The 59,791-nt window shown below is 34.8% G+C and overlaps 4 protein-coding genes and 1 pseudogene across 4 annotated transcripts; 1 reads left to right on the forward strand and 4 right to left on the reverse strand.

Moving 5' to 3' along the window:
- Nucleotides 1-3,007: 3,007 nt before the first annotated feature.
- Nucleotides 3,008-5,812, reverse strand: LOC138347863 (uncharacterized). The gene is made up of 4 exons (XM_069296443.1): nt 5,651-5,812; nt 4,972-5,497; nt 4,665-4,808; nt 3,008-3,264 (listed from the first exon to the last, which is right to left on the reverse strand). Exons 1-4 carry the CDS (start codon nt 5,810-5,812, stop codon nt 3,008-3,010), a joined length of 1,089 nt encoding a protein of 362 aa, XP_069152544.1.
- Nucleotides 5,813-22,761: 16,949 nt separating this feature from the next.
- Nucleotides 22,762-23,169, reverse strand: LOC138347864 (uncharacterized). The gene has a single exon (XM_069296444.1). The coding sequence runs from the start codon at nt 23,167-23,169 to the stop codon at nt 22,762-22,764; it is 408 nt and encodes a 135-aa protein (XP_069152545.1).
- Nucleotides 23,170-23,820: 651 nt separating this feature from the next.
- Nucleotides 23,821-28,151, reverse strand: LOC101260923 (probable glycerol-3-phosphate dehydrogenase [NAD(+)] 1, cytosolic). Its single transcript, XM_004236538.5, has 5 exons — nt 26,432-28,151; nt 25,923-26,144; nt 25,022-25,269; nt 24,527-24,666; nt 23,821-24,177 (listed from the first exon to the last, which is right to left on the reverse strand). The coding sequence occupies exons 1-5, from the start codon at nt 27,090-27,092 to the stop codon at nt 24,054-24,056; spliced, it is 1,395 nt and encodes a 464-aa protein (XP_004236586.1). The 5' UTR covers nt 27,093-28,151; the 3' UTR covers nt 23,821-24,053.
- Nucleotides 28,152-35,351: 7,200 nt separating this feature from the next.
- On the reverse strand, nt 35,352-36,245 carry LOC101260630 (small ribosomal subunit protein eS4-like; annotated as a pseudogene).
- Nucleotides 36,246-51,269: 15,024 nt separating this feature from the next.
- On the forward strand, nt 51,270-58,456 carry LOC101260331 (S-formylglutathione hydrolase). The gene is made up of 7 exons (XM_004236537.5): nt 51,270-51,567; nt 52,364-52,481; nt 52,903-52,950; nt 56,587-56,783; nt 56,971-57,069; nt 57,156-57,221; nt 58,021-58,456. The coding sequence occupies exons 1-7, from the start codon at nt 51,421-51,423 to the stop codon at nt 58,198-58,200; spliced, it is 855 nt and encodes a 284-aa protein (XP_004236585.1). The 5' UTR covers nt 51,270-51,420; the 3' UTR covers nt 58,201-58,456.
- The last annotated feature ends 1,335 nt before the right edge of the window (nt 58,457-59,791 follow it).

Here is a 59,791-nt window from a genome sequence, read left to right on the forward strand (position 1 = left end):
TTTCATTAACATTGTTTGTAATATATTCTAGATGTTTGACTTCTCTAGTTCTCAAGTAATCGAATAGATTTTCTATTAGTAATTTTTCATGTAGATCTATATTTTCTATGGTTTTTACCCAATATTGTAAATATTCGTAATTTATCATTAGTCTATATCTATATCATCATATAAATCATATATATCTTAATAAAGTTCATCCTGTATACTTTGTATGGTTAACTCAGTCCAACCTTGGGTTGTTATTTCTATTATCTCATATGTTACCAATTTGTCATAAATTTCTCTTTTTATATCAGTACTAAGATCTTTTAATATATAGAGTAGTAATATCTTATAGTTATCATCATCATCTATTAAATATGTACTCATTTTATTCATCTTTGCTAAAAATTTTATTCCTTTCAACCTCTTAATGGATTATACTTATTTATTATGAAATAATAATGATTTAATAATCATCTCGTCTAGTCACTACTACAGCTTTGTTCTTTGATTAGTTACCCTAACAGCGCCTCAACTTTGTTTACTCCCCTAAACGGTCTTCTTGCCTACCGGTTTCAACCTTAGGATGGCATAGTCTGGGCATACTTATTCGAAGGATATTTCTGTAGAAAACCTTCTAAAGATGCTTATTAGAGCATTATTAAGTCATGATAAACAATTATAATCAACAAGAGATTTTCAGGAATAAATTTATTTAGCTACTCATAAATTTAAGAGTGTATACCTGATTTTGTAGATTTCTTGATGAAGCCTAGTTAATGTTCATAGTAATCTAGTGGTCTGCAATTTTCATCTTCCTCTTTTTGGCATCATTTCTTGCAACTTTCTTTTGTTTGAGGCACTGTTGTATTGTATAGATCTATAAATTGGTGGAATATGTTGATTTCTTCATATATTTGATTCTTGGAGTTAAATATCCTCTTTTTGTTGTTGTTGCTTTATTTTTTTGGTTCTTCTATCCTTTTTTCTTTATTGCTGATTTTTAGTTAGAACATAAATTTGGCAGATTTGGTTTATAAAGACTAGAGTTTTTTTTAGGATAGATTGTATCTAGAAGGACTGATTAGTGATTATCATAAATTTGGATCAAGTACAGTGTTGATCTTTGAAATTTGAAGACAAATTGAAATACATCCTTAACTCCAAACACACTATCCCACTGGCACCCCATCATAAATCAAGGGCAGGATGAGAAAACAAAAAAAGGAATGTAAAACAAAACATGGACACCTGGAGAAATGACAACCAGGCTGATTAGTGAGGCCAACATTAGCACATCAAATGAATTTTAGACATTCCTTGACGAGGTGCACCTAGAAGTTGATCCCACATTCTTTTACGTGAATGCCTGAAGCATGAAAACTCAAATACTGTAAATTGAAAGCACTCCACAAATTCTGAATATGTATACTTAGAAGTATCATATTGTATTTCAGAATCCCTTCCTGGCTAATTTATTGTTTGTAGTTGAGACTGTTTCTTCTTACATTTCAATCTATTTTTTTTGCAGCATATTGATGTCATTTTCTATTACCTAAGAAAGAAAGAAAAATATGAAACCAATAGTAATGTTCGATTTACGACGACTGGTTGTGTTTTCAAGACAAAGATTATCAATTCTTTCTTTAAACTTTGTGATGCTCATGAGGATAAGAAGAACTTTGAAGTAAAAGATTCTGATGATATTGCCCGGTATATATGTGGACGTTGTTTGTTGGCAAGTACCTCGTGAGATAAAGTGAATTATATTCTTATTCCATTAAACATTAAAGAGAATCGTCACTGGATTTTTGTCGTGTTTGATATTGGGCAAAGGTCTTTGGAGGTGTATGATTCATTTTCGGCTAGGGGTGTGGTGAATTTAGAGGTAAAAAATATTGTTGAGATGCTTTCAGTTGTTTTACCATATTATTAAGTGTGGTCAAGTTCTATGATAAGCGTCCTGAACTGAAGGCAATACCAAAATACAGTGAGATAAATGAGTTTGAGAAAATTGAATTTCATTATAACTAAAGGTGTTCTTAGACAACAAGAGGATTAATTGTAAGTATTGTCAAATGTGTATTTCTTTTTTTATATTGAATCAATATTTTGATAACAATTTTATATTGAATTTTGTAGGAATTGTGGAGTATTCGTTGCTACATTTAAGGAGTTTGTAAGTAATGGTCAACATATTCTAAATCAACAAGTAAAGGCAGACATTCTCCGAAAGAGATTTGGAGCTATATGATGGGAATATGCAAGAAGAAAGCAAGCGAGTGACCCTCAAAGTGAAGATGAAAGACCAGTTAGATAAAGGAATATAGTTATATTAGTTAGATGACTATGAAAACTATATAATGTAAAATAATTTAAAGTTAGGCTATGAAAAACTATATTGATCTATTTTGTAAGTCTTGGTATTATATACCTAGTTTATATGTAAGTCTTATATTTGAAGTTGTTCCTTCTTTGTGTCCTTATTGATGCTGTCATGATAATTGTTTCAGAATTTTCAAGTGAACAGAGCATACTCCACACTAACCTTTAAAATTTTCACAAGTGAATTAAACCTGAATTAAAGCTATATTACACAAATGTTAACAACCGAATTAAATCTGAATTAAAAACCTAAGCTAAAGTTGTATTACACTAATACTAACAAGTGAATTAAACTTTGAATTAGAGTTATATTACACAAATACTAACAAGTGAACTAAATCTAAATTAAAATTGTATTACACAAATGCTAACAAGTGAATTAAACCTAAACTAAAGTTGTATTACACAAATACTAACAAGTGAATTAAATCTCAATTAAACCTGATTCAAAGCTCATTCTTGACACATACCCGTGAAGTTGTCTCCCTAAACTCTCATCCCCAAGAGCCTCACAAGCTGAAATCACACTTGTTATGGTCATCAAATTTGAAAAAAAAACAAATTCCCGCATTGAGGAGAACAACACTAACCCCTCCAAAAATTTACCATTCTCAAAGTAACCCGAAATCATAGCATTCTAAGAAATTCTATTTCTCTTAGACATTCCATCAAACGACACTCTTGCACTGCAAACATCCCCACGCTTAACATACATTGTAATCAATGCATTAACGACATCGATTTTTGAATCATAGCTGAAACGTATTACATGAGCTTGTATCTTTCTACCCATTCTCCAATCAGGCATACCCCCGCAAGTCCTCAAGACACAAGGAAATGTATAGAAATCAAGCCTGATTCCAACCACAACATCCATTGATACATATCCAAAGCCTCATCAAAATATTCATTTTCACAAAAACATACCAAAAACACATCCCTTTCCTCTATTTTCCATATACATACCAAAAACACATCCCTTTCCTCCATTTTCCCATAAACATATGAAGCATCATACAAATTCCCTAACCTGACAAACATACTGAACAAAAAATTTCCAAGACTCAAGCTCAACTAGGTCATTCAAATTAAATCTTACAGCAAAAAACAATTAAAAATTAAAAAACAAGATTCCAATAAACTATATCATTTCATCTATATATCATATCAAATGTAACTATACACATAGAAACATTCCAGTAAACTGAATAACATGAGATTGCACAACTAAGAAAACATTCTACTAAACTAAATAACACGAGATTATGGAACTGAAGATATAAATCATATAACCAAACATGATCCAAATTCGTAGATTCAATGAGATTCTAAATCAAACTGCTAAAATAATTTTTTTTTTATTCTTGATCATAAGGCCTGACATTTTTTCAAATCTTCCTGTTGTGATCATGTTGTCCATAATTGTTGCATGAAATTTTTGCCTTCTTGAATTCATCTTCTCTCAGTTGAGTATGTCTTTCATTTTTTGGTCTTTTCGGAGGTCCCTTTCCGTGAGGTAGAAGTACAACATCTTCAAGAACATGTGTTGGTGTGTTCCATGTACTTTCATTTGGCAGGGGATCCATTTGAAATTGATATGTCAACAATAAATTTTTTCTTGTATAATAAGCCGAACAATATTTTTCATAACCAGTGTGTTTATTGTTAAAACGGTCAAAGCGTGTGAACATGGTAACTCATACAATTGAAATCTCTCACATGCGCATGTACGTTGGTGAAGACATACTGTGAATTGTGTAATACCATCAAGTATTGTATACACATATTTATTTGTCTCTACAATCTATGAAAAGGAAAAAAATATAATCAAGAGAGATGTTAGATATGAATCCGAAGAAAAAATACTAGCAAACAAGTTAGGCATACCTTTAATTTCTCTGATGCAGTTTTATTCCGTCGCAATATATTCTCATACTTTTTTCCAAGGTGAAAACCTGAAAAATGTCGCCTTTGATCTATTAGTTGTCTCATGAATTCCAAAAGTTGCAAGACTGTAAGAACTTTGGCATGTCTTGTTCATGAATTGACTGATTCTGCTTTATTTGATGTCATCATCCAAGTTTGTTTACTTGAGCATGCAGACACGACCATTTGTTGTGTCCAATGTTCAACAAATAATCTTTGATCCTCTTATCTATCTTCTCAACCATTGTCATACATTGATTAAATTTTGTCATGGTGTATGTTTTTGCCATACAGTAGAACAACTCAATGACCCTTTGTTTGACTTCTTTTGAAATTTTTCATTATGTTTTGCAGTAAGTGCCACATACACGCAAAATGAGGTACTTCATCATAAATTGTTAAAACTGCTTTAATAATGCTTGCATGCCTATCGAAAATGATACACATATCTGGTCTTTGACCGAATGCATCTCCGAATTGCTGAAAGAACCACCTCCAAGATGAATCATTCTCTGAATCGACAATAGAATAAGCAAGTGGCAATATACTCCATGCACCAAGAACACTTTGTTTAATACAATTTTAATACATTTTTACTGCAATTATAATTTACTCTTAATAAATAGTTCAAAAAATCAATATAGAAAACACTAGTATCATATTCAAAAGTCTGACCTGCTGCATCTAAGGTATTAGTGGTTAGAAGTGTTCCTTTGTATGCTCCTTTTAAGAAAGTTCCATTAACAACTACAATTAGTATACAATATTTCCATCCTTTTATCGAGGTGAACAAAGCTACAAACGCATATAAAAAGCAGTCATCATCTGATTTGTGCAATCTTATATGAGAACCAGGGTAAGTTGCCTTTGCATATGATTGAATTGGATCACCCTGGATTAATTCAAGAATTGCTTCTTTAGCTCTCCAAGCTTGCATATATGTGAGTCGCACACCATATTCATCTAACATGTCACATTGTATGTCTTTTGGTGTGTAAATAACATTTGGTTCAGTATATTTATCCACAATAATACTCCCAACAACACTCTTAGTTGCTAGCCTTTCCGATAATGAATTATGTAGCAACAAACAAATGTGTCCGCTTTCAAATTTTCTAATCTTGAACATTTCGGATTTGTTCAAGCTTGAAGCTCGTAAACTCCAACTGCATTTTTCTCCTAGGCACTGTATCACATAGCTCTAGAAAAAATATTAATACACAATTAATAATTTAAAGTGACTTGAATTTAGGTCTTACCTGATTGCGCTTGATCTTGTTGTCTTAAATTGAAAATGATTAAGAATGGAATGTCTTTTTAGTGCACTTGTGAGGACATATTTATTCTTATACACCTGATCTTTCTCAAATAAAGAGTGATCAGAATTAACAATGATGCCTGGTGCTAATTCTTCTAGCTCATCAACTTCCTCACACGATCCGAATTCAATTAATCCTATTGTTTCATCAATACCATTAAATGTATTAGAGAAGTATGAACTGTGTATAACCCTCATATCTCCTGAAGTCTCTGAACACAAAAGTGAAATGAGTGCAGGATTAGTCTCCAAGTTGACTGGTTTAGTTATTGTGACACATAAAAGGGTATCTTGCCATATCTCGAGTCCTTTTTGGTTTCAAGATATACCTTTACCTCCATATCATTATGAATTTGAATTGGATGAGACCTTTCATCAATTTTATATCTGATTTTAACTTTACTTGTTGATGTGTCTATTGACAATGAACTAGCAATTATAGAAACGAGGGTAACAATCAATGACTCTGTGTGTATCAACACACCATCTGCCAAGTAGTCAATATATTTGTTGCTAGGATCCCATCGTCCATTTAAGTAAAACATCAACGCTAGATTAGTCATACTTTTTTTGCACATCATTAAAAGTGTATTACAAATATTAAAAGACTAGAGAGAGACATATAGACTAATCTGCTAGAATAGCACCACTTTGCTAACAACTGAATTAAACCTGAAATAAAGTTTTATTACATAAATGCTAACATGTGAATTAAACCTGCATCTACTGTGATCATGACTTGCATATAAATAAGTCAGAAATTGAATTGCACAGATGCTAACAAATGAATTAAATTTGAATTGAAGCTAAATTACATAGATGCTAACAAGTGAATTAAACCTGAATTGAAGCTGTATTACACAGATGCTAACAAGTGAACTAAAATTGAATTGAAGTTGTATTACACTGATGCTTACAAGTGAATTAAACCTGAATTGAAGTTGTATTACACAGATGCTAGCAAGTGAACTAAAATTGAATTGAAGTTGTATTACACAGATGCTAACAAGTGAATTAAACCTGAATTAAAGTTGTTTTACACAAATGCTAACAAGTGAATTAAAACTGAATTGAAGTTGAATCACACAGATGTTAACAAGTGAACAAAAACTGAATTGTTGTATTACACAGATGCTAACAAGCGAATTAAACCTAAATTGAAGTTGTATTACACAGATGCTAGAAGAGATCATACTGATTAGAGAAGAGAACTGAATACCAGACACTCACAGAAACTTGAATCAAACGAAATCTCAACATAAATCAACAAACAAAAAGGCTTCACACAAAAAGAAGAAATTAAACTTTTAAGACCACAATTGCAAGTGCACATTAAAGGATTAGTTAAGTGTAAATGAGACCAACAAAAACCGCAGATTGCAGTGCAAGCACCCTAAACGAACAAAGTTTACTCAACAGTAACCTTTAAATTACAATAGTGAGAGAAATTGAAGTCTGGCACCCTAAACGAACAGAGCTTACTCAACAGTAACCTTTAAATTGCAATAGCGAGAGAAAATTGAAGTCCGGCACCCTAAACAAACAGAGCTTACTCAACAGTAACCTTTAAATTGCAATGGCGAGAGAAAATTGAAGTCTGGCACCCTAAACGAACAGAGCTTACTCAACACTAACCTTTAAATTGCAATGGGGGGAGAAAATTGTAGTCGCCGGAAAGAAAATTGCAATTGCGAGAGAGAAAATTGCATGGGCGTGAATCGCAGGTGTGAGAAATTTTGGGGCGAGAGAGAAAATATGAAGTTTGAATATTCAGTTAAATTGACATTTATTGTTAAAAAAAATTGATAATTATGGTAATTATTTTTAAAAATTTAGACACGCAAGTTATTTCCCCTAACTATAATCACACACACCAACCATCATTTTTAATCACAAGTCTCAAATTTAAGTCTCCCTAAATAAAGTTTTCCAAGGTATAAAATTACCTTGTGGGGCAGGTTTAAGGCTATGCGGGGCGGTAGGGGTGTACAAAATCGAACCAAATCGCAAATCACAAATTTTTTACTAGTGATTTTGTTTGACTTGATTTGGTATTTGAAAAAAAACTGACTATATTTGGGTTGGTTTGATTTTGACTAAAAAAACTAACCTTAGACCAAATCAACCCGACATTATATATAATTGTAAAATTTTATTTTATACACAAAAATATTTACTTTGATATATTTTTAAATATTTTTTTATACTTTTTCATAGTTTTTATCTTTTAATATATTATTTCAAGTTTGAAACATAGAATTCTGAATGGTCCAATAAAGATTATAGTCCACAAATGTCGGTAAATATAAAAATCTTAAATCAAAATCAAATTAATACTAATGCAAAAATTAAATCAATTCAACACTAAGAACAACAATAATATTGAATATTTGTTCTTTAATTTTACATTGGTTTAGACAAGTAAAATATGTGTCTAATTTTAATTTCATTTAACATTTAGTGATATAACTAATACTTATTAAACCTATTTTAGCATGATTTAATACTTTTAAATCATGACTTGTTAATTTGCAATACTTATTTTACGGGATGTCATTATTATTTTTGTTGGATATTTTAGTGTAATTAATCATATCATGTTTTGTTATTTTCTTAAGAAACACTTTAAGTAGTTGTATTTTGGTAGGACAAAAAAATATTTGAAGTATCACTAAATTATATGTTTTTATTAATACTTTACCAGAAAAATCCAAAAAAAATTGAAAAAAACCCCAGGTTGAAAAATTCAAGTTTTATTGCTTTAGTTTGGTTTATAAATTTAAAAATCCTACATAAATGGTTTGGTTTGGTTTATAAATTTAAAACTCCGACACAAATGATTTTGTTTGATACTTGAAAAAACCTAAACCAATCCGGCCATGTACATCCCTACGGACAAGACCGGTTTATGGTTGTGTGGGTCGGGTGGAATGGGAGGTAGATTGAAGTAGTTTTTAAAAAAAATACAAATGAGAGACAGGGCGGGTTGCGAGTATATGTAATTTTAAGTGGCTTTAAATTCAATTTTAATTTTTTTACATGTTATAACTTAACTTATAAGAGTGATAGAACATTCCTTATTAAGATAATTTGTTTAATACTACTAAAATATTCAAGATAGTAAATGAAAATGGTTCGATAAAAAAATCATTTTCTTACCTGTTTTTCGATTGACCTCTAAAAAATAAAAGTTTAAGTCACTATTCTATTAAATTAAAGTACAACTTATGAAAAATGAATTTCTTTTTATGAATTTCATTTTTAGTATCAAACTTAACTAAAAATAGAAAATACTAAAAAAAGTATGTGGGACGGGTTCATGCGGAGCACGTCTGTGCATGGTGGAGAGGGTTGAAAATGAAAATAATGTTATGCGGGACGGGGCAAATGAAAAATTTTGCGGGTTAAGCTCGATCCGCCTTGCCCCGGCACCATCCCATTGTCATCCCTATTTATTAGGATGCGTGTTATCCCCAAGTACAGAATCGTCTTTATTAGGGAGTACTTTACTCTCATTATGGGACTTTACACGAATTTAGATTTTGTCGGCTTTCAATGTAGATATGAGACATCAGGTGAGAAATTCATCTTTGGCTCCAATTTCGCAAAGCTCAAACAACAATAACATATTCTTATAATATTACTAGTTTCCGGAACGTGCGTTGCACTTTTATCCCATACAATTATTATAAAGTTGAATTATTATATAGAAAATGTTGAAATTAGAAATATCAGTTTTATCAATTTATATTTTATTCATTAAATAAAATTCATAATAATCGAATAGTACATTTACCATCAAGCACGAAGTATGGAAAAATAATTATATTACTATAGCACCTAATAATATGAATATATCTATATGACTTTATCGTTAATAATCTCTCATTACGCTCCATATTAGTAAGTACACAAATATGTAGCCAGTTAAAGAAACTATATTAGTAAGGAAAGATAAAAGTAAATAAATATGGGATAATGCCCAAGTACCCCCTCAACCTATGCCCGAAATCTCAGAGACACATTTATACTATACTAAGGTCCTATTACCCCCCCCCCCCCAAACTTATTTTATTAATAATTTTTTACCCCTTTTTAGCTTACGTGACACTATCTTGTGGGCCCAACGATGGTTGACTTTTTTTTCGAACTAGTGCCACGTAGGCTAAAAAGGAGTAGAAAATTACATATAAAATAAGTTCAGGGGGGTAATAGGACCTTAGTATAATATAAATGTGTCTCTGGGATTTCGGGCATAGGTTGAGGGGGTACTTGGGTATTTTCCCAATAAATATTATAAAAGTACATTTAAAAACGAATCTAAATGTCATAAATTAGTAATTTCAGCACTAGTAAAAATAGACTTATAACATTCATAATTTCGTAGAAGATTCTATTAAAGAAGTATAATCGGTAAAGATTAAAAAAAATTAAACATATGAAACAAATACAACATTCATATCCTTCTTAAGACTTTTATTATAACAATATATATAGTAAAAAGAAATACACAAGGAGTAGAGTTTTTTTTCTCCCGTAACAAAAGAAAAAGCAATCTAAAATGGTAAAGATAAAATTTATGATACAAAATACCATTCTAATGAGGATCAACAAATATTAATATTTTAAAACAAAAAAAAGTACCTAAAAATTGCCTAATGATTTACATCAACACGAGGCAAGTGGTAAAGAAAAAATATTTTTTCATGATACATATATATAACTAAAGATTCATTGGATAAGATGAAAAGGTGAAGAGTTGTGTAAGTTAATTTTCAGAAGTTAAGTGATCTTAGACACGGGGTAGAGGAAAAGTAATTGTTTTTACTAATAATTCAATACATTTAATTATACTAACTAAAGAGAGAGGATAACAAATTTAATCATTTAACCAAATTAATTATAGAGAAAGAATAGATAATTTTTATTTTTTAAAAAAAGTAATTTCTAACAATTTCTTATGAAATAATTTCTAACAATTTTCTATAAAATATTTTTGTCTTTTAAAGTTTGACTTTACACCTTCTTATTTTTAGTATTTAGTATAATATAATATAATTATTATTTAGTATGTAAATAATTAGAATTTAAACCATTGTGTCTAGATGCATGTATTTAAATATGATTATTTAATATTAAATTAATTATATATTAATATTTAATTTAATTTAGGAATAAAATAAGGGCAAAATAGTAATTCAACTTTTAAGTTAGGAACTTCCCACTTATAATAATACTAGTTTCTGAGCACGTGCTTCGCACGTATGTTTCATGTGAATTTTTATAGATACGTTAGAATGACTAAAATTTTATAGAAAAATATATGTAAATTTTAATGAATAATAAAATGTAACAATTACAAAATAAGAATAAAGACTTACGACAATGAAACATTCATAGGAAACTAAATGAAGAAGTCTAACAGAGAGGAAAAAAGACAAAAAGAAACAGAATATTTAAGAAAAAATACAATATAGACATTATTCTTATAAAATTGATGTATATATAGATGAAAAAATAAGTACAAAATTAGTACATAACTCTTTGAGTTCTTATTGACTCCTTTCAGATCCTATCAAAATTCAAGGGTCTTCATCATCTACTTTTACTATAGAATAAAAATAATAGCCTAATAATCTTGGTAGGGGTTCCATGAGATAAAGAAGTTGATTTATATAAATAGAATTGAAGGAATATCAATAGATATCTTAAAGTTTTAGTTTAAATATTTGGAGGTTATGAATATGAAAAGATGAGAGTTATGAATACTAAGAGTATAAAAGTTGAATAAGTTATTACAAAATAATAATAATAAATAAATGAAGAATATGAAAAAAAATTGAAGTTAGCAAATCATGTAGAAAGAACAACTAAAGTTCTTATCATGTAATTAAGCATCAATAAATTTAAATTTGTGAAGCTAGAGTCATTCTTTAATAATAATCAAGAGGACATTATCAATGCGTGTCTCCATTTTATAGATTTGCACCCTTTAAATTATTAAATTTCGTTATTTTTCCTAAAGGATAATACTTTATCCACATCAATTATGTTATACATGAGAGGGATAAAGAAAAAAGTTATAAGTAGAGGAAAAGTAAAGAAATTTAGGTAAAAAAAAAAATTTAAAAAAATAATTATTATATACATATAGATTATAGATGATAAATATCAATAAATTAGATATTTAATTAGGAATTAATCTTAGAAAGTCTAAAAGTCATTAACATTTAATTAATTTTATACAATCAAATATTTAAATATTTTATATCAATTTAATTTATAAAAGGGGTAAAATCGTAATTCAACTTTCAACTTTTTTGTTCATGCTTTTAGTAATCTATATATATATATATATAAATAAATTTATACAATCAAATATTTAAATATTTTATATCAATTTAATTTATAGAAGGGGTAAAACCGTAATTCAACTTTCAACTTTTTTGTTCATGCTTTTAGTAATCTATATATATATATATATATATATATATATATATATATATATATATATATATATATATGCCACGACCCAAAACGGGCCGCGACTGGCACCCACACTTACCCTCCTATGTGAGCGGACCAACCAATCTAAACCTTAACATTTCAATGTAATATCAACACAAAGTAATGCGGAAGACTTAAACTCATTAATAAAATCAATAACCATTATTATTCCCAAAATCTGGAAGTCATCATCACAAGAGCATCTACGATCAAATGACTAAACTAAGAGTATTCTAAAAGCTAAAAATACATAAGAAGCTAGTCCATGCCGGAAGTTCAAGGCATCAAGACTTGAAGAAGAAGATCCAGTCCAAGCTAGAAGCATTAGCTCACCCTGAATTTCCGATGTAGTAAGACTGACTTGAATTACTGTTGAGTTGAAGACGATGGCACGTTTGCTACACTCCACAAATAAACAAGAAGAAAATATAAAAGTAGGGGTCAGTACAAAACACGGGTACTGAGTAGATATCATCGGCCAACTCAAAATAGAAAACAGTATGTATTAAGCAATATCATAAAATCAACTAATATCCTTAGCATGCAGCATTTACAGTTACCATAACCCTTGGTTACAACACCAAGCACATCAATGAGGACTCACACCTCCTCATCTTACTCATTTGGGAATTTAGTTCATTAGATTGGATATATTAACATATTTGAAGATTCATTATCTTTATTCCCCTCGTGTCGGTACTAGACACTCCGCTCCTCAATATACTATCCTGGTGTCGGAACGTGACACTCCGATCCTCATTCTATCCTGGTACCGGAACGTGGCACCCGATCCATATTCTATCCTGATGTCGGAATATGACACTCCGATCCTCATATACTATCCTGGTACCGGAACGTGGCACCCGACCCATATTCTATCCTGGTGTCGGAACGTGAAACCCGATCCATATTCTATCCTGGTGTCGGAACGTGGCACCCGATCCATATTCTATCCTGGTGTCGGAACGTGACACCCGATCCATATTCTATCCTGGTACCGGAACGTGGCACCCGATCCTCTAATCTCACCACTTTCGTTCATCAAGCCTTCTTTTATACCAAGGCATCATCACTAACAAAGCAGATTAGGGTTTCTTTTCAAGATTTGGGATTCAATAGCTTCATCATGCTTATTTATTCACAATTACATAATCACATCATTCATGCAAGCATACAATTAAACATATAGAAGGTTTTACAATACTACTAACACATATCATTCGCTATTAAGAGTTTACTACGAATAGCATAAAAACCATAACCTACCTCCACCGAAGAATTGAAATCAAGCAAGTTAATCCTCAAAGCTTGGTGCTTTCCTCTTCTCTCGATCATTTCTCTCTCTCCCTTCTTGTTCTTTCTGTTTTCTTATTCAAACCCTCTTTCTTTTACCCTAATTAGTATATAATTAAGAATAAAAGATGGCAATAATACCCCACTAATTAACTTAAGGTTACCTCTTTTAACCCCCAAGAATTTGAGTTATTAATATAAACCCACGAAATATATAATTATAGCAAGAATAGTCCAAAACGCCCCTTTAAAACTTAACCAGAAATCCGACTCCAACTGGGATTACGCAAGCTGTGACGGGCCGTCGCGCCTGCGACGGTCCGTCCTGCTGTCCGTCGCATAGTTCAAAAACTTGATTTTTGGGTGAATGGCCTGTGACGGTCCGTCCTGCCACTCCGTTACGAAGTTCAGAGAGTCGATTTTCAGTACCCAATTTCAGATTTTCTAAGTGTTTGGAAACGAGACCCTGCGACGGTCCGTCGTTGGGTTCGTCGCCTCAACCTGTTTTTCCAAAAATAAAATCTGCTGCTCAAAACGACTAAACAGGTCGTTACAATAGATACTAATTTACCCATCGTTCGTCCCCGAACGATCACAAGAAGGAAAACAAGGGCGAAAAGGAGTACCTGAATCTGTAAACAGATGTGGGTATTTTTCTCGCATATCCGCCTCCTTCTCCCAAGTGGCTTCTTCAACGGGTCGATTCTTCCATTGCACCTTGATGGATGCAATCTCTCTTGACCTCAACTTGCGAACTTCTCTATCTAAAATAGCAACAGGCTCCTCCTCATAAGACAAGTTCTCATCAAGCAAAATTGAATCCCAACGGATAATGTAGTTTCCATCCCCATGGTATCTTTTCAACATCGACACATGGAATACCGGATGTACTCCGGACAGCCCTGGAGGCAAGGCTAACTCATAAGCCACCTCTCCTACTCGCTTAAGTACTTCAAAGGGACCAATGTACCTTGGACTTAGCTTACCCCTTTTTCCAAACCGCATCACCCCTTTCATGGGCGAAACCTTCAACAAGACTTGTTCACCTTCCATGAACTCTAAGTCTCTAACCTTTCGATCTGCATATTCTTTTTGTCTACTTTGCGCCGCTAGAAGCTTTTCTTGAATAGACTTCACTTTCTCTATCGAATCCCTCAAAAGGTCAGTACCCCAAGGTCTAACCTCGAATGCATCAAACCAACCAATGGGAGACCTACATCTACTCCCATACAATGCTTCAAATGGGGCCATATCAATACTTGAGTGATAGCTATTATTGTATGAAAACTCCGCTAAGGGTAGGAAGCTATCCCAATGGCCACCAAACTCTATCACACATGCACGAAGCATATCCTCCAACACTTGAATCGTCCTTTCAGACTGACCATCGGTCTGAGGATGGAACGCAGTACTAAGGTCCAACCTAGTACCCAATTCCGCCTGCAATGTTTTCCAAAACTTAGAAGTAAGCTGCGTACCTCTATCTGATATGATGGATAGTGGAATCCCATGCAATCGAACGATTTCTGAGATATAGATCTTGGCTAACTTCTCTGCATTGTAAGTCACCTTTACCGGAATGAAATGAGCAGATTTAGTTAACCTATCAACAATCACCAAAATGGAGTCATACTTACCCATTGTCCTTGGAAGACCAACCACAAAGTCCATTACAATTCTTTCCCACTTCCATTTCGGAATGGGCATTCTCTGAAGTGTTCCTCCGGGCCTTTGGTGTTCATACTTTACTTGTTGACAGTTTGGACACTTGGCAATAAAGTCAACAATATCAGGCTTCATTCTGCTCCACCAAAAGTGTTGTTTTAGGTCACGATACATCTTGGTTGCACCCGGATGTATAGAATACCTTGAACTATGAGCCTCTGTCAGAATAGTGTTGATCAAATCATCGACGCGGGGTACACATACCCTTCCCTTGATTCTCAAAACACCTTTCTCATCGATTTGTGCTTCCTTAGCCTCCCCTCGCAATACTTTATCTTGGATTCGCCTTAGTTTCTCATCATCAAACTGTTTTCCCTTAATTTTGTCAAGAAAAGAAGATCTTGACTCCACACTAGCCAACAATCCTCCCTTCTCATTTACTTCTAATCTCACCAAGTCATTAGCTAGAGTCTGAACCTCTCTAGCCAATGGGCGTCTAGAAGCTTGCAAGTGAGCTAGACTTCCCATGCTTCCCTCCTTTCTACTTAAAGCATCTGCTACAACATTCGCCTTCCCCGGATGATACAAAATAGTGATGCCGTAGCCCTTCAGTAGTTCCATCCATCTCCTCTGTCTCAAGTTCAAATCCTTCTGAGTAAAGACATACTGAAGGCTACGGTGATCCGTGTAGACCTCACACTTAACTCCATATAAATAGTGTCTCCATTGTTTTAATGCAAACACTACCGCAACCAATTCCAAATCATGAGTTGGATAGTTATGTTCATGCACCTTTAATTGCCTTGAAGCATAAGCAATCACACTCTTCTCTTGCATTAGTACTGCACCCAAACCAGAATAGGATGCATCACAATAAACAATGAAGTTCTTACCCTCTACTGGCAAGGTAAGGATAGGTGCGGTAGTCAACAAAGTCTTGAGCTTTTGAAAGCTTTCCTCACATTCGTCCGACCATACAAATGGAACATTCTGCTTAGTCAAGTTCGTCAATTGGGAAGCAATAGAAGAGAATCCCTTGACAAATCGACGGTAGTAGCTAGCTAACCCAACAAAGCTCCTTATTTCTGACACATTAGTAGGTCTTACCCAATTCTTCACTGTCTCAATCTTAGAAGGATCCACCATCACTCCATCCTTAGAAACCACGTGCCCCAAGAAGGACACTGCATCTAGCCAAAACTCACACTTAGAGAACTTGGCATAAAGCTTTTTCTCCCTCAACATTTCCAACACCATTCTCAAATGCTCTTCATGTTCCTTCTTGCTCTTTGAGTATACCAATATATCATCAATAAATACGATCACGAAGAGGTCCAAATATGGCTTAAAAATCCCGTTCATTAAGCTCATGAACGCAGCAGGGGCATTCGTAAGACCAAAAGACATCACTACAAATTCGTAATGCCCGTACCTCGTTCGAAAAGTAGTCTTTGGCACATCCGTTGCCCGTATTTTCAATTGATGATAACCGGATCTCAAGCCAATCTTAGAGAAGACACAAGCACTTTGTAACTGATACTTGTTCTTTATGGTTACCTTGTTTAGTTGTCTGTAGTCTATACACATTCGAAAACTCCCATCCTTCTTCTTCACAAAAAAAACCGGAGCACCCCAAGGAGATGCACTTGGTCTAATAAAGCCTTTGTTCAATAACTCTTGAAGTTGTGCCTTTAACTCTCTTAACTCTGCGGGAGCCATTCTATAAGGGGGTATAGAAATGGGGCGTGTGCCCGGTTCGAGATCGATACAGAAGTCAATATCCCTATCTGGTGGCATACCAGGAAGATCTGCAGGGAACACATCCAGAAACTCACGGACTACTGAAACCGACTCAATCGAAGGCACTTGGTAGTGTCATCCTTGAGATGTGCCAAGAAAGCTAAACACCCTTTACTAACCATTTTCTTAGCATGAAGAAAGGAGATGATACGCACTGGATTGGAAGTGTAGTCACCCTCCCACACTAACGGATCTGTCCCAGGCTTGGCTAACGTCACCGTTTTAGCATTACAATCCAAGATCGCAAATTGCGGAGAAAGCCAAGTCATACCCAGAATTACATCAAAATCATCCATTTCTAAGATAACCAAATCTACATAAGTGTTGCTCCCCACAAAGTTCACCAAACAAGACCTATACACCTTTTCAACTACCACAGACTCACCCACCGGAGTAGAAACACGAATAGGCATATCAAGTAATTCACAATGTAAAGTTAGACCATTAGCGAGTGAGGAAGATACATAAGAAAATGTGGATCCAGGATCAAACAATACAGAAGCCATGCAATCACAAACCAGAAGATTACCTGTGATGACAGCATCAGATGCCTCCGCTTCAGACCGCCCAGGGAAAGCGTAACAATGGGCCCTATCGTTTGTCTGTCCATTGCCCCTACCATGTTGTGATGTAGTGGCTCCAGTTTTCCCATCACCTCGACCATTTTGGTGACCACCATTACCTCGACCACCACGTCCTCCAGAATAACGGTCTCTGCCATGACCACCTCTACCTCTAACATTTGGAGGTCTGTAACTCTGTTTTGGACAATATCTCTTAATATGTCCAATCTCCCCACATCCATAGCACTCTCTGGGTTCATGCATAGGTCTCTCAGAGAAGTGTTGACCGGTCGGAGGTGGACCCCCAACTACAGTCTGTAGTGAAGACTGAATTGGTCGGACTGAGTAACTTCCCGAACCCTGTCCTCTAGTGTAAGCACCATTAAAATCACCTCCCTTTCGAAACCTTTTTGATGTCGATGTCGGGGTGAAGTCGTCTGGATTCACTCCTTCCACTTCTATCACAAAGTCTACCACCTCTTGGAAGGATTTTGCCGTTGCCGCTATCTGTAAGGCCGAAATCCGCAATTCTGACCTCAACCCCTTCACAAACCGGCGAATTCGCTCTTGTTAACTGAAACACAGTTGGGTGGCATACCGGGATAATGCACGAAACTTAGCCTCATATGCATTGACCGACATCCTACCTTGCTCTAGGCTCAAGAACTCATCCCTTTTCCTATCCCTCAAAGTTCGGGGGATATACTTCTCCATAAACAAGCTAGAGAATGAGGCCCAAGTCATAGGTGGTGCCTCTGTTGGTTGACACTCAATATGTGACCGCCACCACATTTTGGCATTCCCTTGAAACTGATAACTCACGAACTCAACACCAAACCGTTCTACTATACCCATCTTGTGTAGTAGCTCATGACAGTCAACCAGAAAATCGTAAGCATCCTCAGATTCCGCACCCTTGAAGACTGGAGGTTTCAATTTCAAGAACTTACTGAAAAGTTCATGCTGATCATTTGTCATTATAGGCCCAGTAGTCAGACGTGGAAACGTGCCTATTTCCAATGGAACATCTATGCGGGGAGCCATAGTAGCCGCATGTTGTACCTCCGGAGCCTGAGGTGCTGGTGCAGAAAACACTGGGGGTGTCTGGCCCTGATCAGATAACCCGCTAAGATAAGCCAGAACCTGATTGATCATCTCTGGGGTAGGTTGTGGTGGCAATCCCTCATTCTGCACTTGTTCAGTTTCCCCATCCTCCCCTTCTCTTATTACTTCCTCAGTCGGTGGAGGAGTCACTGCCCTAGTATCAGATGGGCTAGGCGCTCGTCCTCTTCCCCTAGAGGACGTCCTCCCACGACCTCTACCACGGCCCCTTGCCGCTGTTCTTCCTCGAGCCACAGCCCAGTGGCTAGCTCAGTTGTTTCTTGTCTGGCCGGTGTTGGTGTTGGCGTAGTCGTTGCTCTAGTTCTAACCATCTGCGAAAGAGAGTGAAGATGGTCAGATACCAATTCGTATCGCCTAGATACCAATTGGACTCAAGTAGTAGCACGAAAGAAAGAATGAAAGAGTGAAATTTTCCTAAAGTCTTATAGCCTCTCAAGGAAAAGTAAAGGCGTCCCCCTACCGTTCCTTAAGACTCTACTAGACCTGTTCTTGTGTGATGAGACCAACGAACCTATTGCTCTGATACCAAGTTTGTCACGACCCAAAACGGGCCGCGACTGGCACCCACACTTACCCTTCTATGTGAGCGAACCAACCAATCTAAACCTTAACATTTCAATGTAATATCAACATAAAGTAATGCGGAAGACTTAAACTCATTAATAAAATCAATAACCATTATTATTCCCAAAATCTGGAAGTCATCATCACAAGAGCATCTACGATCAAATGACTAAACTAAGAGTATTCTAAAAGCTAAAAATACATAAGAAGCTAGTCCATGCCGGAAGTTCAAGGCATCAAGACTTGAAGAAGAAGATCCAGTCCAAGCTAGAAGCATTAGCTCACCCTGAATTTCCGATGTAGTAAGACTGGCTTGAATTACTGTTGAGTTGAAGACGATGGCACGTTTGCTACACTTCACAAATAAACAAGAAGAAAACCTAAAAGTAGGGGTCAGTACAAAACACGGGTACTGAGTAGATATCATCGGCCAACTCAAAATAGAAAACAGTATGTATTAAGCAATATCATAAAATCAACTAATATCCTTAGCATGCAGCATTTACAGTTATCATAACCCTTGGTTACAACACCAAGCACATCAATGAGGACTCACACCTTCTCATCTTATTCATTTGGGAATTTAGTTCATTAGATTGGATATATTAACATATTTCAAGATTCATTATCTTTATTCCCCTCGTGTTGGTACGTGACACTCCGCTCCTCAATATACTATCCTGGTGTCGGAACGTGACACTCCGATCCTCATTCTATCCTGGTACCGGAACGTGGCACCCGATCCATATTTTATCCTGGTGTCGGAACGTGACACTCTGATCCTCATATACTATCCTGGTACCGGAACGTAGCACCCGATCCACATTCTATCCTGGTGTCGGAACGTGACACCCGATCCATATTCTATCCTGGTACCGGAACGTGGCACCCGATCCATATTCTATCCTGGTGTCGGAACGTGACACCCGATCCATATTCTATCCTGGTACCGGAACGTGGCACCCGATCCCCTAATCTCACCACTTTCGTTCATCAAGCCTTCTTTTATACCAAGGCATCATCACTAACAAAGTAAATTAGGGTTTCTTTTCAAGATTTGGGATTCAATAGCTTCATCATACTTATTTATTCACAATTACATAATCACATCATTCATGCAAGCATACAATTAAACATATAGAAGGTTTTACAATACTACTAACACATATCATTCGCTATTAAGAGTTTAATACGAATAGCATGAAAATCATAACCTACCTCCACCGAAGAATTGAAATCAAGCAAGTTAATCCTCAAAACTTGGTGCTTTCCTCTTCTCTCGATCGTTTCTCTCTTTCCCTTCTTGTTCTTTCTGTTTTCTTATTCAAACCCTCTTTCTTTTACCCTAATTAGTATATAATTAAGAATAAAAGATGGAAATAATACCCCACTAATTAACTTAAGGTTACCTCTTTTAACCCCCAAGAATTTGAGTTATTAATATAAACCCACGAAATATATAATTATAGCAGGAATAGTCCAAAACGCCCCTTTAAAACTTAACCAGAAATCCGACTCCAACTGGGATTACGCAAGCTGTGACGGGCCGTCGCGCCTGCGACGGTCCGTCCTGCTGTCCGTCGCATAGTTCAGAAACTTGATTTTTGGGTGAATGGCCTGTGACGGTCCGTCACACCTGTGACGGTTCGTCCTGCCACTCCGTTACGAAGTTCAGAGAGTCGATTTTCAGTACCCAATTTCAGATTTTCTAAGTGTTTGGAAACGAGACCCTGCGACGGTCCGTCGTGCCCATGACGGTCCGTCGTTGGGTTCGTCGCCTCAGCCTGTTTTTCCAGAAATAAAATTTGCTGCTCAAAACGACTAAACAGGTCGTTACAATATATATATATATAGAGAGAGAGAGAGAGAGATTAATTAATTAAGTATCTAATCTATTAATATTTATCATCTATAATCTATATGTAAATAATAAATATAATTTTTTAAAGAAAAATCTTTACCTAAATTTCTTTACTTTTCTTCTTCTAATTACTTTTTCATTAACCCCTCTCATGAATAATATGATTGATATGGATAAAGTATTATCCTTTATGTTAAATAACGAAATTTAATAATTTAAAGGGTGCAAATCTGCAAAATGGAGATGCACATTGATAATGTCCTCTTGATTATTATTAAAGAATGACTCTAGCTTCACAAATTCAAATTCATTAATGTTTAATTACATGATAAGAACTTTAGTTGTTCTTTTTACGTGGTTTGCTAACTTTAATTCTTTTTCATATTCTTCATTTATTTATTATTATTTTCTAATTACTTATTTAACTTTTATACACTTAATATTCATAACTCTCATCTTTTCATATTCATAACCTCCAAATATTTAAACTAAAACTTTAAGATATCTTTTCATATTTCTTCTATTTTATTTATATAAATTCAACTTCTTTCTCTCATGGAACCCCTACCAAGATTATTAGGCTAATATCTTTATTTATAGTAAAAGTAGATAATGAAGACTCTTGAATTTTGATAGGATATGAAAGGAGTCGATAAGAACTCAGAGAGTTATGTACTAATTTTGTACTTATTTTTTCACCTGTATATACATCAATCTTATAAATATAATGTCTATATTGTATCTTTTACTTAAATATTCTGTTTCTTTTTGTTGTTTTTTTCTCTCTGTTAGACTTCTTAATTTAGTTTTCTATGAATGTTTTATTGTCGTAAGTCTTTATTCTTGTTTTTTAATTGTTACATTTTATTATTCATTGCAATTTACATACATATTTCCATGAGATTTTAATCGTTCTAATGTATCTATAAAAATTCACATGAAACACACGTGCGAAGCACGTCCTCAGAAACTAGTATCAAATACATGCAAACCTTGTTTATGATAGATTCTAAGCTCAAGAAACATATTGAAGGCCTAAGGCCTAGACACCGAATGACAAATTCATCTTCAATTCAAATTTTGTAAATTCCAAATTATCAGTGACATACTCATTGTAATTCTCTGTTCAAAAAGCATATCAAAACAGAGTGGGAAAAAAATGAACAATTATGACAAATAAAGTGAAATTGAATTTATGGCCAGATGAAAAACATTTAGTATCTACAACTAAGTTTAAAATATATATTTGCAAATTAAAGATGTTTTTGAACATGTACTTAGTATGAAAAGTAAATAAAATTTTATGAGTGAACAAAATCACTTTAAAAACTAACCAAAATTACTATCTCAAATTTGAAACTGAATCTTTAAGCTAGCGTTTGGTCATAGATATTCAAATATTTTTGGCAAATATTATTTGGATGAAAATTTAGGTGAAATTTTACCATGTGTTTGGCCATAGAATTTGAGAAGCATATTTCATTTGTTTAAGAAATATGATTTATACTTATAAGTTCTTAAAACTATCAAACTAACCATAAATTTGTATTACATAGCACAATAGAAATCTCACTTAACAAGATTTATGACTTCCGCAACAAATTAACAAGAATCATTACAGTAAATATTCGTATAGTGAAAAGGTCTTGGTACAAATCATGATAATGAAAATACAACTAATATAAATTCGGGGGAAAAAGAGAAGAAAACAAAAGAAAATAAATATTGCAATCACTAAAGAACCTATACTTTCTCATCTGAAAGAGTTCAACCTATTCTTTAATATAATCTTCCCACATTTTGTAAACAATCTCTTCTCGATGAGCTTGCATTTTCGAATCAGAGGATCGAGAAGATGAAGCGATGTTGTTACCCTGAGCCAGTAGTTCGTCACTTTCATCAACAACCATATCATCATTTTCATATTTATTGAATATTCCATCACTACTTTGGTGTTCACGTAAAAAATTATGCAATACAACGCAAGCAATTACTATTTTCACTTGCATGTCACATTCATAGTTGTTCATGCCTTGTCTTAGTATTCTGAATCTACTTTTCCACGCACCAAAAGTTCTTTCAATTACATTGCGCAAAGAAGCATGTCTATAGTTAAATAGCTCTTTTCCATTCTTAGGCTCTCTTTCACTTCCTCGGTAGTCCTGCAAATGATAGCGCATTCCAATGAATGAAGCTAAAAATCCTCTTGTGCTCCGTAGACCAACATCAACAACGTAATATTTATCTACCAAAATAAAATAAATGCAATTCATGTTTTATTTAGTAGCTAGTTTATTAAGACTAACAGTAACAAAGGAATGTATGAAATCAAAAGAATGCATGTAGAAGGGAGCTAATTGAATTGGTTAGTGTCAATAAATATAAAACTTTTGTAAAATAAAAAGTTAAGGGTAAAAATTGAATTTCTAAAACTTTCCAAATAATGAAAAGGCCCAAATACTAGTTTTTTCTAGTATTTGGAAATTTGGAAAATTTGCCAAAAAAATTTGCCAAATAATAAAAAAGTGTATGGACAAACAAAATTTGCCAAGTTTTTCTCCAAGTTTTACTTGCAAAATTTATGGCCAAACGGACCCTTAAAAGAACTCAAAAGTTAGCTTTTTTAAAATAAATAAATAAATAAATATATTCGCTATTATGTTTTTTTTTAGTTCAAGATATTTAGCAGGGATGTGGACATTTAAAAAATGGTATTTGAAAATTTTATTGTGCTTGAAGATACATTTAAGTTGAAAAAGATAAAAATTTTATGAGTTTCTTCAAAAAAAAAAGATACATTTTATTTACAAAGACAGCTCGATGCACTAAACTTTGAGAAAAAAACCACAACATACTTGTATTGAATAAGTTTAAAATGGCTTATGGAAAGAACAAAGCATACAATAGGCTTTAAGTTCAAATGAATATCAAGATGTTCATCAATACAAATTTGAGTATGAAATGTATGTTTTCTTCACCACACAAAACAATCCATCCAATTTGAACCACTCTATACACTTATTCATTGCTTTAAATACTAAAAATGTTGTGCATAAATTGTTGATCAAGGTTGTCCAAGAAGTGAAGGCCTGTAAAAAGCATGACTTTGTGCAATCTCAATCCGATCGCGCGGATCGTTCAAGTTTTCATCCCTCAATGCCTGAAGAATAGCCATTGTCCCTTGTTCTCTAGAAGTACAAAAAAAAATGGAGAAATTAGCCCTTGAAAATGGAAACTTAATCGTTGTTCTCGTATTCATGTTTACTAGGGAATGGTAGTACTTCACTGTTTATGCACGAAATTGTAAGAGTTTAACTTATATACACAGACAGCGTAAAAGAATTTGCTCATAACAAATGGAATTAGTAACTTAGAAACTAAGGTAGACAGCCTGCTATGACATGTTAAATTACACTAATTGTGTAAAACTCTTAAATTTTAATTATAACAGCTGATTTGTTGAGTTCATAACACGGGTTTACGCTTTAGCAACAAATCACAAGCAGCATCTATATGTTGTGTTGTGCAAGGACTTACCTTTTTATGAGTATCTTGTATAAAGTCTTCAGGATAGGGCACAGCTCAACTGGGGCAACCGGCTTATTATCTCCGGGATGTAACACATTCAAACTTGACTGACTTAGAAGTTCATAGAATGCTTCGACAGCAGAAACTCCCTATGGAAAAGTGAAAAAGAACGTGACTGCTTAGGATGCCCGAACCTTAGAAGTTCTTACAGCAACAGAGCAAGCTCAGTAACTTGATGCATTAGTATAAAATGAAAGTGGAAATTGCTAGGAAAAATTCAGGATCAACAACAGTGTCAAATCCAAACATCGAGTATCCATTTCCACTGTACAAAGTATGCTTCTAATGGATTTTAGACCGTAGGACCCAAAGAAAAAGCATTCTTTCTGAAACGGACTAAAAAGAGAAGTAGGACAAACAAGTTGAAGCAAAGGGAGTGCTTCTAAAGTTTCGTGTACTCTGCAGAGAGACATGATAAGAGAATTGGTAATAGTAAATGAGTACCTGGATTGTTCCTTTGCCACTAATGCTATCACCCATATCGAGACTCAGTTCTCCCTTAGCTATCATTTGACCATACCATGAGTTACGACCTTTCAACAATGTAACATATGTATCAGCTAGAAGAGGCCCTGCAAGCCTTTCTGGTTCTTCAGTCAATAAATACGTGATGAATATCATCTCCGATGTACAATGTGCAAAATATACTGATTTGCTGGTAGCACTCTCATTTGTTAGTGCAGCTACCATCCCTGGAATCAACGAGAAGGCAAGCACAAAACAATGAGAAGATCCTCACAAAAAAATTGAGAATTACATAAACGTTAGCTGGGGACTTCAGATGCAGGGCATATGGCTCTAATGAGAATTCCAGTTTCAATAGTAAGTTACTGATCCCTCTTACGAAATCCTCATTTACATTTAACGGTACAACAGGAAAAAAGATTCTCTCTTCACCTCACCAATAATATCAATAAAGGTAAGACAATTCTCCTATTAATGATGCATATAACACTGTAAATTGTTGAAACTTGTTATATGTTACATAGAGAATTGCTAAATGTCTTTGAGTGTATTCTCGAGTCTTTATGGAGGAAATACGTTCCATAAACCAGGGGCACAAGATGCTATAAACATCGATGATGCTTTTTCATTGAGAGTAACTTAAGATGAAGATGATAATTTGTTATAAATCGACACAATGAAACTTGAAAGTGGAATGGCCGACTAAACTAGCCTCAGAAGAGCTCCTAGGCTTGCTCATTTTTCAACTTTTGAGTATTGGGAACATAATAGTAAACCGACGAGTCAAAAAGACAAAAATGGTTGCTTATTGGCGGGAACGATTTTAACCTGAAAAATAAATTCCTCAGACAAACAAACATTGAGAAAGACCAAGATTTACCAGCTCCAATGGCGTAGACGTTCTTCAAACCTCCCATGACTTCGTGAGTTACTAGGTCGCTGTTGTCCCATACAATGAAATGAGGTTGCCTAAGGAACTTTGCAAGTGGTTTTCTCCATTTTTCTGATCCACAAATCCTAGCATTAGCATATTCTTTGTTGTAAATCTCCGATGCAATATTTGGTCCACCAAGATAAAGGATATTCTCAACTGGTACTCCAGCTGCAATGAACAGATCATATTGTTAAGAAACTGAAAGACTAAACTTTCTTCTTGTTCTTTTAAAACCAACATATTGATGGATGAAACAAAGCTTCGATACATTTTACTTGTTCTTTTACAACTAACGATCGCATGCTCATACTGAATAAAATTCTGTTTCATTTCAACATATTTAGGAACCATTATATGAAAAACACGCGTTCAAAGGCCATACTGATTAGGAACTGTAAGTCAAGTAAAGATCAGCAGGAAACAAGATATAAAGAAAGATAAAGATAAACCCTTACTTGCCCGATTAATCATCTGCGTAGGAGTAATAATATGAGGAACTGGATCTAGTTCAGCCTCTATACCCTTTGCCAGTGAAATGATGATTGGTACAGTTAATCTTTCCTTCCAATACTTGCTGATCTCCTTAAAGACTTCGCGTGTTTCAGTCGAGGGCAATCCATTAATCACAAGATCAGCATCCCACACAGCTTCTTGCAAGTTGGTCACAACTTTCAATGGACAAAATGGTGTATCAATCATATTTAAGCAGAAACCATCTTTCAAGATTTCATCAGCATACAATGTCCGATCGCCTAATCTAGCCTCGACGTACTTCAGATATGCACATCTCCTTATCAACCTTCTCAACACATCCTCCCTTGAATTGATCACTTCAAATAAATGTTCGGCTGTGGCTCTATCAACAGCTCTCCCTGACCTTCTCCATATCCTAATTTGAACCTTATCGCGAAATTGACCATAACTATCTTGCAACAAAGCTGCAAAAACACTGCCCCAAGCACCAGCTCCAACACAAACAATCCTCAACAAATCACCATCAGATTTACCAAGAATATGCCTAAGCTCATCAAGTTTCTCCTCTGGACCATTGTGGTTGTGTACACTCCCATTTGAGTATACACTATTACCACTTTTCACTTCAATACTACCAACCATTTTCTTTCAAGTTCAAAAAAAAAAAAACTCCAATTATAGAACCCCACAAATCTTGACAATCTAAACACCTCAAAAAGTAGATAAAAGGAGAATCTTTTAAACCCAATATCACAAAGTCTGCAGAATTTGTCTCAACCAATGAACAAGCTACACTTTAGCTAAATTATTTCAAAAATTTGAAGAGAAAGAACCCCACAAAAGACAATCTAAACACCTCAAAATGTACTATATAAAAGAAGAATCTTTCAACCCCCAATGATCATAAACTCTGCAGAATTTGTCTTAATCAATGAACAAACTACACTTTTTAACAAACTATTTCAAGAACTTGAAGAAAAACAACCCTTTTAAGCATAAGAGAAAAACCCCTTATTGGTAGTAATATATTAAGCAAAGCACATTTCAAACATTAAATAATTTTCTTGACTTAGCTCATCTCCCACATTAACTAAATTCTTGAAAACTTCCTCAATTTTCCACTTCCTTCCAAGCTATGATAAACCAGAAAAAAAAGAGGAGAACCCTTTTACAAGTAGAATCTTTTACCTAAATCAAAACTACTAACTTTTCTCTTTCCTCACTTTTTCAACTCAAATCCACCAATTCTTTAAACAATTTTTCTTCATTTTCTCCACTTCCGAAGCAATAAAAGAAGCTGACAAAGCCTACTAATTTTGTAAATCTTGATTTTGCTGACAGCTTTGTAGTGTCCGCCTAATTTTGGTTTATCTACCCAACAGACAATTTTTGACAAACAATAAAGAAAAGAGTTGAAAAAAGAACAAACCTTTACGTGTCAAACAGTATAAAGATTCAATTTTTAAGCTGAAACTGTTGCTTTTACACACATTTAAGTTTTTTTAAAAAAACAAGAATTGTATGCAAAATGTACAATCTTGAAACAAAAAAAAGATGACCCAACTCATGAAAATAGTTCCATGAGACCATGAAGGTTAAAGATCACTTTTTTATTTGACAATATATGTATAATAATGCATGTGTGTATATATAGGTAGAAGGTGGGGGTGAGTGGGTGGGGGTTGGGGGTGTTAAAATTGATTGATATGGATAGAGTAGTTGAATGGGGCTAATATAGAGGAGGGTGCCAAGGCAATTAAAGTTTTTTAGTACCTATTGCCAACCTCCTAGACGGCCATTAATAATGTACATGTAGTTTAGTGTTAACATGGTTCGGATTTTTCATAAATATTATTGAACTTATGTTGATTTTCAAATTTTTCATAAATATTACTTTTTTTGTTTTCTTTACTTGTTCATTTTTCAATTAACACACTTACTAAGAAAATAATTAATGACGTATTGAGTTTACCATTTTACCTCTATTAATTATGAAGTGAATGAAAAGTTCTACATTTTTTAAAGTAATTAGTCATTTAATTATGGATATAATAGGTAAGAAAAAATTGTTCTTTCTTGATTTATCAATATGAAAAAGTAATTAGGGACAATATAAAAGAAAGAGTGGACAAGTAATTAGGGACAAAGATAGTATTTGATTTGTATCAATTTTTTTGAAAATGTATACGAATTTGGATGAATTGATTGAATAGTTTCCCATTGCCTTCAAAATTTGAATAAGCTTCTATATAGGGTGTGTTTGGTATGAAGGAAAATGTTTTTCTAGAAAATATTTTCCTGGAAAATAAGTAAATTTTGGACTTATTTTCTCGTATTTGGTTGGTGAGTAAAAAATATTTTTCGTATGTTTGATTTATGAATGAAATTAATTTTTTTGGGGTGTGGGGGTGGGGGTGGGGGTGGGTTGGGAGCTGGTAGGGGGTAAAAATAAAAATTTGAAATTGAAAATTTTTAAAAAGCAAAATTAATTTTTTGGGGAGGGGGTGGGGGGGTGGCCGGTGGTGGGTGTGTGAGGGTCAGGGATCGAGTAAAAAAATAAAATTTTAAAATTGAAAAGATCTTTTTTAAAATTGATGTTTTTCGAAAAAAAATGTAATTTGAAATTGGAGGAGAGTTTTGGAAAATATTTTCCTTAATTTTTGAAGGGGGTGGGGCTGGGGGGAGGGCCGGTGGTGTGTGGGTGGGGGTCAGGGATCGGGTAAAAAAAATAAAATTTTAAAATTAAAAAGGTTTTTTAAAAAATTGATGTTTTTCGAAAAAAAAATGTAATTTGAAATTGGAAGAGAGTATTGGAAAATGTTTTCCTTAATGTTTGAAGGTAAGTCATTTTCCTTAATTTTGAGGAAAATTTGTTAATTTGAAAAACATTTTCCAAAACTTTTATCCCAACCAAATATGAGAAAGTTAAAAAATATTTTCCTTCATACCAAATACACTCATAATGAATTTTAATTAGTTAGTTGAATTTGTGAATTACTAGTGATTAATAAAAGAAAGTATGCATTTGACATGAATGACTTTGAACCGAAAAAACAGAAAAACTAAAATCTAAATTAAAGTAAATTAAAAAAATGAAAGGAGTCTTTGATATATCTTTTGTTATAATAGTAACTAACATATATTCTTATCGTTATAATAATGGCTTACGTATATTTCTATAGTTGCAAAAATGATTCACATATACTCCTTCTTTATAAAAGTAAAAAAAAATATTTTAAAATATTTAATTCTTAAAAAAATCATGTATTTGATTTTTTCACAAATAAATTAGTTTTTGACTGTTGATTATTATTATTTGAGTTTTCTAATCTTATTTTATTTCTTCTTTTATTTTTTAATATAAAAATAAGATAAATAAAAAGAAAGAAGTGTGAATGAGAAAAGAATAAAAAGTTAAAAAATAAAATAAAATTTGTGGCTACTTTTAATGTTGTTTTATATATGTAAAAATATATTTGCGGTATCTAATATCTAAAATAAATTTTATAAGGAAATAAATGAAAAGGATAAATTCGACCATCAAACAACATATCAAATTAGTCAATGAATAAAAATAATCAAAAGAAAAACACATGTGAGAAAGATCAAATAAATCTCTATATAGATTTTTTTTTTTTAGTTAAAAAAAGAAGAGAAAAGGGTCAAATGCCCCCTCAAGCTTTGGCCATATTTTCAACTACACACTTAACCTTTGCGGGGGTTCTATTACCCTCCTGAACATTTTTTTAATATATTATTTCACTCTCAGACACTGACGTGGTCGCATACGTGAACTCACCTCCGTGTGGCGCGTAAGAACGTGATAAAATGTTCATGTGGAGTCCAAATAAGCCTCCCAACGGTAACTTTACTCTTTATGTAACCATACATTTATTTTTTTTATTCTTTTCACTTTGTTCTTCATCCACCATTATTCTTTGTTCATCTTTAACAAAAGCTCCCTCCTTCTTTGCTCTTCATCTATCATTGTTCTTCATCAGCCATTTTTTTCTTATTAGCAAAAGTTCTCGTAACTTCTTCAACTAAGATTGAAGTTAGGGTTTCCAATTTTGTCGAATTTTAGCTTGATTTTCTCCCCAATTCAACAGATTTTTTTTTATTAGGGTTAATAATGTCTAACGTGAAATTGAATAAGCTGTGCATGGAAGAATCAGATCTGATGCTCAAAACCATAGTGAGATGCAAACATGAAAATTTGTTGCATATGCAGACTTCTTGGTCGAAGTCGAATCCCGGTAGACGATTCTGGTCATGCCCCTACTATGGTGTATGTTACTTTTCTTCAGTTATTTGATTTTGTTTAAATGATGTGAATGTTAATAACATAATATATTGTTTTTATTTTTTCACTCGAACAATTGTAATTTTTTCGATGGAGAGATAGAGAAGAAATCGATCCAAGATCCCAATTTATCCTCCCAAAATTGATGAACAAAAAAGAGTTGAAAGATGGAGTTTGGAAGAGACAGATTCAAATCAATGAGCAACAAATTCTGATTGATAATTTGACAGGAGAGAAGAGGTTCAAACGAAGAAATTTGAAATGGTGTACGTTTTATTGGAAGGTCATTTTATGTATTTTGATTTGTATTGCAGCCTTGTTCATGAACAACCTATTTAAAAGTAGGGTTCATTCAAGTATTGAAGTAATTGAATTGTCATAACGTATATCAGTAATTAGTAGTGAAAGGAGTTAAAACTCTATATTGATTGTCATATGTATTATGAGAAATTTTGTATATCAATATCATTAATCTTTTTGATTGTAAAACATGTCTTTAGTAGACATAACACCATTTTAAAGAGTGTCAATATTAGTGTCTATACAACGACAAATAAGGATAAGCATAACACAATTTGTAAGAGAAACGACCTTTAACAGACATAATTAATTGTAAAACAGGCATCACACAATGCCAAATTACAAAAAAAAAAGATCAAAACAAAAACATAATTTGATATTCAATACTAGTACATCATCATTCAAAATGGGAAATGTTTTCTTGCCTACTTAAAACAGTACTGCAATATCATTACTTCCTAGATTGGATTGGTTGAACTACTTCCTCTTGATTTTCTCTATTCCCCTCTCATTTGTTGAAGTTTTCTTGTTGTGATTGCTGCTTTTCCATTTCATTTCAATGTGGGTGCAGTTTTTGGTTTGTAACCAATATCACCAGTAACATCAGCAGATTTTGTCACCTTTGTTGAACCAGTAGAGAAGATCTTACAACTTGACATCCCAGGCTGTATTCAAAGTATGAAATAATACTGATTAAATTTGTATTTAAACATTAGAAAATAGTATAACTGAATCAATATAAAAAACTTATATTAAGAGCTTTGAATCCATCTTCAGCTTGAAACAAACTCATTTCAATGACTGATTGCCTTTTGTATGAGGTTGTATTTTCCCTACCCCTTCCTCTTCCTTTGTTACTATAATCAGGCGATGGACATGTAAAAGGTGCACTAGGTGTTGCAGGTGGTCTTCCTTTTGCACTCTTGCATGTGTTGCAGATGCACTAGGTGTGGCAGGTGTCTTTCTTTTGCACTCTTGCATGTGTTGCAGATGCACTAGGTGTGGCAGGTGGTCTTCCTCTTGCACCTTTTGTAGGTGTTGCAGATGCACTAGGTCTTGGAGACGCACTAGGTGTAGAAGGTGACTTTCCTCTTGACCTCTTTGCAGGTCCTGGAGATGCACTAGGTGTTGCAACAAATAATCTTCCTATTGACCTCTTTGCAGGTCCTGGAGATGCACTAGTTCTGCATATGGTCTTTCTCTTGACCTCTTTGTAGAATGTTCATCTTCTGTTTGTGCTTTCTATATACATATAGTTAAAATAAATGTAATTATTACATATGAGATTAATATCACATACCAAATTAAAGTTAAAGATTTTACCTTTGGTCTGCTTAAACCTGAAGTTTTACCTTTTTCCTTGTCTGTATTTGATGGTTCTTCCCTTGCGGATGACTCAACCCTTTGGGGACATCCTCTCTTGTTGTGGCCTCTAACATTGCAGTTATTACATTTCATGGCTAGTCCAGTAGCTTTTTAGATTTTTTTATTTTCACCAGCTTCCTTCTTTCTAAGTTTACCTTGCCTGCCAGACATGCTTTTTATTTCAGGTGGTGCGACTGTGGGAATAGTAGATTCAGGCCACATTTCCATGTTTGTAACAGGTTGAAGGACATTGCCATAAGTCTTCAAGTAAGTTGTCTTACTATAACAGTTGTAATGTAGTGAAGGGGTTCACCTTTCTTAAAGTAAATGGCAGCCACAACATGTGCACATGGTATGCCTTTTAACTGCCATACCCTACGACTACAAATTCACCTACCAATATCTACACTGTGATGAAATGGTTCTTCTCTCATTTCAAACCCATTTACTCCATTAAATTCAATATTACAATTCATTGACCTATCAATATTCTCTTGTAGTACCGTTAGACATATTAGAGAAAAATCACACATCCAAGTATTTGTGAACTCTCTTAACTTGGATATTCTGGTTATCATTTTTACTCTTATCTCTTTAAGCGTAGTGATAATTGTCTTGTGTCTAGGTGCCAAGATCCATGAATTAAAGCACTCATACAAATTGTTATCTACAGAATCACATTTTACTTGAGTATTAAAGTAAATCTTACACCAAAACTCTATGTTGTGGTACATAAGATCGTCCATCATTTTTTTTGGACCAAGCAACTTCATCTTTGCAAAATATTTCCTCAATTGAGATTCAAAGGTACTCTTTGTAATAGACCAAAACAGTTGTCTTCTTTGGAGACCTCTCCAGTCCTTAGCCCAATTAACTAAGATGTATCTAGCACACATTCTATGTTCAGCAACAGGTAAAATATTTTGAATTGCTCCTATTAATCCCTGTAATAGATCTAGATATGTTATGATAACAAATATATGAAAATTGATAAAGACAGATACAAAATAAAAAAATTGTACATATACCTTCTGCATATTTGTAATCAGGGTAAGATTTTCACCATCTCCTAGTCCTATATCATCCTTCAAAAGTTTGATAAACCATGTCCATGTCTCTTTTTTTTCATACTCAACTACTGCCCAAGCAAGTGGCAGCATCTGGTTATTACCATTTCTGGCCACAACAACTAACAATTGTCCTCTCAAACCCCTTTAAGAAAACAACCATCTAAATCTATGAATTTTCTGCAATTTTTGAATGTCTTATTCAATGGATCAAAAAATCTGTAAAAGCTCTGAAATACTGGCCTACCAAGAGCATCAAGTTCACCAAGTTTAACAACACAAGTGCTTCCTGGATTGGTCCTCAACACTTCATCTTTATAGTCAAGATTTTTTTCAAATTCCACAACATAATCACCCATGATCTCTTTCAACACTTTAGTTCTTTTCCTCTTAACAGTAGTCTTGGCAACATGAATTTTAAATTTTTTCCTTATCAACTCTTGCAACTTGAAAACTATTATATTTGACTGCTCACTAATCCTCTTTCTAAAATGTGTAGCTATGAACTTTACATTACACAAATAGTTTCTAGTTGTGCTGTTACAATTATGCTTTGGATTGTCAGTCTTTATCATGAAATCATTTCTTGTTTTGTCAAGACATGCAAACAAAAACCATGGACAACCTTCCTTGCACCTACATCTAACTCTTTTTGGCTCATTCAAACACTTCTCTATTTGAACTCTCCTTTGGACAACATATTTGCTTACTGCTCTTTAAAATTCATTCACATCTGCAAAGACCATAGCCAACTAGCATACAACTTTCTTGGCAATAGGATCATGTATAAATTTTTTGATTATTTGACCTCCTTCTTCTTGGTAAATTTACACTTCTCGATAAATTTACTCTTTACATTCAATACATTCATCACTAAATTCACCTTCATCTATTTCAAAACTTCCATCATCAGAGCTTGCAAAGTAAGGTTCATCACCTCCTAATCTTCCTTCAACACTTACTTTACCTGTTTGAGATCATCAAAACCTTAATCTGGTTCAGCTTCACCTACTGGTCCTCTTTAGTAACAGTTGGTACTATCTTTTTTCTTTTTCTTCTTTGAAAAGATCTCTTTTCAGCCCTCAACTTCCTAACCTCTTCATGTACATCACTACCATAGTCCTCCTCCTCATCTCCCACCAATCTACATTCAGACTCAGAACTATCTTCTGTTGAGTAATCAGAACCCTTTTCTTCTAAGGAATCAGATTCAACAGGGCCTGAAACTAGTTATCAACATCTTCAGTGACAGCCTCAGTTGTGGAAGGAGATCTAGGAGGAGTTGTAGTGGTAAAATTTATAGTGGAATGAGTGCCAGTGAAAGGAGATTTAAGAACAGCAACTGTAATGGAAGGAGTTGGGCTAGAAGCAAATCCAGTAGCAGGAGTAGTGAAAGGAGTTGGGTAGATTGATATCTTGTATCAAAGGGAGTAAAGGGATCTTCACCTACCCCAGTTTGGCCATTTACTTTATTAAAAGTTGAACTAGATTGTTCCATATCCCCATGAGGGACATTTTCTAATAAAATAGGGGAGGGGTCCACAACTGCATCATCAATTAAGTGTTTTACATATACTTCTGCAATATCTCCATCTTTCAAAGAACAACTTAACTCTAAAATATCCATATCATTATGAATATCTTCCAAAATGCCATTGTTAGGAGGTTTGATACTTTTTTTTTACAATGAAATACCATCACATAAAAGGCAACTGATTAGTCTAAACTCAGTCTTTGTTTTTTCCTGACAAAAAAGGTATGTAAAACAATACCGAGTACACAGATGTTGAAATGCAACAAAAAAATAAGAGTGGCAACCCTCTAAACAAAGAGAAAAATGTACCAACCTATTAAACTAATCTCAAGTTCAACCTATCATTTTTAAATAGTTGTAGCTGATTGAGCAACCATCCTTTTGCGAGCCTCTTCAATGATAGATAACTTGATACCTTTACCCTTAGGTAGAGACACCCATGGCTTACTTCCTTTACCAAGAGTGAACACATTTCCCAAACGAGTAGCAAACTCATGCCCCAAGGAATCCTGAATGTGAACTGTCTCAAAGCTACCCTTGTGCTTCTCTCTATTCTTCAGAATTCCAACGCCCCCTATTTCTACCACCAGTCACCATAACCACATTACCAACATCAAATTTGATGAAGTCAACAATCTTATTGGAATCTAAGTCCAGCTTAATGGTGTCATTAGCCTTGATGAGGGGATTGGGGTAGCGGATTGTTCTTCCTTCATACGTGTTGAGATATGGGATACCCTTCTGTCCAAACTGCACTAATCGAACCTTGCAAAGTTTGAACTTGGCTTTCTCATCTCTGAGTGAGTGTAGACGGAACTGACCCTTAGTGTCATAAAGAAGTCGGAAGCACTCATTCGTCTTTGGAATAGTAACAACGTCCATGAAACCAGCAGGGTAAGTCTTATCTGTTCTAACTTTCCCATCAACCATAACTTGGCGTTGCATCAAGATAGAAATGACCTCACGGTATGTCAAAGCATATTTCAACCTGTTCCTGAGGATAATAACCAATGGCAAACATTCCTTTGATTTATGTGGACCAGACGAAGGCTTGGGAGCAAAAGCACCTCCCAATTTATCAAGCATCCAATGCTTAGGCGCATTGAGCCTCTTTAAATGTTTCTTCAACCCTCTTGCCATTTTGGCGGTTTTTCGACAGATTAGCTGCCGAGAGTGACGTCTACCGGCGAGAGGTGTGTGTCTTCAACCCTGGAGGTTTGATACTAAATGTGCAAGTTGTTGTGTATCCCAATTCTTTTATGTACCCTCTTAATTCAAAATAGGACAGTCTATCCACATCAACTCCAAAAACTCTGTGACTCGCCCACCACTGTAAATTGGTTGTCCGCTACTCAAATCTAAGACTCCACCATGATACCATCTGAACGTAATCAAAGTAAATACACTCATCTCCTACCTGAACAATGTAACACTAGTAAGAAAAGGAGAACTATGTTTTCTAAGAATAATTTAGTTACTTCAAAAATTCAGAGGCAGCAGAACTAGGGAGAAAAGAAAAAGAAACAAAACCCCTAATCGAACACTATTAATCGAACACTAATAAACAAAAGCCTAATACTACGACACACATATCAAAATGGCATTTGAATGCCCAGTTTAACAAAACCCTGATAAACATTAAAATAACACTACCATCAAAACTAAAATCATATCAATATAACATTCAGTTTGTAAAGAATAATCCTAATAAACATTAAAAGGCTCAAATAAACTACAAACTATAGCACACCAATCAAAATAACAATTGAATACACAGTAAAAAAACTCTAATCGAACACTAACATCAAAATAGTATTCAACTAGTAAAGATCTAACCTGTTTCTCAGAAGAAATCGCAAGTAAGCTTTTCGATTCAACAATGGCTACTCAATGCGACTGGAAGAACAAAGAAGAAAGAAGAAAGAAGAAAGGGGTTTTCTTTGATTTTGAAGGGAAAGAAGACTTTTGTCAAAAGGTAAAGGTAAAGATGTCACACGTATCAATTTTTTCAAATCTTGTAAAGTCGTGGGGTCCACGATTATACACGTGTACCGCGCATGTATACAAATAATTTTTATAAATCTGGTACATGTGACCACGTCAGCGTCTGAGGGTGAAATAATATATAAAAAAAATGTTCAAGGGAACATTAATAGGACCCCCCGCAAAGGTCTGTGTAGTTGAAAATATGGTCAAAGCTTGAGGGGGCATTTGACCCTTTTCTCTCTAAAAAAAAGGAAAAATTAGTAAAGTAGTCACAATTTCTAACTTAATTAGTAAAAATATCTACACTTTAGTCAAAATGTCAAAATGTTAATATTTTAAAAATAATTTTTAAATATTATTATTTGTCTTTCCTTTTATTTCTCAAAACAGTCCAACATTAAATATATTCACTATCCATTTAGACTTCTTCTAAACTTTAATACCATTAAATTTATTTCCATCTTTAAGATTTTCAAAAAAAAATTCTCTTTTATCATTTTCACCATTATTGTCTCTCATTGTTGAAGAAGAACTAATTATGCAAGTTCATATCAATTTGTTCAGATCTATCGATTAATTCAAGAAATCTCTCAATACATAAAGATATTTTCGTAATCATCTTTTATTTTGCGAGATTTCATAAGATTTTTTTTCGAAATAAAAATTATGTTGAATTTTGGATTGTATGTACTATAATTTTTTCGTCATTTTTTTATTTTTATATGAGTTTGTTAACATACTCATCAAATATTTATGTATTTCGGTATTTTGGTATTCGAAACACTATTTTTATGATTTTATTTTCATATTTGAGATTTAGTAGATTGTAATTTGTAGTAAGCCACATGAGAATTCATACATAATATATTGTTTGATTTTATATATATATATATATATATATTTAATAATTTTGAATTTTGCTTATAGGGTTACTAATTCACAAATAAATACAGATTCAGATTTGAATTTAGTGAAAAGAATTGGAAAAAAGGAACATAGAAGATGAAGAAGAAAGAGAGAGTCAAAGAAGAAGGTGCGAAATTGTATTCATATCAGAATAATATTCATATTAATTTTTGTTTATCAATTATTTTTATTTTACTCATCATTTGTATTTTTATTAAGAATATTGTATTTCTTTTTTATTTATAGTCATTCAAATACATATCTTATATGAATTTATATTTCTTAAGCATATATGTACCCTATTTTTTAAAAGCCAATTTATATTTTTTTAGAATTTTATATTTTGATTATATCATTTTCACTATGTATATTATCTCATATGAATTTGTATTGCATAAACATATATTTATCCTGTTTTTCAATAGTTAATTTGTATTTTTTTTAGAATATTGTATACTGATTATATTATTTTAATATGTATGCTATATGTTTTCGAGAATCTTGTATTCTTATTTCTTTCATAGTCAATTTGTATTTATTTTTTCAGAATATTATATCCTTCCTCAACAAATTTATTATTTCCACCAAGTATGCTATTTTCCTCCAAAAATCTTGTACCTTTTCATAAATCATATTCATACATATTGAGATACGCATATATATGTATATATATATGGTAATCAAGTAATACAATTTTGATCACCGAAATAAAATTTGTAGTTTGAAAGAAAAAAAATCAATTTTAGTTTCAATGGTAAAGTGAATACATAAAATGTAAAAAATATTGGTATACAATTAAAATGAGAACATAACAAAGGAAAGTTGATCTAATAGAATGAAAAAGGGGTTCTTTTTAAATTGTCAATGATGAGAACTTTAAGTGATATGTTCCTTCTCTAAAAACTATTATCTTACTTTTTTATCATACTACTTTTTGTATTTTATAATTATTATATAATATTCTAAATAAAATTTAGAATAAATAGAAATACGAATAAAATACATATTGAAATGAAACGAAATACAAAATTTTTGAAGAAAGAAATAAATACACATGAAAAAAATATATGAATACAAATATGTTTCTTAAATAACTATAAATTCATTTGGTATACCTATAGGAATGAATACAGACTAATAAAAAAAGATTAAGATTATGGAGAAAAAAAAAGAACAAAGTTTGAGTTTTATTTGAAAATGTAACTGATGAAAAAATTAAGTGATGTCTACCTTTTTTGAAATATTCTCTCCCTTTGTTATTAAATAATTTTATTATTTAAATAAAAACAAATAATATAAACATAAATAAGAGACATAACAAATTAAATTTTTGACATTTTTACTAAATATTAAAAGTGTTGCTAATGAGCCCTCTTAAAGGAGAAAAGTATAAGTGAGTCATATTTGTAACAATAGAGTTATATTGAAGGTGTATCAATTTTAAATAATAAAGCTGAAGGTATATCAAACTTTTTTTTTCTAAGGAAAATATACTTATACTATATGATAAAAGGGTTGAGAAGAAAAAAAACGAATATATTCCGAACTATCGTAAATAGCATACAAATATCTTCTGTCATACTTTTGGGACATTGATGTCCATGTGTCACGACCCAAATCCGGGCCGCGACTGGCACCCACACTTACCCTCCTATGTGAACGAACCAACCAATCTAACCTTAACATTTCAATGTAATAACAACAAAAGTAATGCGGAAGACTTAAACTCATTAATAAAAATCAATAATCAACTTCTATAACTCAAAAACTTATCATTATCCCCAGAATCTGGAAGTCATCACCATAAGAACATCTACAATCAAATGACTAAACTAAGAGTATTCTAAAAGCTAAAAATACATAAGAAGCTAGTCTGTGTCGGAGGTTCAAGGCATCAAGACGTGACGGAGGAGATCCAGTCCAAGCTAGAAGTGTTAGCTCACCCTGAAGATCCGGTGTGACGAAGACTGGCTTGAATTACTGTTGAGTCGAAGATGACGGCACGTTTACTGCATTCCACAGTTAAACAAGAAGAAAACAATAAAAGTAGGGGTCAGTACAAACACGGGTACTGAGTAGATATCATCGGCCAACTCAAAATAGGGAACAGTATATATCAAGTATTATCATAAATCAACTATAAAACTCAACATGTAACAACAACAAGTACTATAATCATCAATAAGTACCATCAAATTCACACATGAGGACTCAAGCCCCAATACCATACTCATTTGGGAATCATATTTGTTAGATTGAGTATATTAACATCTTTCAAAATTCATTATCTTTCCTCCTCTTGTGTCGGTTCGTGACACTCCGATGCCCTAATTCTATGTGTCGGAACGTGACACTCCGATCCCCTACATGTGTCGGAACGTGACACTCCGATCCCCTACATCTATGTGTCGGAACGTGACACTCCGATCCACTAAATCTATGTGTCGGAACGTGACACTCCGATCCACTAAATCTATGTGTCGGAACGTGACACTCCGATCCACTAAATCTATGTGTCGGAACGTGACACTCCGATCCACTAAATCTATATGTCGGAACGTGACACTCCGATCCACTAATATCATTCTGTAAATCATCAAGCCTTCTCTATACCAAGGCATCCTCAATCCCATTACTTTAATTCATCAAGCCTTCTTCTATACCAAGGCATCATCATTAATAATGTATATTAAAGTTTCTTTTCAAGATTTGGGATTCAATATTTTTGATCATGCTTATCTTATCACAATCACATAATCATATTCATGCAAACATACAATTAAGCATATAGTAGGGTTTACAATGCTACCAATACATATCATTCTCTATTAAGAGTTTACTATGAAAGCATGAAAACCATAACCTACCTCCACCGAAGATTAGTGATCAAGCAAGCAAATTTTTCTCCAAGCTTTGTTTCTCCCTTCTCGTTCGATTCTCCCTCTCTCTCTTGTTCTTTCTATTTTCTCTATTCCAACCCTCTTTATTTTACCCTAATTAGTATATAATTAAGAATAAAATATGGTAATAATACCCCACTAATTAACTTAGGGTTACCTCTTTTAACCCCTCAAGAATTTGAGTTATTAATATAAACCCACGAACTTTATAATTAAGGCAAGAATAGTCAAAAACGTCCCTTAAAACTTAACCAGAAATCCGACTCTGCCTGGGATTTGCGCAACCTGTGACGGGCCGTCGTGCCTGCGACGGTCCGTCCTGCAGGTCGTCGCAAGGTTCAGAGACCCAATATTTCCACCAAGGGTCTGTGACGGTCCGTCACACCTGTGACGGTCCGTCCTGCCATTCCGTCACAAAGTTCAGAGAGTCGATTTTCAGTACCCAATTTCAGATTTTCTAAGTGTTTTGAAACGAGACCCTGCGACGGTCCGTCGTTCCCATGACGTTCCGTCGTGGGATCCGTTGCTTCTGCCAGTTTTTCCAGAATTGAAGTCTGTTGCTCAAAACGACTAAACGGGTCGTTACATTAGATACCAATTTACCCATCGTTCGTCCCCGAACGATCAAAAGAAGGAAAACAAGGGCGAAAAGGAGTACCTGAATCTTTAAACAGATGTGGGTATCTTTCTCGCATATCCGCCTCCTTCTCCCAAGTGGCTTCTTCAACCGGTCGATTCTTCCATTGCACCTTGATGGATGCAATCTCTCTTGACCTCAACTTGCGAACTTCTCTATCTAAAATAGCAACAGGCTCCTCCTCATAAGACAAGTTCTCATCAAGCAAAACTGAATCCCAACGAATGATGTAGTTTCCATCCCCATGGTATCTTTTCAACATCGACACATGGAATACCGGATGTACTCCGGACAGCCCTGGGGGCAAGGCTAACTCATAAGCCACTTCCCCTACTCGCTTGAGCACTTCAAATGGTCCAATGTACCTTGGACTTAGTTTACCCCTTTTTCCAAATCGCATCACCCCTTTCATGGGCGAAACTTTCAACAAGACTTGTTCACCTTCCATGAACTCTAAGTCTCTAACCTTTCGATCTGCATATTCTTTTTGTCTACTTTGCGCCGCTAGAAGCCTTTCTTGAATAGACTTCACTTTTTCCATCGAATCCCTCAAAAGGTCGGTACCCCAAGGCCTAACCTCAAATGCATCAAACCAACCAATGGGAGACCTACATCTCCTACCATACAATGCTTCAAATGGAGCCATATCAATGCTTGAGTGATAGCTATTATTGTATGAAAACTCCGCTAAGGGTAAGAAGCTATCCCAATGACCACCAAACTCTATCACACATGCACGAAGCATATCCTCCAACACTTGAATCGTTCTCTCAGACTGACCATCGGTCTGAGGATGGAACGCAGTACTAAGGTCCAACCTAGTACCCAATTCCGCATGCAATGTTTTCCAAAACTTAGAAGTAAACTGCGTACCTCTATCTGATATGATGGATAGTGGAACCCCATGCAATCGCACCACTTCTGAGATGTAAAGTTTGGCTAACTTTTCTGCATTGTAAGTCACCTTGACCGGAATGAAATAAGCAGATTTAGTTAACCTATCAACAATCACCCAAATGGAGTCATACTTACCCATTGTTTTCAGAAGACCAACCACAAAATCCATTGCAATTCTTTCCCACTTCCATTCCGGAATGGGCATTCTCTGAAGTGTTCCTCCGGGCCTTTGGTGTTCATACTTTACTTGTTGACAGTTTGGACATTTGGCAATAAAATCCACAATGTCACGCTTCATTCTACTCCACCAAAAGTGTTGCTTTAGGTCACGATACATCTTGGTTGCACCCGGATGTATCGAATACCTCGAACTATGAGCCTCTGTCAGAATAGTGTTGATCAAATCATCGACGCGGGGTATGCATACCCTTCCCTTGATCCTCAAAACACCTTCCTCATCGATTTGTGCTTCCTTAGCCTCTACTCGCAATACCTTATCTTGGATTCTGCGCAGTTTCTCATCATCAGACTGTCTTCCCTTAATCTTGTCAAGAAAGGAAGATCTTGCCTCCACAGAATCCAACAATCCTCCCCTCTCATTTAATTCTAATCTCATCAAGTCATTAGCTAGAGTCTGAACCTCTCTAGCCAATGGGCGTCTAGAAGCTTGCAAGTGAGCTAGACTTCCCATGCTTCCCATTTTTCTACTTAAAGCATCTGCCACAACATTCGCCTTCCCCGGATGATACAAAATGGTGATGTCTTAGTCCTTCAGTAGTTCCATCCATCTTCTCTGTCTCAAGTTCAAATCTTTCTGAGTAAAGACATACTGAAGGCTACGATGATCCGTGTAGACCTCACACTTAACCCCATATAAATAGTGTCTCCATTGCTTTAATGCAAACACTACCGCAGCCAATTCCAAATCATGAGTTGGGTAGTTACGTTCATGCACTTTTAATTGCCTCGAAGCATAAGCAATCACACTCTTCTCTTGCATTAGTACTGCACCCAAACCCGAATAGGATGCATCACAGTAAACAATGAAGTTCTTACCCTCTACTGGCAAGGTAAGGATAGGTGCGGTAGTCAACAAAGTCTTGAGCTTCTGAAAGCTTTCCTCACATTCGTCCGACCATACAAATGGAACATTCTGCTTAGTCAAGTTCGTCAATTGGGAAGCAATAGAAGAGAATCCCTTGACAAATCGACGGTAGTAACTAGCTAACCCAACAAAGCTCCTTATTTCTGACACATTAGTGGGTCTTACCCAATTCTTCACTGTCTCAACCTTAGAAGGATCCACCATCACTCCATCCTTAGAAACCACGTGCCCCAAGAAGGACACCGCATCTAGCCAAAACTCACACTTAGAGAACTTGGCATAAAGCTTTTTCTCCCTCAACATTTCCAATACCATTCTCAAATGCTCTTCATGTTCCTTCTTGCTCTTTGAGTATACCAATATATCATCAATAAATACGATCACGAAGAGGTCCAAATATGGCTTAAAAATCCCGTTCATCAAGCTCATGAACGCAACAGGGGCATTCGTAAGACCAAAGGACATCACTACAAATTCGTAATGCCCATACCTCGTTCGAAAAGCAGTCTTTGGCACATCCGTTGCCCGTATTTTCAATTGATGATAACCGGATCTCAAGTCAATCTTAGAGAAGACACAAGCACCTTGTAACTGATCGAACAAGTCATCAATGCGGGGAAGAGGATACTTGTTCTTTATGGTTACCTTGTTTAGTTGTCTGTAGTCTATACACATTCGAAAACTCCCATCCTTTTTCTTTACAAACAAAACCGGAGCACCCCAAGGAGATGCACTTGGTCTAATGAAGCCTTTGTTCAATAACTCTTGAAGTTGTGCTTTTAACTCTCTTAACTCCGCGGGAGCCATTCTATAAGGGGGTATAGAAATGGGGCGAGTACCGGGTTCAAGATCAATACAGAAGTCAATATCCCTATCCGGTGGCATACCAGGAAGATCTGCAGGGAACACATCCAGAAACTCACGAACTACTGAAACCGACTCAATCGAAGGTACTTGGGTAGTGTCGTCCTTGAGATGTGCCAAGAAAGCTAAACACCCTTTACTAATCATTTTCCTAGCACAAAGAAAGGAGACGATGCGGACCGGATTGGGAGTGTAGTCACCCTCCCACACTAACGGGTCTATCCCAGGCTTGGCTAACGTCACCGTTTTAGTATTACAATCCAAGATTGCAAATTGCGGAGAAAGCCAAGTCATACCCAGAATCACGTCAAAATCATCCATTTCTAAGATAACCAAATCTACATAAGTGTTGCTCCCCACAAAGTTTACCAAACAAGACCTATATACCTTTTCAACTACCACAGACTTACCCACCGGAGTAGAGACACGGATAGGCATATCAAGTAATTCACAATGTAAATTTAGACCATTAGCAAATGAGGAAGATACATAAGAAAACGTGGATCCAGGATCAAACAATACAGAAGCCATGCAATCACAAACCAGAAGATTACCTGTGATGACAGCATCAGATGCCTTTGCTTCAGACCGCCCAGGGAAAGCGTAACAATGGGCCCTATCGTTTGTCTGTCCGTTGCCCCTACCATGTTGTGATGTAGTGGCTCCAGTTTGCCCATCACCTCGGCCGTTTTGGTGACCACCATTACCTCGACCACCACGTCCTCCAGAATAACGGCCTCTACCATGACCACCTCTACCTCTAGCTATTAGGGGTCTATAACTTTGTCTGGGACAATTTTTCCTAATATGTCCAATCTCCCCACATCCATAACATTCTCTGGAGTCAATCCTAGGCCCCTCGGAGAAGTGTTGACCGGTATGAGGTGGTCCCCCAACTACAGTCTGTAGTGAAGACTGAATTGGTCGGACTAAGTAACTTCCCGAACCCTGTCCTCTAGTGTAAGAACCATTAAACTCACCTCCCTTTCGAAGCCTTTTTGATGTCGATGTTGGGGTGAAGTCGTCTAGCTTCACTCCTTCGACTTCTATCACAAAGTCTACCACTTCTTGGAAGGATTTTTCCGTTGCCGCTACCTGTAAGGCCGAAATCCGCAATTCTGACCTCAACCCCTTCACAAACCGGCGAATCCGCTCTTGAGGACTGAAACAGAGTTGAGTGGCATATCTGTACAGTGCATGGAACTTAGCCTCATAAGCATTAACCAACATCCTACCTTGCTCTAAGTTCAGGAACTCATCCCTTTTCTTATCCCTCAAAGTCCGGGGGATATACTTCTCCATAAACAAGCTAGAGAATGAGGCCCAAGTCATAGGTGGTGCCTCTGTCGGTTGACACTCAACATGTGACCGCCACCACATTTTGGCGTTCCCTTGAAACTGATAACTCACGAACTCAACACCAAACCGTTCTACTATACCCATCTTGTGTAGTAGCTCATGACAGTCAACCAGAAAATCATAAGCATCCTCTGATTCAGCGCCCTTGAAGACCGGAGGTTTCAATTTCAAGAACTTATTGAAAAGTTCGTGCTGATCATTTGTCATTATAGGCCCAGTAGTCAGACGTGGAAACGTGCCTATCTCCAATGGAACATCCATGCGGGGAGCCATAGTAGCCGCATGTTGTACTTCTGAAATCGGAGGTGTTGGCGCAGAAAACACTGGAGGTGCCTGACCTTGATCAGATAACCCGCTAAGATAAGCCAGAACCTGATTGATCATCTCTGGGGTAGGTTGGGGTGGCATTTCCTCATTTTGCACTTGTTCAGTTTCCCTATCCTCCCCTTCTCTTATTACTTCCTCGGTCGGTGGAGGGGTCACTGCCCTAGTATCAGATGGGCTAGGTGCTTGTCCTCTCCCTCTAGAGGACGTCCTCCCACGACCTCTTTCACGGCCCCTTGCCGTTGTTCTTCCTCGAGCCACAGCCCCAGTGGCTGGCTCAGTTGTTTCTTGTCTGGCCGATGTTGGTGTTGGCGTAGTCGTTGCTCTAGTTCTAACCATCTGCGAAAGAGAGTGAAGATGGTCAGATACCAATTCGTATCGCCTAGATACCAATTGGACTCAAGTAGTAGCACGAAAGAAAGAATGAAAGAGTGAAATTTTTCCTAAAGTCTTATAGCCTCTCAAGGAAAAGTAAAGACGTCCCCCTACCGTTCCTTAAGACTCTACTAGACTTGTTCTTGTGTGATGAGACCAACGAACCTAATGCTCTGATACCAAGTTTGTCACGACCCAAATCCGGGCCGCGACTGGCACCCATACTTACCCTTCTATGTGAGCGAACCAACCAATCTAACCTTAACATTTCAATGTAATAACAACAAAAGTAATGCGGAAGACTTAAACTCATTAATAAAAATCAATAATCAACTTCTATAACTCAAAAACTTATCATTATCCCCAGAATCTGGAAGTCATCACCACAAGAACATCTACAATCAAATGACTAAACTAAGAGTATTCTAAAAGCTAAAAATACATAAGAAGCTAGTCCGTGCCGGAGGTTCAAGGCATCAAGACGTGACGGAGGAGATCCAGTCCAAGCTAGAAGTGTTAGCTCACCCTGAAGATCCGGTGTGACGAAGACTGGCTTGAATTACTGTTGAGTCGAAGATGACGGCACGTTTGCTGCATTCCACAATTAAACAAGAAGAAAACAATAAAAGTAGGGGTCAGTACAAACACGGGTACTGAGTAGATATCATCGGCCAACTCAAAATAGGGAACAGTATATATCAAGTATTATCATAAATCAACTATAAAACTCAACATGTAACAACAACAAGTACTATAATCATCAATAAGTACCATCAAATTCACACATGAGGACTCAAGCCCCAATACCATACTCATTTGGGAATCATGTTCGTTAGATTGAGTATATTAACATCTTTCAAGATTCATTATCTTTCCTCCTCTTGTGTCGGTTCGTGACACTCCGATCCCCTAATTCTATGTGTCGGAACGTGACACTCCGATCCCTTACATGTGTCGGAACGTGACACTCCGATCCCCTACATCTATGTGTCGGAACGTGACACTCCGATCCACTAAATCTATGTGTCGGAACGTGACACTCCGATCCACTAAATCTATGTGTCGGAACGTGACACTCCGATCCACTAAATCTATATGTCGGAACGTGACACTCCGATCCACTAATATCATTCTGTAAATCATCAAGCCTTCTCTATACCAAGGCATCCTCAATCCCATTACTTTAATTCATCAAGCCTTCTTCTATACCAAGGCATCATCATTAATAATGTATATTAAAGTTTCTTTTCAAGATTTGGGATTCAATATTTTTGATCATGCTTATCTTATCACAATCACATAATCATATTCATGCAAACATACAATTAAGCATATAGTAGGGTTTACAATGCTACCAATACATATCATTCTCTATTAAGAGTTTACTATGAAAGCATGAAAACCATAACCTACCTCCACCGAAGATTAGTGATCAAGCAAGCAAATTTTTCTCCAAGCTTTGTTTCTCCCTTCTCGTTCGATTCTCCCTCTCTCTCTTGTTCTTTCTATTTTCTCTATTCCAACCCTCTTTATTTTACCCTAATTAGTATATAATTAAGAATAAAATATGGTAATAATACCCCACTAATTAACTTAGGGTTACCTCTTTTAACCCCTCAAGAATTTGAGTTATTAATATAAACCCACGAACTTTATAATTAAGGCAAGAATAGTCAAAAACGTCCCTTAAAACTTAACCAGAAATCCGACTCTGCCTGGGATTTGCGCAACCTGTGACGGGCCGTCGTGCCTGCGACGGTCCGTCCTGCAGGTCGTCGCAAGGTTCAGAGACCCAATATTTCCACCAAGGGTCTGTGACGGTCCGTCACACCTGTGACGGTCCGTCCTGCCATTCCGTCACAAAGTTCAGAGAGTCGATTTTCAGTACCCAATTTCAGATTTTCTAAGTGTTTTGAAACGAGACCCTGCGACGGTCCGTCGTTCCCATGACGTTCCGTCGTGGGGTCCGTTGCTTCTGCCAGTTTTTCCAGAATTGAAGTCTGTTGCTCAAAACGACTAAACGGGTATATATATATATATATATATATATATATATATATATTAACAGACATACATGTGTTATTATCTTATCCATCGACCTCCATTTATTAAATATCAAAATGACAAATAAGATTGTGTCTCATGTTCTTATTTAGTCTTCCACTAGAGTAAACGATATATATGCTCTTGTTTTTTAACAATAAAATATCATTTCCAAAAATTTGATGAAGAAATTTATATAGTCCCTCCGTTTAAAAAAAATGACTATATTTCCTTTTTAGTCTGTTTCAAAAAGAATGATTTTTTTTTTTGCAACACTTTTACTTTAAATTTCCACGCAACATATTTAAAACCACAAGATTAAAGGACATTTTGATACATTTGACATAACTTTAATTTTAAATAGAAAATTAAAAAGTTTTATTTTTCTTTTTTTAAACTCCATTCTTGATCACAATAAATTATTCTTTTTAAAACGAAAAATATTATTTACGACGGATAAAAATATATTTATCTCTTTTCCTGATAAAAAGAACACTTCTCTATGCACAATCTATAATCTTAGCCTCTTTGGGATTGACACCCAATCTGATATTGAGACTCACTGACACACACCATTACAATAATAAAATAGAATATGAAAATAATTAATGACTGAAGTAGGAGTATAAATGGACGGTTTAGATTGGATGGATTATATATTTGAATTTGTATAGATTAAAATATGTGTGACTCAGCAATAATATTAATGCACACGAAAGAAGATTAAGTTCATCAATTCACGTTTCATGAATCCAAAAATGCCAAATAAATAATTGACTTAATATATAAATATGAATTTTAATTTGTTGTTAACAGATATCAATTTTGAGTGTGCATAAATTGACCCTTAAAATTGAAGAAATCACATATAAGTTCTACATGACATAATACATGTAGGACGCCACGTAAAATACAAAAGTTTCATGTAGGGTCCACTGTAGGACGAATTTGTCTATTTGCTTAACTTTATACAAGTTTAAGTGTCAATTTGTGCACACCTACAGTTAAAGGTTATAGTTATCAACTGACGTCAAATTAAGGGTCATATTTATGTATTAAGCCCAAATAATTTAGTCATTGCGATTATGGCAAGATGTTTTAGATGGACACGTCAAATTTCAGAAATTAAAATATGTAATTAAAGTCAAGAAAATCAACATGTATTAATGTACACACAAAAAAAAAAAGATCAAATCATAAATTCAAATATCATAACCCAAAACGCTTTAATAAAAGATGCTCATGAAGAATAAGGTAATATGACTTTGATGAATACACCAAATTTTATTTCAAATGTAGTGTGGCAAATAAATTCATCAAAATTAGCATGTACTTAAAAATACACGCACACAAAAAGAGAGAGATAACTTGTGAATTCAAATTTTATAATTACCAAAATATTAATGACGTTAATCACGATAAAATAATTATTAAATCAAAACACCTTTGTTTTGCTAGATTCACCAAAACATATGAAAAACTATCAAATTCATAAATTTGATTTCATAACTCAAAACGTTAAAGTAAACAACGTTTATAAATGAGTGTTGATCAACAAATAATTTTTGATAAATCCATTAAATTTTATGTCAAACTGAATTCGTTAACCAAATGATATTAACACTTCTTAAAATATTTTTTTTTTGAAATGGGCTTTTACCCCATAATTAAGAGAGAATTATGTAGTCTCAAACCCTAAAAAAATGTTTTAAGAACAACAACAAAACAAAAAAAAACAAAAAAAAACACTAAAATCAGTAAATAAATAAATAAGGAATCTAAAAAACATAATACCCAAATCAATGTTAATCTTCAAATCAAATCTTACAACGAAATTAAATAAGAAGAATAGAAAATATTAATATATTGAATCGAAAACTTGTGGAATTGATTTGGAAGAACGTTAGAGAGAAATTGAAAAGAAGCGTAATAAGAGAGAGAAAAATCTGGGAATTTGATTAGAAAGAAAGTAACAGAGAGAAATTGATCAGCTTTAGAAAAGAGAGAGAAATTAAAAATGACATTAATATACATCCAATTACATAAATATAGGAAAATATGTAATTTATGAGAGAGAAAAAAAGATGTAAATAATGAGAGAGAAAATATTAATAATTTCATAATAATTATTTATTTTTAAAATAATGACATTTTTGAGATGTTTATTAATATTATTAAAGTATGGATATCATCAACAAATAAATTAATTTTTTTGACTAGTTAGCTAAATTTCTCCAAAAATATATCATTTAAATATGAAATGAATATAGTATTTAAATAGACTTTTTATAATATAATCTATAGCTACTAATTAGGATTGTTCAAAATCAAACAGGAATCGGTAATTCGAATTGAAAAAAGTTATTAATTTATTAATAATGGTTATTGATTTAGCAATTTGAATAACAATTTTGATTGTTTTTGTTGTCGAAATATCGATTCTTAACGGTTTGAGATTTTTTTCTTAACGAGTTAACGAATAGTAAATTCCATAATTATATTTATCTCATTTCTATATAAAGTCCTTGACAATTAGATGTAGTTTCTTACATTTATTTCAGATTGTCTCAAACTCTTGATTATTCTACTATGTAAAAGTATTTGCTTTTGAAAAAAATGCAATTTGATTTATTTGATTTGTCACCTTGTTTCTAAGTAATTTTTTAATAATTAATCTTAACGGTCAAAGCAATAATGATCAATACTGATAAATCGATAATCGAATTGACTTAATGATTCTAGAACCATTTATCATCTCTACAAACTGATAATCAATACAAACCAATAAATTTTAAAATCAAACCGAACAGATACACAGAAAAAAGAAAAAGAAAAAAACAAATAAAAGACATGTGTCTCTATTATTATTCTACTATATAAAACCTAACTAGTAATTACTAGTGTTTGTTCTATGATAAAAAAAAGTGTCACTCTCACTACTGTTTTGCTAATCTTCAACAGAAACTTTCACTGATTGAGCTTCATCCTTGTTGCTGTAACAAAAAATGGAATTCAAGCCAACAGAAATCAGCATTTCCAAGATGTTTGGAGGTTACAACAAGAGATACAAACACTATAGCCCAACTCTTGGATGTTCTATGAATTTCCATATCTTTTTTCCTCCTTCTTCTTCCCCTTCTCTCAAATTCCCTGTAAGTTCCATCTTTTTCAAGAATCCATTTCATGGTTTTGCTTAAATTATCCATTAATTTGATTATCATCTAGGTTTTATGGGTTTTGTTCATTTTTTTCAAGAACCCATTTCAGAATTGTACTTACATGTCTCAAATTTATTATGCTCTAGGTTTTATGGGTTTATTCTAGAACCCATTTCAGAATTTTTCTTATAGAACCCATTAATTTTGTTATCCTTTATGTTTTATGGGTTTCAAGTACTATTTTTTTTTTCTTTTTGGGTTTGAGTTTTTGATTTCTTTGTTAATTTGTTGGTTCAGTGAACTTATGTGGATGATCTGTTCTTGTTACCTTATCAAGTTAATCTTTTTTAGTTTGTTCTTAGCCCTTTATTGGAATGCAATTGATCAGAACAGGTGCAATTGATATAAAGGAATTTGTTTGACCGATCCCCGTTAGCTTGGATTGACGCGTAGTTAATTGATTTTTGATAATTTTATGTGATCTTAAGAATTTTTCACTTGGATGAATTTGACATGTTTTCTCCAAGCAGAGGGTCTATGGAAACAACCTCTCTATCTCTACAAGGCAGGGGTAAGGTTTGCGTACACACTTCCCTCCCCAGACCCCATTTGTTAGGATTACATTGGGTATGTTGTTTTTGTTGAATTTGTTAAGTGGTAGGAGAGTATTTTTGATTTCTTATGCAGTGTTGGGTAAATTTTGATGGACTTTTTTTGTAATGGTACATGAGTATTGATATTGGTTAGCTGTGTGAATTACTAATGCTGCAATGGATGCACCAATTGTTAGGTGCTTTACTGGCTCTCCGGCTTAACGTGCACGGATGAGAACTTTATAGCTAAATCTGGTGCTCAACGTGCTGCTTCTAGTGAGGGCGTGGCATTGATTGTCCCAGATACATCTCCAAGTAAGTATCTTTTTGTTTTGCGTTTTCTGTAAATGCCGTGTGGCTGTATTTTGTAATGTCATTCATTAGATATGGTTGGGCCCAAGGGGTGGTCTTACTGAGTATACTCCATGTAGTCATATGAGCTGGACTTTTACTGCCGGGACTAACCGACTAGCAGACTATGTAATGCAATCACATTGATCTTATTAGCTGACCAGGAAAATCCAGATTTAGTTGATGGGGCTGCAATATCTCACATATATATATGTGTGTGTGTGTGTGTGTGTGTGTGTTGTGTTATGTGTGCGCACGCACATGTGTGTAGCTGAAATAGCAAATTATTGGATGATAATTTTCTTTAATCAAACTAGTCTTGTTTTTAGTTCCTTTTGTTAACACATCTATGAATCTAACTGAATATTGTCTTGTCCTATTACAGGAGGCCTAAATGTGGAAGGAGAGTCAGACAGCTGGGATTTTGGAGTAGGTACGTCAAATACTGTATGCCTCTTCGCACTAAGTAATGTTGAACTTGATGATTGATCAGGGAAGTGTCAACTGTGTACTTGTACAGAATTTGACATGTATACGACCACATGGCCCATGTGGGAGTTTAAGGGCTTCCCTTTATGTTTCTACATGTCTGCTCTATATGTTTTCCCTTGATGAATCAGTGGTGGTTATATGTCGCTGCCATCTATTAGAGCTCCACTGATATGATTTATATGCTTCCAATTTCTGATTCTTCCGTTCCTTATGCGAAGTCAAGACAAAAGAAAGAAAAGAAATACTACTAGAAACTTACAATAAAGGCTCGTCTCAGCAGGGGCAGATGTCCCGGTCATATCAGCTTCCATTTATCACTCCAGTAAAATGTCCTACTACCATTTTGTACTCTCATGGAGACTCGATTGATTCATCAAAGCAGGCCCTAATACCCTGGTAAATCTCCAAAAACTAACAACATAAGCTGAATCAACTGGTTTAGTCGTCCAGTCTTCTGCTCATGTTTAGCTTTAATCGCCTTGCTCCATAAGCTTGATGGTCTTGAGGGTATCTCCAAAACGACTTCAGTTCGAGTGCTTTACTGTGATGCTTTAAGTTTTTAATCCCCAATCCACCTTGAGCTCTGTTGAGAATTACCTCCTTCCACTTGACCAGATGGTCTTGCCACTAAAGCTTCCTTCTTATGATGTCCAACCTTTGAATAACTCCCACAGGAAGGGGAGAAAGGACATCATATAGGTTGACAAAGAATCTATTACTGAATATATCTGAGTGAGCCTTCCTCCCAGTGACGAGTATCGAAACTTCCCTCTTGAGCATTTTTTCTCACATTTCTCCGGTACATTGTTCCAGATTCCTACATATTTTGATTTGGCCCCCAATGACATGCCAAGATATGAAGTAGGTAGAGACCCCACTTCTCTCCCCAAAAACATTACCAAGGCCTCCATTTTTGTAACTTCATTAATTGGGAAAATCTGACTCTTTTGCCAACTAATATGCAGCCAATAACATCTTCAAAGAGCACCAAAATAATTCTCAAAATTCTCAGTTGCTCCACCTCTGCATCCCAAAAGATCAACGTGTCATCAACATATTGCTACCTCAAAGCTATTAATCCACTCATTGTTTAGCATTTTTAACCATGATGTGAAAACCTTCATGGGAATTATGAAAAGAAAAGGAGACAAAAGGTCACCCTGCCCAAGACTTCTTTGAGACCTCTTTGAGCTATCTTTGAGTAGGAAAGAAACCTCCTTAGGAACCATTAATTATTACTGAGAATCTGACAGTAGATATATGAAGTTTCATTTACTTGATCCATTTCACTCCAAATCCCACTAGTTGTAACATGTTTAATAAGAAATTTCAATTCACATGATCATATTCATATGCTTTTTCAATATCTAACTTGCAAAGAATTCCAGGCTTCTTCTGGTTCTATCTTGAGTTCACTGCTTCATAAGCTATAGCAGATGACATCCATTATTTCCCTCTCTTTAATGACGGCCATATGTTGGGCATCTACCTATTTTCCATTACCCTTTTCAACCTGTTGACCAGAACCTTTGCAATGATCTTGAAAATACTGCCTATAAAACTTAAGAGGTTTGAAATTCCTCAATTCTTTTGCACCATTTTTCTAGGGATCAAGGCAATGTAAGTTGCATTGAGACTCCTCTCAAAGAAATCACGAGAGTGAAAGTTATAGTACACCTCCATAATGTCCTGCTTGAACACCTCCCGACAATTGGTAAAGAATCCCATTGTAAAGCCATCAAGACCTGGAGCCTTATCTATAACAAACATTTTTAGATGCCCCAAAACTTCTTGTTCTTCAAATCTGATCTGAAAGAGATCCTTTTCCTCCTCAGAAACTGCTGGACAGTTCCCAAAATTGCTTGTTGGTTTCCATTGTTCAGTCACGATATAGAGTTTATTTTTGTAGAAGTCCAAAATCTCATTCTTGATTCTCTGAGGATCTGAAATTAATTCATCCTTCATCACTAAGTGATCAATGTTGTACATCTTTTGTGGGAATAAGCAGTTTTATGAAAAAAGTTTGTATTTATGTCTCTTTCCTTCACCCAGATGGCCCCTGATCTCTGCCCCCAGGCCACTTCCTTATCCTTTAGAAGTTCTTCATACTTCATCAGCAAAGATGCCTTCTCCACCCTTTTTCCCCTCAGTTAAATTTCTGTTTGGCAGTACTCTGTCAAAGCTTTTATTTTATAAGCTAAAATGTAATCAACTTTTCCCAAAAAATCAAATGATGTGCACCAACTATTAATCATGACCCTGAAATGCCTAAATGAATGGTGTTAGTCTTGGCGAACATAGTGATATTGACCATCAGGCAATATTCGATGAACACTATATTTCAAGGCCAAATGAAGTCTGTCAACAAAATTCATGAAAATCAGCATGTACTAATACAAAAAAAGAATCAAATTCATGAACCTGATAAGACTAAATAAACAACAATAGTAATGGCGAACATGGTGAGTATTGATAAGATGGCTTTTCCCGGATGAAATGAAAATTGGATTCATGTAACCGGAGAAAGATTTCCCATTCCTTAGCCAGAAAGATCTGTGGCCATGAAAGAGGGATTAAGTGGAACAGAATTGACTGGGTGGTAGAGTCGTGGAAATGCTTGTTTCTTCCATATTTTGGGCCTTAGCTCCATGGAAGAATATGCCAAGATATTTTCGTCGGACTCACCACATTTAAAGCCAAGTGGAATTCGTAAACAAACCTAAGGAAAATCAACTTGTACTAAAAAACATAAAACTAATAAAATTCATGATTTTTGGGTTTCATGACCCTGGTACGCCTAAATGAACGATGCTAGTCGTGGCGAACATGATGAATATTGATCATCCGGCCATTTTTGTAGGGCACACACCAAACGGAGTTCGTCAACAATATTTAGGAAAATCAGTATGTATTAGTTATTACATATGAAAAGTTATCAAATTTATGATTCCGGGTATCGTAATTGCCTAAATGAACGACATTGTTCATGGCGAACATGGTGAGTATTGATCACCTCATTTTCGAAGGACACTAAATTTCAGGCCAAACTGAGTCCGTCGACAAATTTCTGAAAAATTGGCAAGTAGTAACACACGTAGTATACACATTCACGGATCCGGATGTCATGAGTCATGACCCTGAAACGCCTAAATGAACGATGTTAATCATGGCAAACATGATGAGTATTAATTACCATTCTATTTCCGATGGACAAACCAAATTCCAGACCAATTAGCATGTGCTAATAGACATGAAAAGTAATCAGATTCATGAACTCGGGTTACATGACCCTCAAATGCCTAAATGAACGACGTTAGTCATGGCAAACATGATGAGTATTCATCATCAGACCATTTTTGGTGGACACACCAAATTTCAGGCCAAACATAGTCTGTCAACAAAATTCAGGAAAGCACTATGTACTATTTAATTTCTCATATACTTATCTTTTTCCGAAGGTATGGGTTATTCACAGTGCCACCTAAGTTCATGATAACTCTTATCTGAGATGCTTGTCTAAGTTCCTATAAGCAGAATTTGACAACATATGACGCCTTTTAAAATTTTCTTTTGGTAGGTGCTGGTTTCTATCTAAATGCAACACAAGAGAAATGGAAGAACTGGAAGATGTATGACTATGTGGTCAAAGAATTGCCGACACTTCTTCATGAAAACTTTCCTGAACTTGATACATCGCGAGCATCTATCTTTGGTCACTCTATGGGTGGGCATGGAGCACTGACAATCTACCTGAAAAACCTGGATAAGTATAAGGTATTTCTCTATGAAACTTATGTCTCATTGTCTCTACACACAGACTAAAACCTAGCCTGCTCCGAGTCCGAAGCTTGGAATATTGAACATTGATGCATTGTCATCTCTTTAAAGCTTATTAAGAGCTTTATTTTCCATTTGAATTCATGTGAATAATCACAAGCGTTATTTTGCGTATTCTTGACAGTCAGTATCAGCCTTTGCTCCTATTGCAAATCCCGTTAACTGTCCCTGGGGCCTGAAGGCTTTTACAAACTACTTGGGTGAAAATAAAGCTGATTGGGAGGTATGTTCTTCAAGTGACTGCTGCATAAAACTAAAAATTTTGGAGGTTTCTTCATCTTATCGATATTTTAACTTCTCTTTATGCAGGAATATGACGCCACTTGCCTTGTATCAAAATATAATGATGTCTCTGCTACCATTCTTATTGATCAGGTACAGATCAATCTCTTGTTTGGTAATGAAATTTCTTGAATTGTCCCTTTTGGTTATATGTTGTTAACCGTCTCTCTTCTACATATGAAGTTATCAAGAGATATGCAAGGGGGATCTAGAGTTTGAGTTACTGATTCGGCAGAACTAAGTAGCTTTGGACAAAACCTGTATTTGTGATAAATCCACTTATTATGTATAGATAAATAGTTCTAGAATCCAGAACCCATATCTCAAAAAAAAATTATCTGCATCATGAGCTTTCTGCAGTTGGCTGTAGGGTTTAATGAGTACAATTTTGCCCAAGAATAGCATCCTGGTTAGTTCTTTTTTTAGAGTCACATTTATATCTATTAAGGAAAAAAAGTTCTTCTGTGTTTGTGTAGCTTCTGTCTTTAATCTGATCTCCGCGAAGAGAGCGGGCTGTTTCTGTTTTCCTTTGTAGCTCATCATAGTTATTACAGAAACAGCTATGCCCGTCATAGTTGACGATGTGAGAACTTAGACTTGTCCTTATATGAAGTTTGATAGTCTTGGATTACAGTAGATGCTCATTTAAACAGTTATAGAGGACGTTATGCCATAGCTCATTGCTGAGAGATGTTTTGAGGCTTCTATCAGTATCCCTTGATCTAGGCCCCTTTGGAGAAATAAAAGTACAACATCCTTCAATATATGATCTTCTTTCTGCTTGCAGATATATAAAAGAGTAAATCATTAGGTGATTGTATCCTTATATTACCTATGAAGATATGACCAAATGTATTTCTCAATTTGTTAGAGCTTTTGTATTATTGTATAGGGGGAGGACGACAAATTCTATAAAGATCAACTGCTCCCACAGAAGTTTGAAGAGGCATGTAAAAAGGTTAATGTTCCTCTACTGCTGCGGCTGCAACCCGGTTATGACCACTCTTACTTCTTCATTGCCACCTTCATTGATGATCACATTCGTCATCATGCCCAAGCCCTTAACCTTTGAGTTAAGCTTCCATTTCTGTTGAAGCTTTTCTGGAGACTTGACGAGGGCGATGACTTAAGCAAGTTAGTGTTGCACTTTTGGTTTGGCAGAAAATATGTTGAGGAACTTAATGAGACTTGTAATATGAAATAAAAGTGTGTTTTCCTATCACATTATGTATGCCTTTCTTGTTACTCTTGTTATAAACTTTGGGGCTTCTTGCTTTGCTACTTATGTAAATCCATTTTGATCAGTACTAACTATCTATATTTATCTATCTTCTATATCTATTTTATATTTATATTTTTTATACTACCTTAAACGATGAACTCCTATACAAATATTAAATTTCTATAATACCCTCATTTAAAAAGTTAATAATATTAAGTTGATACCATTTCACATTTAACGGTTGTGATTTTCTCAAAGAGTTGTGACTTTTTCAAATGGTTGTGATTTTTTTGATGGGTTGTGAAATTTTCGATGAGTTGTGATTTTTTTGAATGGTTGTAATATTTCCAAACGGTTGTAATTTTTCGAAATGGTTGTGACTTTTTTGAAATGTTATACTCCCTCTGTCCCAGTTTAAGTGGTAACATTTGATCGAACACGAAATTTAAGAAATAATGAAGACTTTGAAATGTTTATCAAATTACCCTTTAAAAAAGTAAACTTATTTTTCTCTCTCCTCATAAATGTATTAGTGTACTATCTTTAAATTAAGTGGGATCAACAGGGGTAAAAGACGAATTTTACTTTTAAATACTTACATTTAAGGAAATGTGACATTCTTTTTGGGACTCACCAAAAAGGAAATGGTTCCACATAAAATGGGAAGGAGGAAGTAACTTTCTAATTAGACACAAATTAGCCCTTACTCATACTACTATTTGTTAGTAATAAATAGAGGAATTTCCTTTCACTTTTAAACTATGATTTTTTGAAATTTTCTACTCTTCTTTTTTAAAAAATCTCAAGGGTTATTGGTAACAATTGATTAAGTTCAAAATTTAACGAAATTCGAGGTACCACATAAGAAAGAGTTGGTGAATAAATTGTAACAAATCATTCATCAATTTACACTCGTATATTTTCTTTCGATTTTCACGAGTTAACAGTGACGAAAAGTTATGAGAAAGACAATAATAGTAAACAAATGTGAAAAAAGTTATTTGTTTTTTCATTTCTTATTCTTTTACCCTAAAAAAAGGAGTTACTTTCTAATTTTACTGAAACAACGGGTATCAACGTAGTCCATTGAATTATTAGGAAACTTTCATATATAGCCACTTAAAAATAGCCTAATTACTCTCAATAGCTATAGTTTGATAATTACAATTCGTAGCTACATGTTATATGGACGAGAGAGGCGAGCAAGATTGGAGAGAAGGAGAGATGAGAGAGGTGAGAGAGAGGGGGAAAGAGTTGAGAAAGGTAAATTCTATATGTATATCGGCTACATAATTGTATGTTATACATATGTATATGTATATATGGTAAGCAAGATTGGGAGAGGGAGGAGAGAGGTGATCGAGACTGGGAGAGTGAGGAGAGAGGCGAGCGAGATTGGGAGAGGGAGGAGAGAGACAAGCAAGAGGGAAGAAGTGGGAGA

Source organism: Solanum lycopersicum, chromosome 4, assembly GCF_036512215.1.
Source record: "Solanum lycopersicum chromosome 4, SLM_r2.1".
NCBI lineage: Eukaryota > Viridiplantae > Streptophyta > Magnoliopsida > Solanales > Solanaceae > Solanum > Solanum lycopersicum.

Bases quoted from the DNA above. Each gene is read 5' to 3' on its own strand.
- LOC138347863 (XM_069296443.1), bottom strand. From the start codon at position 5,812: ATGAGGGTTATACACAGTTCATACTTCTCTAATACATTTAATGGTATT. The intron at 5,498-5,650 runs GTGTATAAGAAT...TATTTTTTCTAG, and splicing joins CTTTATTTGAGAAAGATCAG to AGCTATGTGATACAGTGCCT. The intron at 3,265-4,664 runs GTATGTGGCACT...TATTTTGATGAG, and splicing joins TGAAGTACCTCATTTTGCGT to GCTTTGGATATGTATCAATG.
- LOC138347864 (XM_069296444.1), bottom strand. From the start codon at position 23,169: ATGCGCTATCATTTGCAGGACTACCGAGGAAGTGAAAGAGAGCCTAAG.
- LOC101260923 (XM_004236538.5), bottom strand. From the start codon at position 27,092: ATGGTTGGTAGTATTGAAGTGAAAAGTGGTAATAGTGTATACTCAAAT. The intron at 26,145-26,431 runs GTAAGGGTTTAT...TGTTCATTGCAG, and splicing joins GCAGATGATTAATCGGGCAA to CTGGAGTACCAGTTGAGAAT. The intron at 25,270-25,922 runs GTAAATCTTGGT...CGTTGATTCCAG, and splicing joins CGTCTACGCCATTGGAGCTG to GGATGGTAGCTGCACTAACA.
- LOC101260331 (XM_004236537.5), top strand. From the start codon at position 51,421: ATGGAATTCAAGCCAACAGAAATCAGCATTTCCAAGATGTTTGGAGGT. The intron at 56,784-56,970 runs GTATTTCTCTAT...TATTCTTGACAG, and splicing joins AAAACCTGGATAAGTATAAG to TCAGTATCAGCCTTTGCTCC. The intron at 57,070-57,155 runs GTATGTTCTTCA...CTCTTTATGCAG, and splicing joins AAAATAAAGCTGATTGGGAG to GAATATGACGCCACTTGCCT.